This window comes from Medicago truncatula, chromosome 5 (assembly GCF_003473485.1).
Source record: "Medicago truncatula cultivar Jemalong A17 chromosome 5, MtrunA17r5.0-ANR, whole genome shotgun sequence".
NCBI lineage: Eukaryota > Viridiplantae > Streptophyta > Magnoliopsida > Fabales > Fabaceae > Medicago > Medicago truncatula.
This window is the reverse complement of record NC_053046.1, coordinates 41,802,930-41,875,018: the sequence shown is the minus strand read 5'-3', so window position 1 is coordinate 41,875,018 and position 72,089 is coordinate 41,802,930. Positions and strand designations below refer to the sequence as shown.

General features: G+C 33.2%; 4 protein-coding genes, 1 non-coding gene and 1 pseudogene across 8 annotated transcripts; 4 read left to right on the top strand and 2 right to left on the bottom strand.

The window, feature by feature from the left end:
• Positions 1-13,199: 13,199 nt before the first annotated feature.
• Positions 13,200-13,781, top strand: LOC11432001 (uncharacterized protein At1g08160). The gene has a single exon (XM_003617531.2). The coding sequence runs from the start codon at positions 13,200-13,202 to the stop codon at positions 13,779-13,781; it is 582 nt and encodes a 193-aa protein (XP_003617579.2).
• A 15,486-nt stretch (positions 13,782-29,267) lies between these two features.
• LOC11436638 (DNA mismatch repair protein MSH5) lies at positions 29,268-42,344 on the top strand. 3 transcript variants are annotated; one of them, XM_003617527.4, is made up of 34 exons: positions 29,268-29,449; positions 30,755-30,786; positions 31,111-31,205; positions 31,444-31,524; positions 31,598-31,670; positions 32,268-32,331; positions 32,583-32,737; positions 32,861-32,962; positions 33,041-33,068; positions 33,148-33,179; positions 33,276-33,333; positions 33,497-33,583; positions 33,972-34,028; positions 34,744-34,845; positions 34,963-35,007; positions 35,237-35,314; positions 35,553-35,603; positions 35,684-35,765; positions 35,906-35,979; positions 36,061-36,160; positions 37,120-37,216; positions 37,287-37,376; positions 37,463-37,527; positions 37,636-37,694; positions 38,636-38,712; positions 38,857-38,943; positions 39,373-39,434; positions 39,533-39,594; positions 40,305-40,358; positions 40,454-40,539; positions 40,952-40,983; positions 41,064-41,087; positions 41,914-42,029; positions 42,114-42,344. In XM_003617527.4, the coding sequence occupies exons 1-34, from the start codon at positions 29,408-29,410 to the stop codon at positions 42,195-42,197; spliced, it is 2,433 nt and encodes an 810-aa protein (XP_003617575.2). In that variant the 5' UTR covers positions 29,268-29,407; the 3' UTR covers positions 42,198-42,344. The 3 variants fall into 3 exon arrangements, with proteins under 3 accessions (XP_003617575.2, XP_039690052.1, XP_039690053.1); XM_039834118.1 differs by lacking the exons at positions 29,268-29,449; positions 30,755-30,786; positions 32,268-32,331 and having other exon boundaries at positions 31,195-31,205; positions 31,444-31,670; XM_039834119.1 differs by lacking the exons at positions 29,268-29,449; positions 30,755-30,786; positions 31,111-31,205; positions 32,268-32,331 and having other exon boundaries at positions 31,474-31,524.
• A 1,830-nt stretch (positions 42,345-44,174) lies between these two features.
• LOC11432492 (GDSL esterase/lipase At5g55050) lies at positions 44,175-48,144 on the bottom strand. 2 transcript variants are annotated; one of them, XM_003617525.4, is made up of 5 exons: positions 47,779-48,142; positions 46,723-46,868; positions 45,905-46,138; positions 45,042-45,288; positions 44,175-44,761 (listed from the first exon to the last, which is right to left on the bottom strand). In XM_003617525.4, exons 1-5 carry the CDS (start codon positions 48,017-48,019, stop codon positions 44,541-44,543), a joined length of 1,089 nt encoding a protein of 362 aa, XP_003617573.1. In that variant the 5' UTR covers positions 48,020-48,142; the 3' UTR covers positions 44,175-44,540. The 2 variants fall into 2 exon arrangements, 1 of the variants encoding a protein (XP_003617573.1); XR_003011965.2 differs by having other exon boundaries at positions 44,619-44,761; positions 44,934-45,288; positions 47,779-48,144.
• TRNAF-GAA (transfer RNA phenylalanine (anticodon GAA)) lies at positions 46,178-46,250 on the top strand. The gene has a single exon. It is a non-coding gene; the product is annotated as a tRNA-Phe (tRNA).
• Positions 48,145-54,284: 6,140 nt separating the features above from the next.
• Positions 54,285-60,688, top strand: LOC11428851 (uncharacterized). The gene is made up of 9 exons (XM_003617524.4): positions 54,285-54,968; positions 55,699-55,747; positions 55,949-56,033; positions 56,133-56,178; positions 56,264-56,362; positions 57,613-57,681; positions 57,776-58,118; positions 58,258-58,403; positions 58,495-60,688. The coding sequence occupies exons 1-9, from the start codon at positions 54,468-54,470 to the stop codon at positions 60,034-60,036; spliced, it is 2,880 nt and encodes a 959-aa protein (XP_003617572.1). The 5' UTR covers positions 54,285-54,467; the 3' UTR covers positions 60,037-60,688.
• A 9,938-nt stretch (positions 60,689-70,626) lies between these two features.
• On the bottom strand, positions 70,627-71,857 carry LOC11426790 (prohibitin-3, mitochondrial-like; annotated as a pseudogene).
• Between the last annotated feature and the right edge of the window lie 232 nt (positions 71,858-72,089).

Here is a 72,089-nt window from a genome sequence, read left to right as displayed (position 1 = left end):
TAATAATACATCAAAGAAAGGAATGCCAAGATAAAAATGAACTATATAAAAGAAAATCTAATTAATAAACTAAATTAAGGAATGCCAAGATAAAAATGAACTATATAAAAGAAAATCTAATTAATAAACTAAATTAAGGAATGCCAAGATGTTGTGAAATTTCTCGCACATATAAATTGTTGAGCAACTAAGTGATAATTTAAGAAAATCATTTAAAAAATACATATATAAAATATTGGGATGTTACAGCGGGGCTTGTGGGCCGGCCCTTTTAAACAAATAAATAGTTTATAAATACTTTTATTAGGGAAGACTGAATTATTTTATTATGTAATATTAAATTTTATTGTCTTCAAGATTCACTTTGTGAGTTATGATAAATACACTACTTTTACATTGATTCTTTTGTGTTATTTATCCTTATGGATGTTGATTTAATAGACGTTTTATATATAATTTAACTAAGTTTACAAAGGCATATGATTTATTTGATGTATAATAATTTAAGTAATATGTTTCTATTAAAAAAAATATGATATGTAGCTTTATTGTTCATTCCATCGATTGTTTTTCAAAAAAATAAAATAATACATTTTGAAATATAGGCGGGGCTGGCCCATCGGGTCGTGTAGCCCACTACTAATTGGGATGAGCTCAATTATGGTAGCCCATGAATCAAGTGGGCCAACCCACTCAGACCCATTTATATGAGCTTACCCACTGGGCCGAGGCGGGCTGGGTCTGGTCGGCCCATTTGACAGCTCTAGTTAAAATGTGGATATTGGTGCAGGTACCGGCTCTTAGATGCTCATAGGGTACGGGAACGGTCACCAAAATAGTTACCCACGAGGATATGGGTCGGGTCATTTGAAAACTTGTGTATGACTTTTTTAATGAATAACTTTAAAAGTGTCGGAGCACTCGTTAACAAGACCCTTTATATATTTATAGTTTTCACGACTTTAGTATGTGGGAGTTATTGTAACTCTTGGGACAACTATCCGATGTATTTTCAATATTAAGTGTGTTATTATTCATAAATTTAAGTTGTGCTCTATCATTCAACAACAACATTTTTTTATTGTCGATCAATTCATAATTTTACAAATTTTATAAGACGTGATTATAACTAGTGTGTAAACTAACGTTTGATTGGTTTATTGATTAGCATTGATATTTACAATTTGTTTGAATAAAGACGACGCCGTATCACAGGAGTTAGTTATATAAAATAGAAATCGCCGCTACTTTCTAGCATTTTATTTTTCATTTTCAGTTCACATATTTTCTTGCTCGTTAAGAAACAAAATTCTTCAATAATAGAGGACATAGATGATTAAATGATCTCATTTTCTTTCTCGAAAAATAAACTATTGTTAATTACGATCCACTTCCGCAACAAATACCCGCTATTTTCTCGAATAACAAATCCACTTCCGCAACAAATTCCCACTATTTTCTCAAATAACAAATATTTGTTAGTTTTGATCCACTTCTCCAACAAATTCCTATTTTTTCCACACGCTCTCTTCCGTAACAAACAATTGACAATAACATTAATTAATTGAGATTTTATTTATTTACTTCCTAATGGTAATTCCTAAGTTTGTTATTACTTTTTATAATAAAAAATCACTTTTATACTTCCTCATGGTAATTTTTCAGTGTAATTTATGGCGTGGTGTGGCCTTATCTCGTGCCACTGATTGAACAGTTACTAAAATATACAAACAAATTTGGAAGAATAAGTTTCAAATGGATGACGATATTTCTATTGTGCAATAACACGGAATGTAATTCTTCTTCGACAACTCTTGTTTATAAGGTACCTCTTGTTTCAGCTTCGCTTGGCGAAGGTGTTCCTATAAACCACCCAGTCCGTGCTTGGACCATAACTCCCTGGCTGTTCCGAATACAAATTCCAAAGCCGAAGTTGTTTCCATCTTCAAACAATGCATCTATAATACATTTTAAGGTCTCTAACTGTGGCTTTTTCGATCGTATAATGACAGCATTCTGCTTTTTTGATAGTGTTGTAGCATAGCGGAATTTGAACATATTGCTATTATTGTTCTGCAATGCACTTAATTACAAAGTGTTGTCAAATAGTGGCTATAGCAACACCATAACACATCACTTTAGAAAGGAGACTAAATAGTAGTAACAATCTAACATCTCAGCCGTTGGCAATGATTTTGCTTAAAATCGTATGGTCAATTTTGCTAGTACATGTGTGAGGGGTTTAGTTGGACCCTCATCCTAGATGTCACCCAAATAATTATATACTTGACTATAATTCTTTGGCTTGACGATTTGAGCAGAATTTGATTGTTAATTAGTCTGAACGCATGCGCTCTCAGTGCAAGTTAGAAAAATCTATGAAACATAAAGACAAACATCGGATAAGACATTGACACGTCGATACCGATAATAATTTAAAAAATGACATAATAAAATATAAAATCACATGTGTAGGGTCGGACACCTTTCTATTAGAAGTATAAGTACTACATGTGTTGAATGTAATCAATAGTAATTTCAAAAAATACATCGTCAATAGCATAGCAGAATGGGATTTAAAACAACATTGACTAAATAAATAGGACACTATAAAATATAAACACCGTGTTTAGTCTAACAAGCAAGCACATGCCCTTTATTATTATTACCTTAATTAATGTGAGCCAATTACTCGGTATTTCTAAATATAACCACAAGGAAAGTGCAATGCAATTTCCTAATCCTCACATTACTAGATTATCTACCTAGGTGAGCAACATTAAATTAAATTAATCGTGTTCAGTGTTCACCAATATTTACATTACATTATATATAGTGAACAACAAATTATAAGCCAGAGTCCAACAATGTCTTCCCTCTGCCGATTCTTCGTCGGTCTTTTTGCCCTGATTGGCGCCTTCTTTGTCATCTTATTTCTGTGTACATTAATCATCAATCGTACTATACAATTCCCGACTTTCCAAGTCGAATCGGCATCACTTAACCAACTAACTGGAAATGGCAGGAAACTAGGGACAGAGAAAATGAGCGCTGCATGGAACATCACAGTCTCATTGTCCAACCCAAAGCAGTATCTAAGTGTCTCATACCAAGATACACTCGATGCTGAGATATTTTACATGGATGAATATGGCGGCATCATCACTCTAAATACATCAACTATTCAACCTTTCAACGGTAGCATGATTGAGATGAAGCTGAAGGTAGACTCGTGTGAGCCTCACGTGACTAACAACATTTATCGTAGCCGCCGAGAACATGGAAGGGTTGAATTCGGTCTCAAATTGTTCACTTCCATCCAGTTTAAGAAAGATATCTTTGAATCCAACTGGATAACTTTGAAGGTTGTTTGCTACCCACTTAGCTTTGTTATTTCGCAAAATGTCTACAATATTACAACCTCAGCTGGGATTCTTCTGCAAGGTGTTACATGTACAAGATCATGAATTGTGTGCAGTGTGCTTAATATATATGAATTATTATTTACTCATTATATAGTATATTTCAAGATTTTAGTACATATCATGTGTGTGAGAGTTCTTGTAACTCTGGAAAACAATCTGATGTAATTCCAATATTAATTAAGTGTGTATTATATTACAGTGGTCGGCCTTGTTTAAGTTTGTTTCTTTTATATGAAGGGATTAATATGAAAAAGTTTATAATAAATTACCTCTTTTCACATGAACCAAAAGTGTAAATAATTGTCTTGTGAACTTGTGTAAGTATGAATACAGCCAATTAAATTAATCCAATGACATATGCAAAAATGCAGTTTGCCAGTTTCAATTCCTTAATTTGTAACCTGAACGAGCTGCTTGTGCAGTAGCTAATATGACCAAAAGAGAATAACTATCATGACATATTGAATAAGTGTTACAACATTTCAGTTGAAAAAAACACGCCAAAGTGTTAAAACTAAAATACACATATTAGAAGATTGAATGTGGTCTTGGGATGAAGGACTCTCTTAGCAAAGTGGCGGTGATGGTTATTATCCGGGGAGGACTCACGATGGTCATGTGTTGAGTGCTAAGTATGGTTTAGATATTTTGATCAATCCGAATTTATCAATCTTGTGGGGGAAAGGTTTATGTGGAGTGAGTTTGACGGCACAAGGATTGGACGACTGATTTGATGGTGTGCTTTGGCGGAAAAAATAGGCGATGGTTGAGGCACCCGGTTTTGCTACGATTGGTGGATAGGGCATCAACCACTTCGGTCTTTTATAGACTACATTTGATTACTTTGCAAGTGTTCTATCTCGGATTTGGGGGAGTCGGTGAATGATGTGTGGGCTTGGAAGTTCTATTGGTGAAGGCGTTTGTTTGTTTGGGAAGCATAACAACTTGCAAACTTGTCGGATGCAATTCATCTTCCTTACTTGGTGCATTCAACATATTAGTTAGTCAAGTGTGCTTTGGCGGAGCCAAGAAAAAAATGTTCGGATGGGCCACCAAAAGAAACTATAATTTTATATACACAAAATTTATATGTTAATAAACATTAAACATAAAATTGACCATAAAAATAAAATAAAATTACATAACTTAGAAATTCAAAATAATCATCCAGGCATTTCGAGTGACTTAAAAGTGTGATTGTACAACATATTAAAGTGAAGAATCATAAGCAAACCCTAAATTTCTCTCTGTAAAAACATCTATGACCTCTCTCTAGATCTCCACCGTCACCCTCCTTCCTTCCAATCCAACCTATATCCGCCGCGATGTAGATTCAATCGTTGGTGGTGCGATGATTGGCTTAGGCCGTCCGCATCACTCGGCCACCGGTTTCTCTCAGCGGTTGTTTTATCCATCGCTCGCGTTCATGGTGGTGTTAGTTTGCTGCGTTTTTTGTGGTGGTTTGTGATGGTTTTCGGAGGGGTTTTATGGTGGTGGTGCTGCTAGTTTTTTGTGGTGGTTCTCAACGTAGTTTTTGTGATGTTGCTGCGTTTTTGTGGCAGGTTTGTCTTTCATTGGTTTAGGGAGTGCAGGATGGTCTTAATTTGTCATGTTTGTGTTCTGTTGGTGTATTCAATGTGTAAAGCTTATTTAATGGTTGTTCAATTTGGTGCTGCTATGGTTTTTGACATACTGCTTCTGCATAATTTTAGGTGTGGGTTAGTGTTGAGTTTAAGCCATATATTACTTGAATGTGGTTGTAGGCATGGACTTACGAAATTAGAGGTCTAAGGGAAAACATGTTAGGTGGAGCAATGTGTGGCAGAGGATCATGTTATGTGTAGGTTACCTTTTGTTTTGGCATTTTTGGTTGCTTGCACTCTTTTAGTACCTATGATGTTGTGTTATGGGGAAGGTAGTGTCTTGTTACTTACAAGTGTTAAGATTAATTTTTATTTTATTTTTATGTGGCGATGAGTTTTGTTTGTGGTGATGATGTTGAGAAGGTCGTACGTTGTTTTTTTTGTTATGTTGGATTGTGGTGTTTCATGGTGGTTTTTATGGTGGTGTTGATACTTGGTCTTTTGTGGTGGTGCTCATGGTGGTTTTTGGTGGTGATGCTCGTGGTGGCTGATGTTGTTTTTTGGTGGTGATGCTCATGGTGGTTGGTGCTGGTTTTTGGTGAGGATTAATGGTGGTTTTCGTGGTGGTTAATGGTAGATTTGGGGTTGGTAGTGGTGCTTGTGGTGGCTAGTGGTGATTATGCTTTTTGAAGGTTTTCTTCTATGAGTTTGTTGTTGATAAGGTTTTCAAATACATGAATGTTAGACGGTGTGGCTTGTTTAAGACGTTTAGACTTTGGTTTTTGGTGATGACTCTTGGTTTGGTGTTTAGTTTTTATTGGTTTCGAGGGCCCTCAGTGGAGGGTGTTTTTGGTTTGTTTGTAGAAGTTTGTATTTGTACATGGGTGTTCCGCATATATACGGCACACTTTTCCTTTGTATGTTGCTTTTTAAGTCTCTTAACCTAGCATTCCTTGTGCTTGCTAGAATCTTAGTGTTTTAAATAAATTTCATTTTACCTTCTTAAAAAAAAAATTAAAATGAAGAAAAGTGTTGGCTGCAATATAATTTTTTTAAAAGTCAAAAAGACTTTAATAATTCCCCCTATAAAAAAATGAATTACTTTTAGACATTATCCTCTATCTAGTCCTCCCTCTGTTTTAAAATATAAGCAAAATTCATTTTTTAGGTTCATTCATTTAATGATGTATGTGGTTCATATTATGGACCACTAAAAAGTGAATTTTGCTAATATTTTGAAACGGAGGCAGCAACTAGTACAATATTTAATGTATTTTACCAAACCAAACTCATTCTAGTGGTTATGGTATTTACTTTGGACAAAATTATGACTTTTCTTCTATTTTTTTGATAATATAGTTATGAGTTTTCTTTCTTGATCTCAAGTTAGTATGTGAAAACCTGAGTAAAACATTAATTTGAGGTTGTAAGACTGTATTCACTTAATTTAAGACTTTTTTTGGACAAAGTTAGGTATTAGGTTAGTCAATAAAAAACAGTAAAAAGTTAATTATGTTAAAGTGAGGGTGTTAAATTTTGATGCACATTGGATAATTTGTGAATGTGATCAAAAGATTATTCCCACTAGTGGTTGTTACTGCAAACGCCAAAGCAATAACTTGTTAAATTGAAGCAGAAGACAACTACTAGCAAACTTGTTGAGTGCAATTCAACCGTCTTGTTTGGTGCATCCAATGGATACTTAAAAAAAAAATTAGCGTGAGTGTGATGAATTTGGAAGTTCAAGTTGATTTGGGAGTGGTGGTGCAAAGCTTGAATGAACGTATGGTAGGAAGTGCATCTGGTTGGAGCATTATTTAGAAGATCAAGACTGTGTTGAGTTATAGTAGCATGTTGAAATATCTCAAGTGTATTGAGAAGCAAATAAATGTGTTGATATCTTGGATAACATGAGATGCACTTTTTCTATGAAAACTCTTGTTTATAATCTACCTCTTTCTTCAGCTTCACTTGGCGAAGGTGTTCCTATAAACCGCAGCCAAAGTTGTGGCTTTTTCCATCTTCAAACAGTGCATCTATATTTCATTTTGAGGTCCCTGAATGTGGCTTTTTCCATCGTATAATGACGGCATTCTGCTGCTGTACGCGACTGTTCTGCTCCTTTGAGAGACAGATTTCCAGTCCTCTAGGTCTGTTATAGCTCCTCTAGTAACCTCAATGGTGGACTGATTCACATTCTCCAAAATTATGTCATTCCTCCTCCATCATAACCCCCAAAATCCCATAGTAAGAAGGCAATTCTGCCGTTGAGAGAAATTTGACAGAATGCTAAAAACAGTTTCACGAAAAGATATTGAATTCTCCACAGAAGGCCTTATGATATTCCACAACTCCAACCAGACTTCTTTGGCCGCTTGACAGTCCAGAAAACAATGAATCTCATGCTCCAATTCAAACGGTTACTGAATAAGTTCCTCCAAGGTGAACTAATCAGATTTTACCGAATAATTCCCATTTTTAGACAGTCTCCATATTGGTCTATCCATTGCATCTATTTGCCAGATAGGAAGGCAGATGATCTCGTTAATGTGTCGATTCTGGAATAGCGCCTTCCTACTTCCTCACGCCATTGACCGGTTTGAGAATCAATTAAATGAGCTAAGTTCATGCCTTCCAAACTGAGCGGAGGTTGAGAGACCACAAACACATTGTTATGAGCATGCAACTATAGATCATGCCTCCATCACCAACTTTCCATCTAATCCCCCCCTTTAACCATTACCTGATCTACATATAAACACTGCATCTTTGATCTTGTTGCTTTAAAGTTTAAAGTTTAAACAAGCTATGATGAATTTAAGTGTTTAAACTAAAGTATCACCCCAGAAACAGTGTAGCAAAGAGATTTTTTTGTTATCAAATAAATGTAGCACTCTAATACATGGCCAAAATTAACAACTCATTCAATACATTAAAAACATCAGAAACTTCTTATAGAATAGTTGCCAGCAATAAAAAACATCTTCAACTTGTTGAGGTTCAAGATATCTGGTGGAATGTCACTTATTAAACCATTTTTAAATATTACTAATAACTCAAGATTCTTAAGGACACAAACTTTGAACAAATTTTCATCATGAGACACATGTTTGAGCTAAATGCAAGTGGTTCTAAGTTGCCAATAATATTTCATTTGGGATGGTAACTGAATGCCTATGTCAATGTGTTGATTCAAATCACTGGAAGAAAGATAGAGATTTAAGGTTCTTTAGTTTAGCTCAAACACATGTGGTTTGAACTCCTAAACTTTGGCACAACTTAGAGAATTCTCATAAATGGGTCCAAAGTTCAAGACCCTAACACACCAGAGCGCGTTAAAGAGACCAAAGAGACCCCTTGCAGCAGAAAATAAAACAATATGCTAGTGATTAATGTACTTTCCTCACTATTAACTAATGAAGCCTAGAAACTTGACACAATATACCATCAAATAGCGGCGCTATAGCATTATAACTTAGCGGAATTTGAACAAACTGGAATTGTTCTGCGATGTGCTGTTTAGTACAAAAAGTTGTCAAATAGCGGCTATAACAGCGCTATAGCACCATATCATAGCAGAATTTGAACAAACAACTATTTTCCGGGATCCGCTATTGACAACATCACTATAGTAGAGACACTAGTTACAAACAAAATAAATGAATTTTAGCTCAACAAATCAGGAAAAATACATCATCAATACCAGAAGTTGATTTGAAACCATGCACATTGGCTAACTAGAAAGGAGACTAAATAGAAACACCAACCATGTATGAATTAAGAAAGAAGTAATTATATACACTCGACTGTATTTCCTTGGCTTGATGAGTTGAGTCAGAATTTGGTTGTTATCTAGTTTGATGGCACACCCTGGGTGCCAAGTTTGTAAAAATCTATGATACCCAAACAAAAACAACGATCAAAATATTGACACATCGATAACAATAGTAATTTAAAAAAAATGTTAATTGAATGTTATCACATGTGTGGTACACGACTTTTATAAGTGTAGGTACTACATGTGTTGAATGTAATCACTTGTTAATTAGTAATTTAAAAAAAAAAACATCGTCAAGAATGGAATTTAAACAACATTGGCTAAATAGAAAGGACACTAAATAGATACACCGTGTATTACTCTAACCTATGTTTAGTTCTATATATGTGTTAGAAAATGTATATTGGTAGCATTTCTCTAACCCATGTTTAGTTCTATGTTTGCTCTCTCTCTCTCCGCCTTAAAGGTATTGAAAAAGAATAGACATTTTTTTCATGATCACTAGTGCAGAAAGCACTTGATAAGACAGGTAATAAAAGGCTTTTTAAGTCGGTTCCGAGCCCAACTTAACAGCAGACGACATAAGAAGTATTGGCTTCTTAAGTCAGTTTTCTACCCTACCTTAACGAATGACTTCTTACTTTGGCAAAACATCGACTGGCGTAAAAAGTACCAATATTAAAAAAAATAAATGCTACCTTAACGAACAGGTGATGACTTTGGAGGATATGAATAACAAATCAATATTTTTATTTGATAGCAAAGTGAAATTTGCATCTTTAAACTCTTATCAATTTTAGTTGATTAGCATTCGTTGTTTCACTTATAGATAGCATCTCTCGTGGAACTGAACATGTGCCATTTATTTCTGTTTGAATTATATATACCACTGAATACAAGGAATTGGGATTCTTGCCAGAAGGTATCTTTGCCAAAAGGTATTTGACACCTCGCTTCACTTGAGTTGTTTCAAATCCGTGGTTGCCCTAAATTAAAGGAGCGGTGTAAGGACTAAGGAACGGAATGGTCCAAGATAGCACCGTTCCACACTTTATAGCATTGGAAGAAACAAGTAGACATTTTTCAAGAGCACTCATTTTTTAGCAGTTTTAGCCTTTTAGGTGGAAGTTTGCTTCGGAAGTTTTGAATTTCCTTTAACTGATATATCTTTTCTGGTTATAGTTAGTTTCAAGGTAAGCAAAAGTTCATATCTTAGTGAGTTTCTCTTTCAATTGTTTTGGCATTTGAATATTTTAACACGCGTTTCTAATTAGAAATTTTGCTTATATTAAAGGTCCGGGGGAATAAATAACATGTAACAACATCTGAGAACCACAGAATGAAACATGCATATATGCATAGAAGAAAGCAAACTAAGCTTGTTTTTCTATAACATGTACCGATGAGGTGGTCAGTGAAACAAATTAGAAAAAAAACAATCATTTCAATGTTTATTCATAAGATTTAGTGATTTTTTAGGCAAATATTGACAATGGCTAAAGAAATTCATTTCAGTACAATTCATCCATTATTGTTAAACTGGATATCAAAACTGCAATCATAATCTGAAATTTAAATTAAGGCAAGTTCTGTTGGTTATTCTATGTTATCAAAATAAAGATCTGGAAGGTTGTTTTACTCTACCATTTTCCTTAAGTTTTGTGAATTTTCGAAGGGCACAACATGAGTGTTCAGAATTTGTCTCGGCCAATTCCTTGACTTTTGGCCAGGTAGCTATGACACTATCTAACAGAAACATCTCAAATTCAGGATACTAGTGTGTAAGTAATGCTTCTACACGTACTAGAGAGATTAGCGGCAGGATCACTTGTAAAATGCATCAGAAAGTAGACAAATTACCGGGATATCGGAGTCCACTATTTGCTTGCAATCTGTTTCTAGCTCAACATGAAACTCCTCTTTGCCTTGTAACCATGTCAGAGTTTGCAGCTCAATGTGCAACTTCTCTTTGCCGTGTAACCATATCAGAGTCTGCCTTAAACTGTTTGCTTCAGCTTCACATGGCGAAGGTGTTCCTACAAACCACATATTCCGTGCTTGGACCATAACTCCCTGTTCCGAATACACATGCTGCAACTGAAGTTGTTTTCATCTTCAAACGTGCAGCTATATTACTTTACGGTCCCTAACTGTGGTCTTTTCCATTGCATAATGACAGCATTCTGCTGCTGGTCCGCGACCATTCTGCTCTATTGATGGACAGATTTCCAGTCCTCTATGACAGTTATAGCTATTCTAGCAACCTCAATGGTAGACTGGTTCACATGCTCCAAAATTATGTCATTCCTCCTCAGAATATGACGGCATGCTAAAAAGAAGGCAATTCTGCTGTTGAAAGAAGGCCTTATGATATTCCACAACTTCAACCAGACTTCTTTGGCCGCTTGACAGTCCATAAAACAATGAATCTCATGCTCCCAATGGTTACTGAATAAATTCCTCCAAAGTGAAATAATCAGATTTTGCCGAATAATTCCCATCTTTAGACACTATCCATACCGGTCTATCCATTACATCTACTTGCCGAAGAGGAATTCAGAGGATCTCGTTAATGCCTCGATTCTGGAAAAGCGCCTTCACTACATCCTCACGCCATTGACCAGTTTGATAATCAATTAAATGAGCTAAGTTCATGCCCTCCAAACTGGGTGGAGGTTGAGAGACCACAAACACATTGTTGTGAGCATGCAACTATGGATCATGCCAAACATTTATGGAATTTCCATCACCAACTTTCCGTCTAAGCCCCCTCCCCTCCCTCTAAAGTTTAAAGGGGCTTTAGTGAATATAAGTGTTTCAACTAAAGTATCACAGCAGAAACACAATGTATCAAGACATTAGGCTGCATTAGTACTTCCACTGACCGCATTTCCAAGCATGATGTCAACAATGATTACTGAAAAAATAACATAGGACTTCCAATCAAACTCCCCTCAAAGATTCAAAAGGTAAACTTTCAGACAGTGGAATCCAAAATTAACAACTCATTCATTACATTAAAAACATACATCAGAAACTTCTCAATAGAATAGTTTTCAGCAATAACAAACCTTTTCAACTTGTTGAGGTTCTGGATATCTGGTGGAATGTCACTTGTTAAACCATTTTTCAATATTACTAATAACACAAGATTCTTAAGGACGCAAACTTGAACAAATTTTCATCACGAGACACGTGTTTGACCTAAATTAATGCAAGTGATTCTAAGTTGCCAATAATATTTTCATTTGGGATGGTAACTGAATGCCTATGTGTTGATTCAAATCATTGGAAGAAAGATAGAGATTTAAGGCTATTTATCTCAACTGTAAAGGATGACAAATAAGAAAAATGAAGATTGTATTACTAAGGGCTCCAATTCAACTTCCAGTGTATGAAGTAGAAGAGAATTGAAGGAAATTACAAGTATGATGAATGATATATAAGAACAGGAGAGAAATCTCAGTGGATAAGAAGAGAAGAAAATTCTCACATAAACATTCACCACCCTCAGTCTCAATCCTACGTTCTATATATACCCAAATTAAATGTAGTAATCCCTTAGCTTGTGTGAGGGGAAACGAGGCCTCACACTTTTCCTCATTTCCTGATTTTGTTATTTCAGCATCTTCTAGACCCTTGTCCACGTGGCCCATTCATTACACACATGTGGTCTGAACTCCTAAACTTTGGCACAACTCAGAGAATTCTAATGAATGTGTCCAATGTTCATGACCCTAACATACCAGATCGCATTAAAGAGACCCCTTGCAGCAGAAAATAAAACACTATGGTGAAATCTTATATTGTTATCTGTTAGCCTATTGTTCCATTAGAAAAGACCAAAGTTCAATTAAATGAATCACTTTTACCAAAAAAAACCAAAATGCCACACTGCCAGGTGGAAGACATATATAAAAACTGCATCTTTTATCTTGTTACTACAAAGTTTAAATAGGTTTTAATGACTCAACTAAAACTAAAGTATCACCATAGAAACACAATGTAGTAATAGATATATTGTTTTAACTATTATCAATTTTAACTCAACAAAGTAATTGGATTTCAAACCACATTGGGTAAATAGAAAGACACAAAAAATCACCGTGTATGTCTAACATCTCAATTAAGTGTTTAATTTGATAGTAATTTAATTTCCTATGCAAGCACATTCCCTTCATTATTATTTCCTTAATTTGTAGAGCAAATTTCCCAGTGTTTCTAAATATAACCACAAGGGAAGTGCGATGTAATTTCCTAATCTTCATCACATTAATACATTATCCACCTATTTGAGCAACATTAAAGTAATCAAGTTCAGTGTTCACTAATGTTTACATTACATTATATTATAAATAGTAGACAAAAGAAAACAACGAGTTCACACACTTACTCACCAGCACTAGCAAAACAATGTCTTCCCGTAGCCAATTCTTCGCGGGTGTTATAATCTTGATAGCTGCCTTCATTGGCAGCTTATTCCTTAGTTTATTCATCATCAGTCTTGATAGAGAATTCCCAAGTTTCCGAGTCGAGTCGGCATCACTCAACCAACTAACCATAAATGGCACCGAGAAAATGAGTGCCTCATTGAACATAACACTCTCAGTCTCCGACCCAAACCAGTATCTAAGTGTCTCATACCAAGAAACACTCAATGCTGATGTATTTTACAGAGATGAATATGGCGATGTGACTCTCAAGACATCAACTATTCAACCTTTCAACGGCAGCATGATTGAGCTGAAGCTGAAAGTAGACTCGTATGAGCCACTTCACTTGGCCGAGAGCATTGTTCGGAGGCGCCGTGAACATGGAAGGGTTGCATTCGGGCTCAAAGTGTTCACTTCCATCGGGTTCAAGAGTTATATCTTTGTTTCCAATCGGAAACATTTGAAGTATGTTTGCTACCCACTAAGCTTTGGAATTTCGAAAAATGTCTACAATTCAACCCCAGCTGCTCTACTTCAAGGTGTAACATGCACTAACACTTAGTATTATTGATTTACACTTATTAGTTACTATATTATAGGTATCTGTGTGCTGTTTGATTAATTTATGAATTATTTATATGTATATTTTCAAGACTTGGTATCTGGCTTTGTGATCTTAAATTGTAGGAAATCTTGTAACTCTAGGACAGCTATGTGATTCAATTCCAATGTTAATTGTGTATTAGATTATAGTGGCTTCCCTTGTTTAAGTTTGTTTCTCCAATATTAATTAAGTTTGTTAAAGTTCTTGTAACTCTGGGAAAAGTTCTTGTTAAAGTTTGTAGTACAATATTTACCTTTTTTCACATGAACCAAAAGTGTAAAATTCCTTAATTTGTAACCTGAGCGCAGCATGTGATGTAAATACTAGCAGCAGACGTCCATGACATTGAATAAGGGTTAACATTTCAGTACAAAAACACGAAAAAGTTGAAAAGTTAAAAAGTTAAAATACACGTATTAGAAGATTGAATGTGGTCTTGGGTGAAGGACCTTGGGGTGTTCAACATAGATGTCTTACCAAGGTGGCAGTGACGGTTATTATCTGAGGAGAATTGGCAATGGTCAAAATGTTGAGTGCTATGAATGGTTCGGATATTTTATATTTTGATCAATCCAAATTTATCAATCTCGTGGTGGAAATGTTTGTGTGGATCAGTGCGTTCGACGGGACAAGGATTGGGCGATTGGTTCGTTGGTAAAAAAGTTAGCCGATGGTGGAGGCATCCGGTTTGGTCTTTCCTAGATAAGTGTTGATTAATTTGCAAGTCGAGTGTGCTATCTCGGATATGGGGGGAGTGGGTGAATAATGTTGGGCAAACATCTTGACAACAATAGAGGACTTCCATAAAAAAATGTGGTCTAAACTCCAAAACTTTGGCCAACTTAAGAGAGTTTTCATGATTGGGTCCAATGTTCAAGACAGTAACATATCAGAATGCATTAAAAAAAGTTACAGAACAAAGACACCCCTGCATCAGAAAATAATAAAATTTATAATTAAACCATGATTGAAGATCATAATGTTTTGGAAAATTGACATCTTATTGGTTGAGTTGTAAAACATTATGATTAGTATAGTAAGAAACATAACACTATGTTAGTAATTAGTGTAAATTCTTCATTATTAAAGAAGCCTAAAAACTTAACACTATCCACTACCATAGAAAATTTGCATGACCACAACATAAAGCCAGGGACATACAATTCAATAGTCACAAACAAAATAAACCAATTTTAGCTCAACAAAAACAACTTGATGCCTGTCACAAACAAAGGTACTTCCTAGCACTCTCAACTTGTCCTAACCTGTGACCCCACCATTTATCACATCAACACCACTCCATATAAAATGATGAATGCAAATCAAATTCCATCCAACCTAACAAATTCAAATTCCAACAAACTCAAAAAATTAACTCTATCAAAAGTATATATATATTCTTCATGATAGTGAAGGTACAAAACGTTAAAATAAGAAAATATTTAGGGTATAAATGACAATGCAATTACTTTTCTTGAAGTTACTTTTATTTCTGAGGCAGATTTCAACAAATCCTTCAAGCAAGTCTTCCTTCTTGAAACCTATGAAATATAAATAAATTACATGATTTATAGAAAATAAACTTCATCGAATATTGAAATCAAAACTGTATAAGTCTAATGTCTTCAGCTGTAGAATTGATATATACATTTATATTGTGTGAAATATTAAATAACAAATGAAATGATTCCTAACATGCACACAATGAAACCTTTACAATGTCATTCCTAACATGCACAAAGTGAATGCCCAAATGTCTAGAAACCAACATGTGTAGTTATATCCAGATGTATGCTACAACCAAAGTAAATATGATAAGAAAACCTAGGCATTATCATTGAATTCTCTTGTGTATTTTGCAAGCAAAAACAAATATGAAAGCACCTTAACCTACAAGATTTGATTCTCTAGCTACCTTTGAACTTGGTTCTTAAACTTCTTCAGAAAATTTGTAGTACAAAAAATTACTATAGAAGCGTCCGAATTCCAAAGCCAACCAACAATTAAAATAGACAAAAGAAAACAAAACGTGAGGAACTTGTGTAGAGAAACCAACCTTACTACACATGGGACACAGGTCTCTTACATTATATTAATCTTTACTATACATAATAATTATTTTTTGTAACAATTTAAAATGTAAATTAGAGGAGACACACTCTCATACAATTGAATTTATGCATGACTTAACTTGGATTTATGCATGACTTAACAACGGTGGAATTTTGAATTAAATCGAAATTATAAAAAAAAAAAATTGTTAATTTATGTTAATAAAAAAAAATTATATAGACTTAGATTCCATGCGGTCACTATGTTTTTGCATTAACATAGACAACCACGTTATTTGTCGTTGGATTGAGACCCAGTGTAGTACAAAATTCAAACCTCAGTTTTAATTTAAGAGTAAAACACAAAAATTTACATCATTTAATTTCAATACAGCAATTATCAATAATTGTTGATGTGCATGCATACCGAGGAAGTGCTATCCTATGTTTGATCACACATAATTGATGACCAAGTAAGCACATGCCCTTCATTATTATGCATTCTTCATTTGTAAACTGAACCAATAGCACTGTATTTCTAAATATAACCACAAGGAAATTGCGATGTAATTTCCTTTGTCCGTTATATTACTACACCTAACTAGCTGAACAACATTAATTAAAATCATTCCTTCAAAAAAACATTAATTAAAATCATCATATGCTCTTTTTTTTTTCTCTTCATCATATGCTCTAACTAGTACGGTATTTAATGTATTTCTTTGCCTTGATTAGAATTTGCTAGTAAGTGCTTAATTAAATACCTAATTTTTTTTTCTTTCCAAAATGCTCAAAATTTCATATGTAATGACGAACCAAACTAGCGAGCACATGTCCATCACTATCAACTACCTTCATTTGTAAACCTGGGCATTTTACTCTCCATTTCTAAATATAAGTAAAAGCAAAACGCGATGTAATTTCCATGCTCTTTCATTTGTACCTAAGTAGCTAAACACCCTTTCATTGATCATTTATGCTCTCTCTCTCTCTCTCTCTCTCTATTTAGTAGTAGCAAAATAGAAAACAAACAATTGTTCACTCACTCAAGAAAACATATTTACAACAATAGAGCATCATGAACTCCTCCGATCCAACTACGCCTTCACCACGCGAGTCACCACGCGAAGGCTTCTTTGTTCTTCCAATCATCCTTTTAACCCCTTGTTTGGTGATCTATTTCATGGTTTGGATAGTCATCGCCATCGAAGCAGACTACCCAAGTGTCCGAGTGGACTATGCCTCACTCAGCTCATTTAAAGTAAGCAACACCACAAAACTCTCAGCCGAATGGAACATAAAACTCTTGCTTTCAAACCCTAACGGCCATCTTCGAATTTCCTACCACCACGATGCATTTCATGGCAAGATATTTTACAGGAATCAGCAAGGACGTCCCGACAACGATATTATTCTTGAAACCTCAACTTTGCAATCATTTTTCAATGGCAACAACATGGTCCAGATTAAATTGAACGTTGACACGTACGTGGGCTCCTACATGGCGGAGAAAATTGATTTGAGCCGTCGCAACCATGGAATGGTTGAATTTGGACTAATTGTTTCGACTTCGATGAGATTCAAAAGTGATTTCTTCGTCTTTTCAGGCTCCAAGTCTTCAAATGTTTGCTATCCGCTCAGGTTTGAAATTTCTCAAAATGTCTACAATACAACCCCTGGTATTCTATTGCAAGGTGTAACCTGCGACTTGGGTTATGATTATGTATAATTGAGATGGAGTATGTAATCCCACTTAGTTATAGGAATGTGATTGCATTTAGCTAGTGATCTCAATTTATAAAATATTAATTAATATTTACATTTACATGTTTAAGATGTGGGAGTTCTTGTTAGTTGTAACTCTGGGACAATTATCTGGTGTTGTTCCAGTGTTAAGTTTGTGTGTTAATCATAAATTTATGTAATATTCTATCATTGAACAACTTTGTTTTTATATTGCAATCAAATCATAATTTTGCAAATTTTATAACATTTATGATAATAGAAGTGTGAAGAAACATTCGATTTGATTCTATATTCCTTTCTAAAAACCAAACCAAACTCACTCTAGTGGTTATTGCTACTTTGGACAAAATTATGACTTTTCTTCTTCTTTTTTTTTATTTTTTATTTTTATTTTTTATAATATAGTTATGAGTTTTCTTCCTTGATCTCAAGTTAGTATGTGAAAACCTGAGTAAAACATTAATTTGAGGTTGTAAGACTGTATTCACTTAATTTAAGACTTTTTTTGGACAAAGTTAGGTATTAGGTCAGTCAATAAAAAACAGAGTAAAAAGTTAATTATGTTAAAGTCAGGGTGTTAAATTTTGATGCACATTGGATAATTTGTGAATGTGATCAAAAGATTATTCCCACTAGTGGTTGTTACTGCAAACGCCAAAGCAATAACTTGTTAAATTGAAGCAGAAGACAACTACTAGCAAACTTGTTGGATGCAATTCAACCGTCTTACATGTAGTCTCTCATATTCATATCGTTAATTAGATCAATGATCATTGGATTGAGATTTGACAATAGAAATTTCTAACCTCAAAAATCATGTGTGTTAAATTTAGGTCCACATTGGATAATTTTTGAATGTGATCAAAAGATTATTCCCACTAATGGTTGTTACTGCTGCAAACGCCAAAGCAATAACTTGTTAAATTGAAGTAGAAGACAACTCAATTTTACTCTAGAACATATAAATATGTTAGTTGACATTTTATTTTTTAATAAAGTTGGTGACATTTTTAGGGACTATAATGATATTTAGTTTATAATACTATAGAAGAGGCTTGTTAAAAAAAATTACTATAAAATTAAGTAAATAATATTAGAGATACATTTATCGTAAATATATAAAGAAAAACAAGCTTAGCAATTTAAACTATAGAAAACTATATTGATGCAATATTAAATAACCTTGTTATATTATAGGAATCTGTGTGCTGTTTGATTAACTTATGATTGTTTATATGTATATTTTCAAGACTTGGTATCTGGCTTTGTGATCTTAAATTTTAGGAGATCTTGTAACTCTAGGACAGACAGCTATGTGATTTAATTCCAATGTTAATTGTGTATTAGATCATAGTGGATGCCCATGTTTAAGTTTGTTTCTCCAATATTAATTAAATTTGTTTAAGTTATTGTAACTCTGGGAAAAGCCATATATAATTTCACAAAAGTTTGTAGTGTGAATATATGTTTTGACATGAATACATTGGTTTGACGATGGACAAAAGAAATTTTAAAAGAACAATGATGCAAAAAGTGGAAAAGAAATTCAAGCTATCAAGTCTTGAGTCTTGAGTTTTTTTATTTATATTAGGACTTTATTATAAGTGGATAAAAAGCTCTCGAGAAAATAAATCACACACTCACAATAATTTTCATTTAAATGTGATTTTGCATAAAAATATTTTTACATAAAAAGTCAGAATTTATTTTACAAATTGCATAATTGATTTTGACATTAAAAATATACAGTGATGCTATATGGTGCGATAAGCGAACCCCGCGGATAGCACGAATACGCTTTGTTCCCCACCCATTTTTCCTTTTCTAATTGTTATAGGGTTTTAAATATTAAAACTAAAATAAATAAATAAAATATATAGAAGAGAAAATCACACAAAGAAGGACTTGTCGGCTACAAACATCTCATCTCACCACCGTTTTCAATACTAAAGGTCAATACGTATTCTTCAAAGTAAGTGCACATTAAAGTAATTTTTTCTTCATTAAGTGAAATATCAAACAATTGTAATTAAAGTACAATACCAATCATTTTTAAAGAAAATTGCATCAAGTTAAAAAAAAAGAAAAAAAAAATCAAACTGAGAGAGGGAGAAAGCGGCTCAGCATAGTAATGGTGTGGGATTGTGACAAGGGAAACTCGAATAGAAAAAGTGCTTTGAATTTATCCTCGAAAAATAAAAAATCATTGACCAGAACGACGGGATACGACGGCGTAGTTGCAATAAGGAAGGAAGGGGTTCAGTGATGGTGTGTTTGCTCACGTGTTATACTGAGTCGAGTTCATTCACAAAGTTGCTGTCAAACAAAAAAATCTAAGGTTAATTTGAGTCGAGTTCATTACCAATCATTTTACATAATGCATATAATTTGATCATGGCCAAATTTATTACAGTGTGATAACTGCATATTTGTTTTGATTCTTCACTTTAAAGGCAACGACTCTTTTTCTCTTAAATTGCAAGTTGACCGCAATGAATATTTTTGTGCAACGGCTATTTTTTTTATTGCTCCTGAATGCCATTTGCACTATAAATATGAGCTTTGTGGTGGCTATTTTACACAACTAATATTTGCATTAAACATTGTCAAAAATACTTTTTCATCACTCTCATTATTTTTACACTTGCTAATTTATTATCTTGAGAACTATTTTATACTACATAGTTGAGTTGTAGTAATTGTGCGTCAATTTATTATATCTACACATTTGGTATACTACTTTATTATTGTAACTCTATTTTGTATTGGGTGTGATCCCAAGGTTTCAAGAGAGGTGATATCTCTTGAGTTTAGAGGCTCTTCTACAAATGATTGTTTTGTTTGAAGAGTGTTCGCTTATTTGTAAAGGTTATTAGCTTATCCCGTTTAAAAGTTAGGTTAGTGAAAATCTCAAGGGGCTTTTCCTTGGGGACTAGACGTAGGCCTTGATGTTTTAGGCCGAACTAGGATAAACTTCTTGTGTCATTATTTTCTCTCATCCCTTTATCTCTTTTACTTTATTTATCATTTATTTTATTTGGTTAAAATCTTTTTTTAAATGCTTATTTTAAATCATTTCTTAAAGAACACAACTCACCCCTCTTGTGTGTTTGAAGTCACTTGTTCTGCATGTAGTACAATATTTACCTTTTTTCACATGAACCAAAAGTGTAAAATTCCTTAATTTGTAACCTGAGCGCAGCTTGTGATATGTAAATACTAGTAGTAGCTATTATGACCAAAAGGCTAACATGTCAATAAACACTATCATCATTAATTGGAGATGTCCGTGACATTGAATAAGTGTTAACATGTCAGTAAAAAAACACGACAAAGTTGAAAAGTTAAAATACACAAATTAGAAGATTGAATGTGGTCTGGGGGTGAAGGTGGCAGTGACGGTTATTATCCAAGGAGGATTGGCAATGGTCAAAATGTTGAGTGCTATGTATGGTTCGGATATTTTATATTTTGATCAATCCGAATTTGTCAATCTTGTGGTGGGAATGTTTGTGTGGAGTGAGTTCAACCGGACAAGGATTGGACGATTGGTTTGTTGGTGCTGTGGTAAAAAAAGTTAGCCGATGGTGGAGGCACCCGGTTTGGTCCTTCCCAAATTAGTGTTGATTACTTTGCAAGCCGAGTGTGCTCGCAAGGGTGGAGCGAGAAATTAAATTATAGAGGGATCAAGTTTAAAAAGTATATTTTAGTCAAACAAAAAAAAAGTTCAAATGTACCGCATATATGAGAAATTTAAACTACATGTGAAGTTAATATTGAGAGAAGATAGAAAAATTAAATTCACTTCTTACTTTATTTATTTTATGAAAGTTACTCTTGTCACTTTCAAAATTTCTCATTTTCGCAACTATCGTTGGTCGAGCGATATTAACTATTGTCAGCCTCTCCAATGATAGTTGAATGTCGTTCAACGCTTTTTAGATCAGGTTAATTACTTTTTAAATCGATTTAATTGATTTAAAAAGTTTCTTCATTGATAGTAAACTTTCGTTGAAAGTATTTTGGTATTTTTCGACAGCTTAGAGAAAAAATGGAAGTGAAAATATTAACTTTTAAATTTATTCTATTGTTGCTTTTATACTTGACATAGTTAAAGGACTCTTTTTTAGTTATAAAAGACAAAGGTTCGATGTTCATATAATATAAGACTTAAGACTACAAATGAAAGTGCTAATAATGGGGGGACTGCATTGACATTTCTAATTAAATAGCAATATATTAGTGGTATAAAATTATTTATAACAAAATTGGGGGGCGGGCATGGCCTCCCTTGCCACCCCAATCCCTCCGCCCCTGCTATCTCGGATATGGGGGGAGTGGGTGAATAATGTTGGGCTTGGAAGTTCCGATGGAGCGTTTGTTTGTTTGGAAGGAAGGAAGAACAACTAGCAAATTGTTGGGTGCAATTCAACGGTCTTGTTTGGTGCATCCAACGAATACTTAAAAAAAAATTTCGTGAGGTCTAGAGTGAACCACCTTCTTAAATGGCGATTTCATTGATGTCAATTCAATACGATAAATATATATACTTTTGATTATAGTTATCGAATCAATTTCTATTAAGTCGCTATTTTACTCTTTTTTTTTTTTTTCCTTCTAATGTCTATTTCTAAGAGACAATGTGTGTTAGTGTTTTAAGCATTTTTGAAGTGCTTGTCTGTGGTGGACATGTTCTATATTAGAATTTACCTTTATTTTTGTTTATTGTTATATTTTGAGGGACTTTTTTTAAGTAAATCATATTTAGTCGGGAAAAAAGTAAATTACATAAAAGATATTAATTACGTAAGTAGAAGAAAGGAAAAACCTAATTTCATTAAGCGGGTTATATTAAGCGCAAATCACAAGGCACGTGTGTTTGATTTACATGTGTGTTTAGATACATTTATATAAAAATAAGTTAAGCAATAATTTTATACATTCAAAGAAGAATAAAATATCAATTCTACATGTAGAATAATTCTTTTTTTTTTTTAAACATGTAGAATAATTCTAATTAACATCACAAACACACGTGCTATTCGAAAATGTCAATTCTAAAGAAGAATATAATTTGGTTTATATCTAAAATAATAGAATATCTAAATAGAGGTTTATATCTAAAATAATAGAATATCTAAATACGTGCACATTTCTATTATTGAAAATAATTTGCACGTCGATAGACGTTGGATCATGATTGGACATACAAATTATGAGTCTAAGTTTTTATTTAAAAATTAAAAATTAAAAAATCTGCTTGAAATCAACATCATTTAATCTCTATCTCTATACAACCCCTAGGAGATTTTACTAATTCTCTTGTTGCCACCATTCCACCAAATTACAACGCCGTGACTAGCTATTTAATGTACTTGGGTTTAGTTGGCCTTGATCAGCATTTGCTAGTAAGTGCTTAATTAATTTCCTAATTTTTTATTTTTTTTTTATCAAAATGCTTAATTTCATATTCCCTTATGTATGCGGTTTCCTAAGAGGTTTATACAAACCTCAACCTTAGGTCCTAGGTTGAAAGTTAGGTACTGAAGGAGAGTTTGGAGAGTCAAAAGAGAAAAAGTTTGAACAGATGATGACCAACCAACGAAGCTGGTTGTAAACATGAGCAGATTTATTACTTATACATAGTAACATGAAAAACAACAATAATATTCATTCACGCACGCTTGATTTTCAGCACAGCGCTACCATAGCATCACCTCCTCCAATCCAATGCATCTTCTGCATTCTATTACTCCTTTTCATCCTCATGGGTTGCTTATACGTCAGTGCTTATTCACATTTACCAATTTTGCGACTTGACTCGGCCTCACAGCTCAACTCACAAACAATAAACAAAAACACAAAACTCACAGCTGAATGGAAAATTACACTCTCCCTATCAAACCCTAACTACCATTTGCGAATCTCATACCACCACGATTCATTTGATCCCAAGATATTTTACAAGGATCAACAGATCATTCTCGACACATCACTTCTGCAGTCATCTTTCAACCACAGCAGCAACGTTGTTGAGATGAAACTCGGATGTTGATCTCAGCCGCCGGAAACATGGAAAGGTGGAATTTGGGCTTGCTCTATCGACTTCGTATAGTTTCAAGCATCATTTCATATTCTTATACAACCATTACCTTTTGGAGGTGATTTGCTACCCTCTTAGCTTTGAAATTTCACAAAATATCTGCAGCACAACATCTTGGATTCTATTGCACGGTGTAAACTGTACCAAACCCGTTTCCGATCGTATTATTGATGGAGTATGTAGTTACCCTTAGTTTTAGGAATGTGTGTCCATTTAGTTTTTTTATTTGAAAGGTGTGTGTTCATTTAGCTTGTGATCTCAATTTATGTATGAATTATTTATAGTTCAAGATCTTGTTAGGATGTGGGAGTTCTTGTAACTGATCTAGGACATTAATTAATAATTATCGTGTAGTTTTAATATTAAGTGTGTGTACTATTCATAAATTCAATTTCAAGTAGTACTCCATCATTGAACAACTTTACTTAATATATAGAGAATTGCTATATCCAGCGAAAGAAGTTGTCTCGAAAAATAGCGAAAGATGAAGTAGCCAATGACAAAACAAATATATACGGAATTCACAACATGTTGAATAAATAAAAGGTTTAAGTCAACAATACAAACTTGGGTGGAATACCGTCCGGACAATTTCGCGTGACTAAGCCTCGCTATAAACATTTCGCTAATATATATAGTTATTTATTTAACGCAATTTATATATATATATAGTTTTGAGAAATGTCTGATCATGATCGAACTGTCCACGTTCTCTGACTGCACATTGAAGGATTTTATTAACGGCAGAGATTCGCGGTGGATGGAAAGGTTTGTGAGTGAGTTCGATGGGACAAGGATTGGGTGATTGGTTTGTCGGCGCTTTGGTGAAAAAAAATAGGTGATGGTAGAGGCACCCAGTTTTGGTCCAATAGTTGGATAGGACATCAACACTTACGCTACATTTTCTTCTAAATTCTAGTGTAGAAAATGAGAGAAAATTGAACAAACTTGATTAACTTGTTTTTATTATTTCTGCTATTTGTTTAAAATGAGGAATTGAAGTTAATACTGGAATCCACTATTAGAACGTAACCGTTACTTACTGATTATGCATAATACCGTTACTGTTTACTCTTATATGCTTCCATCACCATTGCAAACAACCCTTCCGTAGGTTCTCTATCCTCTACACCCTTTTTGTGTTTGGATTTCAAGTGCTCAATTGACTGGATTTTTATTCAAAAATTGTTGTATATTCTCATTATGGAATGAAAAAACACTTGAGCGCATGAAATATATTTATTGGTCAACCTAAGAAAATGTTATAATAGTTGTGCACGTAATTAATTAAGGACGTATATGTTGTTTCATAAGACTTCTTTTTCAATTATATATTTTTTTTGGCCTAGTATAAAATTATTTTCCGATTTCTATAATGAATGTTCTGAGCAACTAGGTGTTGATGTATATGGGTAAAACTCCGACCAATTTAAATTAAAGTCCTATATGAAGGATTATACTTTTTCTTTGTAACACTATATTTCTTGCACATAGGTCTGCCAGAAAACGCTACTCTAGTTGTAGGGAATTTGTTAGATGTTGAATGCCCTAAGAGTGTCATTAAAGGTCTTATTCTTTCAATTCATTCTCTTATTCGAGATGAACCTTTAGTTAAAGAATGTGAAAAAAGGTATGCTAGTTTTGTCTCTTCTCTGCATCTTCTTATCACCATTACTTTCTAATTTAAATTTATACATGCATGAATCACTTGCTTTCTCAGTTTTAAATTTCTTTTGTGTAATGTCTATGGGTAAGGTTATCATCCACAGTAACATTCTCTAGCATTTTCTCATAAGCAACCCATAATACGATTTTTATGTTTTTTTTTTTATGTTAGTAAATATTGTGATAATCGGGGCACTATATATGCCATCGTGTCTTGCCAAACGATGAAATGTGATGCTGAGCTTGTTAATGTTACCGGTAAAAAATTCTTGGTTCAAGGCTTCAAGCTACAAGCTAAGCTACTAGGTGTGGATACATCTTTTCTTTAGGAAGGTGCCATTGTATTTCATAATGATAATGCTAATCTGGGACACTCATGTTATTTCATTATGTTTGTGTCAGATATGTTGTGGAGTGAATGGATGTTGCTGACCTCTATGAGAAGGTGTAATGGTATTTCATAATCTAGTTGATCGTAGAGTCTATGTTTCAAAATATTCAGGCTTCCCTTACCAAATGTTGAATCACATAAAGTTAACTTAGGTAATTCTCAGGCGTAAATTGTGGTTGAATTTTATTTTATTTTTGGTACAAATTGTGGTTGAATTTTTTTTTCTTTCATCTATTTAAGAAAAAATACTATTGACCACCCTTGTATTGTAGTAAATGAGACTGTTATTATATTATTATTTTTTAATAAAAAATTAATTCTGATGGCAACCACCCTGTGTATTCCATAAATCGGACTATCATGCTGTTACTCTTCCATTAAAAACTGCAAGTGAAGTGACTCAAAACACGTTTGTGAATTTTCGCAATAAAAACCATTCGCACCATATAGCATCACCCACCGGCAAAAGAATTTTGTTGTTTTGTTTACTATGAGCTTCAAGACACAAACACAGACACAAATGATCTTTCTGTTTTGAAAATTCAAGTGAACATTCTTTTTATTCTTTCATCAAAGAATTTTGTATTCAAGTTACCATTCTTTTTATTCTTTCATCAAAGAATTTTGTTGTTTTGTTAACTTATGATTACTTCAATATATCTCACAATGTATCTATCTCCTATTCCAAACTCAAGTTAAACTATTTCTCTTGTTGCCGTAAATCACCATGACTAGCTATTTAATGTATCTCTTTGCATTGATGAGAATTGGTTATCTTTGAACACATGATGGCCAACCAAGCTGGCAAGTACATATCCATCATTTTCAATTAGACCTTCATTTGTAAACCTGGACAGATTGCTATGCATGTCTAAATATAAGCCAAAAGAAAATGCGACGAAATTTCTCTAACATCACCCTAGTACACTATCTACTACCTAGCTAAACACCATTTAATTTATCATGCTCACACTAATGTCAGGTAGTGTTTGGCCCGACTTAATTTTAACTTCTCTTCTACTTTAAAGAAGAAGTAGGGACAAACACATTTCATAAGAAGCTCTTAATAAAAAAAAGTGACTTAATATTAAAGAAGAAAAAACTGAAAAAGTAGAAGTCAATAAATTGAACTTTATGCTAGCTTATTCGCTGACCATTTTGTACGCTTATGTTTCAAATCCTGCCAGCCTCATTTGTTTTCTTTTTTATTTGTTAATTTGTTAATGAAACAAGTAAAACTTGCTAATTATTACAACTTAGTTTTTTTTTTTTACCTTTTAACACGTTGAATTTTGCTAACTTTAATTTTATAATGGTAGACAATATCATTGTAAAAAAAATTCTAACCGAAGACTTGTGGTACTTCATGACATCTCAAATGATAAAAAATTTCATTTAAAAATATAACTAGCAAGATGTTTTTTTTTTATAAATCATAAAAAAAATTATACACTTTCAAAAGAAAAAAAATAATAAAAGTTTTTATTTTATTTATGATAATTTGTAATAAATCTCAAAGCTCTTTTAAAAATATTTTACCAATCAAATTTTAACTTAAAATACTAATTAAGTTGAAAAAAACAACAAATACCAAACAACTTTAACTTCAACTTCAAAGTTTTAATTTTCAACATTATTCTAAAAGTGACTTTTAGACTTAAAAAAAGTAGGGCCAAACGCACCCTCAGTTATTATATATTGTAGCAAAACAGAAAACAACATTCATTCACGCTTAATTATCAGCAGCACTACTAGAGCACCACCTCCAATCCAACAATGACTTCCATCTATTTCTTGGCTGCTCTAGCTGGCCTAGGGTTCATCTATTTCGTGGCTGCATTCATCGTCGGTGAGAATGCACATTACCCAAATTTTCAAGTCAGCTCGGCCTCAATTTACTCGCTAACCATAAATAACGCCACAAAACTCACTGCCGAATTGAATATCACACTCTCTGTATCAAACCCCAACCACTATTTGCGAATCTCATACCACCACCACGAATTCCATGTCAAGGTGTTTTACACGGACAAGGAACATGTCATTCTCGACAACACATCAACTCTGCAGCAATCTAATTTCAACGGCAGCAGTCTCATTCACATGATACTGAAGGTAGACACGTATTCGGGTTCCTATGTAGCGGATGGCATTGATCTGAGCCGCCGTAAACATGGAATGGTAGAATTCGGTCTCACAATGCTGACTTCGATTATGTTCAAAAATAAATTATTCTTCCTTTATAGCTGGGAGACCGTGAAGGTTGTTTGCAACCCTATCAGGTTTGCGATTTCGCCAAATGTATACAACACAACCCCCGGGATTCTATTGCAACCTTTAACATGTACCTGCGGTCCTCCACAAATTAGTATTAGTATTAATTAGTTATAGGAACGTGTGTGCAGTTGGCTTGTGTTCTTAATCTATGAATTATAATATATTTCAAGACTTAGTATGTTCTTTGACAATGTGATCTTCTTTATGTTTATAATTTTATTTTATGTTTCAGCTTCTTATAGACAAAAATTAGTGTTATTTAAATAAAAATTCATATCCCTAAAATTGGTTGGGAATGATTGATCTTTGTTGGCAATGTTAATGTATTTGTTTAAACATTTAAAAAGTGAGAGAGCAACCAAGTCATTGCCTTCCTCACAACACAAGTATAATTTTGCATTCTGAAAAATAAGCATCTAATAGTCCTTAATTCATCATGTTTCTAAAAATAAAACGGGAATTTTTCTTCATGTGTTTTTGAAAATCCCATATTTTTATTTTTGGATTAATAGGGCTTTACCCCCTGTAATATAGGTCATTTTCGGATTTTCCCCTTTAAATTTTTTTATTTATTTACCCCTAATAGGCCATTAAAAAACCAAAATTTCTGAAGAAAAAAAATGATTTTTGAATAACCTATTAGGGGATATTCTAAAACAAAAAAAATTTATATATAGGAGGTAAATAAAAAAAATTATAGGGGGAAACCTGGAAATGACATAACCCTTTGTTTTTTAAACAAAATTATCCTTTCCTGAATAGAATTTGTTGTGTAATTTCTACTAAAGTAAAGGTATATAGAAGTGTAGATCCGGTCAGATATATACACCGTTAATTGATTGTAAATTATTTGTTTTACAGAAAATTAATTGTAAATTAATAACTCCCACTTCAATGGGATTTTAATTGTGAGTTGTTAAGTGTCACTACAATTGCCTCATAAAGAAAAGTGTGTCACTTCAAGTGTGTGAATACGATACTAGTGATAACCTCTTGCAGTCTACTATATTCAGATGACAATATAAAAAATTGTTTTAGACTTGTTCATCCAATATGATATTGGGGGTGTGAAAAGTAAACTCAGAAAATTACTACCACTCTAACCCGTTATTGTATTGAGCCTATATGACACAAGCCCATGATTTTTTAAGCTTTAAACGACGTCGTATCAGAATCAGATTCAGATTTTCCATCGCTTTCCAATATAAAAGCAGAGTTTCCCTCATTTCGATTTTTCCCCGCTCAAATTTACGTTACTTTCTTTCTCGCATTTTCGATTTTCACTTTCACTTCAAATTTTCTCGCTCCTACGTTTACTTGCTAAGCTCAGAAACAAGGTAGATCGCTGAAAATGGAGGATATGGATGATGAGATGATCGATGAGGTTCCTCAGGTTCGTTCATCTCTCACGCAACTTTTTCTTCTAAATTTTTTACCGCCTAGAAAATGAGAGAAAATTCCACAAACTGATTAACTCGTTTTACTTTTTTCTCAACAATCACGTTACGGAACAAAACGCACTGTGCTTTAGATCAATGAAGTTGAAATTTGAATCGGTGCAATTTTTTTTTTTGAACAAGCAATTGATCACTGAGATTAACGAGATTAGTGTTTTTATGCAGAATCTGGAAAAATTAACTGGTTAATTTGTAGATAATAACGCTCTATAACGGTTTAAATTGATGAATTGAAGTTGAAACTGGAATTGACGGTGTTTGAACATACTATTTGTGATTATTCTATAATCGCTATGTTCATGCCTCCAAATAACTAACACTTCACTATTTGATGATGATGATTTTTATTATACTGATATTTAACTATACTATTGACTGCCTCAGCTAGATTTATCATAATAATGTATTTCAAGCAGTAATACTAATAAGCTCTGTAGAACCGAGACTTCTGATGTAAGGTTTGTTCGGTGTTTGACACGTGTAAATGTGGGACACCGACACATGTGATTATGTTCAATTAATTTGTTTATTTAAAAAATTTACCAGTGTCCATGTCAATGTCGTGTTTGGTGTACGTGTTTGTTTCAGTGCTTCATAGATAATAAGTCACAGTTGTTAGTCGTCTATGTTGGAGTTGTGGCCTCTTGTGCTTCTGAATTAACAGTAATTACTAACTAGAATTTACAAATTAAGGAAGAATTAGTTTCAATTTCGTGACGTGATTTCTTTAGTGCAAAAAAATTCATAACATGTTTTATATAAGCAGTAAGCTGACAAGTATATATTCCCAAGGTCTTTGTTAAGTACAAAAATGTAATTTAAGTTTCATATAAGAAGTTATCTGTATATGTTTAATTTTTTTGAAGTTAGCATATGAAAAACCGAAACTTCTGATGGAAGGCATGTTAAGTGTCCAACATCGACACGACGTTGACACACATGCTTATGTAAATTGAATTTTATATAAGAATATTTTTTTATGTTTCAGTTTTGAAGTTACCATATGAAAATATAAAAATTATTTGCTTGTTTGATCCGCAAATTTTATGATGACAATGTCGTGTTGAATATTTTATTAACCTAGTGGGAAAAGGCTTTAAATTATTTTGTTTGTTAAAATATTTATTTGATTAATATCTTAACCATATATCTTTACGTATAATTTCTTAGGGATTATGCATAAATGACTCATCAACTTTTCAGTCCTTAGTTTTTACTGGATTTTTTATTTATTTATGTAGGTTTACATGGCCTGCATACAAAATGGTCATAGGTAAGCTTCTTTTAATAGCTCAAATATCTGTTACCAGCCAGGAATTGCCAACTAATCTAGAATAAAATTGTTTGATACAAAAACCAAATGATAGTTTCTGTGCATTGGAAGTGAATTTGTGTGAAAAATGATGTTGCAGGAATGTAGTTCAAATTGAGTGACCAACTGTTTCACAAACATCGATAATTAAAAATAACATATAAATATAAATTGTAATATGTCGAGTGATGGTTAGACAGCTATAAATGTGAGTCACGCAAACATCTCTGCCCGAGTTTAAATCGAGTATTTTTTGTTTGATGAGTTATTAAATCTTCTTTACAGAATAGGAGTTTCTTATTATGATTCCAGCCTTCGACAACTTAATGTGCTTGAAGCTTGGGATGATGGGGACAATGGTTTTTCAGTTATTGATCTCGGTATGCTTTTCCCCCCTCATTGCTGTTGGATTTGCGTTCATTTTTAGTTTCTATGTTCCTCTGTGTTTCCATACTCCATCATATTTGAAGCTTAAAGCTAAGAGAATTTACGTGTTGTCGTTTCGCACTTATTTCATTAGTGTGCTTCATGTGCCCCTAATGATCTGCAAGTAATGCTTTTCTTATCTGTTATGGTTTGTAATGTACGAATGTCTTTTGGCTTCAATGACTAGTGCAGTGAAATATCAAGCAAACCCTCTGGTCATATACACAAGCACTAAATCAGAAGAATCATTTTTGGCTGCTCTGCAACAAAGTGGTAATGTGCACTTCATCTGGTCGAGTGACAAAAATATTGCCCTCGGATCATTTTACCAATTGAAGTTATGCAGATGAAGTAGCTGAGGCTCCTACGGTGAAGCTTGTGAAAAGTTCAATATTCAGCTATGAGCAAGCATGGCACAGGTATTGAAGCAGCTAAGATCTTAGAGAGAAATTTCTTAGAGAGAAATTTTTATTCAAGTGTTTGCAATGTATTTGTTAATGATATGTTTAGTTCTTGGATCTTGATAGACATTGTTTTGTATAGATCTTTCAGTTCTTTGTTTAAATTTTGTATTGCTGTGTGGCATGGTGGTGTATAACATTTAAAATATGAATGTTGAAACTTATCATGCACAAATGCTCACCCACATGCAAAAGCAACTATGATTATGAGCTTATATTCCATCTTGAATTATTATTTTTTGCTCGTCTTTTCAGCATACATTTTTCAGCATTGTCTCCCTCTCTCTCTTTTAACCTAGAAAAGTTATGTTTTTCGATTTTCAGCTTCAGTAAGGGTAAAGCAAAAGTCTGTACAAAATCTGACTTCTTTTGCACTTGTTCTAATTAACATGCCTAATTTTTCATTGTGATTTGGAATGAGTCTATTCTATGAGATCTTTTGGTGGATTGTCAATCCAATCATTCAAATAAAAAGAGAAACAAAAATGGAGTGCTGAAATTTCAGCAATCATTTGCTTCTTCATCTTTCACCTCCTCCCCCTGCTGCTTTTACAGATTAATTTACCTTCGGGTGGCGGGAATGGATGATGGATTAGATGTCAAGGAAAGGATTTACTTTGTGAGTCTGAAATTACTACTACTGTAATTTATCATCTTTGTCTCAATATATCTTGATAGTCGATCTTCAAAGCGTCTTAAGATTGTTACTTATAAATGCACATGCTTAGATTAATAATGGAAACATATATTCTTCTACTATTTGTTACTTGGATTAAGTCTGGTATGTGAATCATTGTTCCGGTCCTTCCATATATCAATGCAATACTCTTTAACAGAATTGCATGTATTTCTGCCCTATTACAATTGCAGTTGAGTTCCATGATGGACATGGGAAGTGAAGTACAAGTTCGTGCTAGTGGTGGCCTTCTTGCAATATTAGAGAATGAAAGGATTGTAGATACTCTTGAGCAAAAAGAATCTGGAAATACATCAATTACAATAGATTCTTTAGCAGAAATTTCACTGTATCCTTACACTCATTTTACTCATCCTTAAATGCTATCCATATTTTATTCTCCAACTCTGTGCTATTTGAAAGGAGATAATGTTGAGTTCAACCCGTGTCTTTCTTTAAAGTGGAGATGCAGAAATAACTTTATCAAACTTGACGCAGCATCTCATGAAGCATTACAAATATTCCAGATAGACAAGCACCCAAGCCACATGGGAATTGGTAGAGCAAAAGAAGGGTAGTTGCTGACTCAATCTTATATATAATATACTCTAAAAATGAGTTAATTATCTGAGATAATTTTTCTTAATTGCAGGTTCTCTGTATTTGGAATGATGAATAAGGTTTGTTGGAGTTGTTTAATTCAATTTAGCGAGTGCCAGTTTCACGCAACTCACAAATAATTGTTTATCCTGAATGCAGTGTGTCACTCCAATGGGTAGACGTCTTTTAAGGTGATAAGTAACGACTATTAAACTTGTGAGATTGAATTCATATACATCTTAAACATCAAAACTTACAGTGATGTTTTTGTCTTATTCCCATTTCAGACAGTGGTTCTTGAGGCCCATACTTGATCTTGAAGTTCTAAACTACCGTTTGAATTCTGTATCCTTTTATAGTTTATCACATATGGCCTTTTTTGCTTTACAAATCTGCTGAATCAAAAGTTTCAGGTTGGAATAAAGTGATAAAAAACAAGTTTATTGTACATTTGTAGGTAAACTAGCTATTTAGTAAAACAGAACTGATTTTCTTTGATGAGAAATAGATATCTTTCTTTCATAGCTCAGAAGAACTTGTTGCTTCTTTACGTGAAACCCTGAAATCTGTGAAGGATATTCCCCACTTGCTGAAGGTATGACAATCTCTCCCCTCCCCCCAAATTTCTCAAATATGCTGTTGTCCTTCTAGTAAGCTCTCTTTTATAGATCCTGATTTTTTATGGCCAACTGATTATTGAAAAACAGTACGAGTATGCTCCTGATTTTTGGTAATTATTGGATTTTTTTTTTTTAAAAAAAAAAACAATTATATTGAGCATTATCGATATCATGTTGAAACTGATGTTTTAAGTTTTAACTATTACATGCTGCATTGATATGTGAAGATAGGCTGGTCCATTTTAGTATAATTAAGAATATGATGTTTCTCTGTTCAGGGAAAGTTTATTTCTCTGTATATATTTTTTGAACATATTTCTCTGTAACTTATACCTCCAAATATTTAACTTTCAATTGATCAAGAAATTTGACTCTCCAAGCTCCATATGCACTAGCACTGATTGGGCAGCACTTCTGAAGGTAATTTTCTCTTTAATGACTTTATTTGATTTCCAATCATTGTTTTTTTTCCTTGTGTTGTTTGAATCCATGCTTGCTTCTACATGTAAAAGGTTTCTTGAGTTAATATTTATGTGACCCCAATTCACTTAATAAAAAGGCATAAACTTGTAAGCACCTTGTTTGTATCTGTCGCTGGTTGCCTGGAACCAAAGAGTAGCAACCCCCCCTCCCCCCTTCTTGTCTTGTGGTTAATGATCAGTCAATTATAAAATGAATAATATATTAAACTATTTGGCTGGCTTCAATTTTTACTTCATGCGATTTATAAACAATCATATAAATATGTCAATTATTTAAATTAAATGTCAATTTTTATAAAGAAAAAATGGATGGAATATCTTTTTCATAGTTTTCCTGGATTATCCATAATTTTTGTCATGATTTGAGTATATTCGGCATTGGTATGCAGTAACATTGCATTAAAAGGAAACCAAATATATTAGGTTAGCTTTCCATATTGGGCACTGCTTTAATTAATGAGTCCATTTTGATGCGCAAGTTTCGTATATTTTAGAGGATTCCTTTACTCTTAGGATGAACAGTATATATATATATATATATATATATATATCCTGTGCAGTTCAAACTGCTAAGAGTCACTGAATTTTGCAGTGAAAATCACATTTTGGTTGCTACAGCACAGTTTTTATATTCTTTTCTTTGATCGTCTTAGAGTATCAGTGCACTTCTGCATGTAAACAAGATATTTGAAGTTGGAATTTCCGAAGGTCTTCAAGAAGAATTGAAGTACTTGAACTTGGATATTGTTGAGATGGTATACATACATTCTCTTCAAGTGCACTTGTATTTTTATTTTTTTATTTTTTTAGGGAAGTGCACTTGTATAGTTTCTAGCTTAAATGATTGTTTTTAATGTTCAACAATACTGCAGGCAAGTTCATGCATAACAACGGAGCTTGCATATGTCTATGAGCTGGTACATTTTATTTTCTTATCTCCTATTAGTTACCAGAATGAGATGCAAAAACTAAATTGTGTATGATGATGCTTTGGTGGTTAAATGCATCTGATTAAAAAGAAAAACATCTTAAATGTTGACACAATCTAGAGAGTAGAAACTTATTTGATTTTTTTGTTTGAGTATGAGTGACATTTGTTAGTTTTCCTTCAATTGGCTTCCTGTTATAACTGACTATCTTTTACAGATAATTGGGGTTATTGATGTAAACAGAACTAAAGAGAAGGGATATCCGACAGTGGTGAAAGAAGGTTTCTGTGATGAGGTTAAACCCTGGCTCCTCATTCTTTTCTTCCCCTTAGCATATGCATTTTTCAAATTGGAAAATCATGTATTATTCAAATTGTCAGTCAAGTATTTGTGTAGTTGTTCAATAGATGAATTAGTCCGTAGTTGTTTAAGTTTAATCTACTGCATAAATTTTCTTCCTTCACAAGGTAAAATTTGGTTTTACTGTGGCTGACATTTTACTTTTGGACTTTTGATAAATTGGTTATTCTAAGTTGGATGAGCTAAGGCAAATATATGAGGAATTGCCAGAATTCCTGGAAGAGGTAGCTTTGATGAAAACTCTAAATTCTAATTCATTAAAACAAATATGCTGTGTGTATTCATCGTGATACATTTTTTGCAGGTTTCATCGTTGGAACTTGCACAACTCCCTGATCTATGCAAGAACAAGCTTGTTCCCTGTATTGTTTATATACAGCAAATAGGTAATTCTGACTCTGAATAATATTTGTGCCCAGAAAATAGGTAATTCCCATGGCACCATGATTGTTGCAGGCTTGATTACATGGTGACTGTTTACAGCACTTGAGATTTTATCATTGCATATTGTTTTTGTTTTCTGTAGGATATTTAATGTGCATCTTTGAAGAAAAACTTGAAGAAGCCACTCTCGAGAAACTTATAGAATGGGAATACACTGTATGTTGGTGTTTGCATTTTATTCAAGTAATTTATTCTAATCGATATATTCTATTTTGATGGTAATCATTTCAAATATAGTTTGGTGATGCAGATGGAGAGACGAAAAGATACTTTTATCGTATGCCAAAGACACGGGAATTAGACAATCTTCTAGGAGATATCTATCATAAAATTCTAGGTGTTAAATCATTTTTTATATTTCCCTGATATCTTTTCACTTTTCGGGGGTTCTATTGAGGGAAATTCAAAAAACAGGGTGCCTCCAATCTCTCATGCTGCAACTTTAGAAAGTGATCCTAGAAGCTATGTCTTGCCAACAACCTCCACATTTTTTTACTGAAGATTGGGAGTTGCGTATGGTTCCCTTAGAAGTATTGGATGTATGCAGGCTGCCTAGTAGAACCTTCACAGTTTTTAATTGGAGAGATGATTTTCATACAACCAAATTTGGACAACTTCTGTGACAATTCTTTACGTGGTTAATGCAATTCAAATGTGTTTAATTATCTTCAGTAGATGGTTAATTGATATGCCAAGTGTTGAAACTCGTTAATCATCAACATAACTTCATTAACCACAAATTTGATGGTTAATCATAATTTTCAGATGTTTGGACACCTTAAAATTGTGATTAATCACATTCAATTTCATGGTTAATGAAGTTACGCCGATGGTCAATTAGTTTTGATGCCTAGTATACCTATTAATCATCTACAATACGTAATTAACCACTTTAAAAAAGTTTTCAAATATTAGTTGTTTGAATAACACTACTGTTTAATTAAGTGGTCCAATTTTACGGATCACGAGAACACACGTGAGGATAGTAATGGCCTTCCCTGCATTCAACCTTGGGAACAAAGAGGATCTGCCTGTCTGTGTGTGTGGGTGTTTGGGGGGGTCTATTTATCCTACTTATTTCCTTGTTCTGCATCTTCTGTTGGTCAGTAACAGAGGAAATGCCTCTGGTTGTAAGGAGTTAGCTCCAAACCTTGACGAAATTCATTCAGAAAAGCAGATTTGTATATTTATATACAAAGATACATTACAGAGAATATTGAGTTTTCTTTTAGAGTTGCAATACTTGGTCTCTAGTGCAAATCTTTACTTAATTATTTCTGAATTCTGTCGTTTAAGATATGGAGAGGGCGATCACCAGAGATTTGTTTTCGCATGTATCATTGTTCTCAACCCATTTGACAAAGGTGGCAACTTTTGCGGCTGAACTGGACTGGTAGGATAAACTTTTGTTATTAATAACATGCGCTTTCCCAGACATTTCATCATTGATAATTTCTTTCCAGTTTTTTGTCGATGGCTTTGGTTGCTCGACAGAACAACTATGTCAGACCTGTATTGACCGAAGAAAACTTGCTCGATATAAAAAATGGAAGGTTCGACGCATCTGGTTCATAAAAATCCTCTTGAAAATGGATAACTATTGAAATGATTAATGATAAAAAATTGTTTTTGTTTGTAGGCATGTTTTACAGGAAATGACTGTAGACACGTTTATTCCTAACGATACTAAGATTTTTCATGATGGTAAATAGATGTAGATATTCATAACTGATATTAGCTAAATTATGTCCAAGAAATCCTTATTGCTATAATTTTACTGTTTAATCCCTGTTCAATTACTCTTTTTATCAGGAAGAGTTAACATCATTACTGGTCCTAACTTTTCTGGGAAGAGTATCTATATAAAACAGGTGTTTAGTTATTATTCTTTATATTCCTAGAATATGTATTCTCTTCTCTATGGCATTTGTATTTATTGTTTCGAATAGCAATAATGTTGAAGAGGCAGGCCATCTTCTTTTTAACCTCTATTTGTAATGTTCAAATAATGTTTCAGAACTATTGTTTTTAGTGTTACGTGTATCAATGCTGGTTGTTGTTATTCATCTGATCTGACAACTCTAAAAGCTACATTTGCAAACAGTTTATGAATCTTGGAACAGAAAAGTCCATTGCAGTCTGAAATTACTGATCCTATATAAATCTCATAGTATGATAGATAAAATCCCAGAAGAATTACTGGCTCCTATATACCAATTTAACAAGTGATAAATACAAATTAAAGAATTTTTTACTGGTTTGCAGGTCACACATCTCTCTGTTTTATCATAAGTGTTATGTATTTTTACCTATGATTTTGAAATATTATTACACCAATTGGACGCAGTCCTTCGGATCATTTGGTGAATATGCTAGCTGGATTTGTCCATTGGGCACGGGACATTTTCGCATGCAATAAAGAAGTTTGAGTAGTAATAAGGGCAATTTTATTTGGACAATTACAATTTTATTTTGGATTTACAAATTTAAAATAACTTTATTTACTTGGCCTGTCTATGGTGCTTTGCCAATGGGTACTCAAAGGGGTTTAATTCTGATGGTGGATAGGCAGAGATTGGCAAGCTTGTCTGTTTTGGTTGTCGATTTTGCTTTTTTACTTGTTTTCCTTTAATAACACATTCTATTCTCTGTTTATGTACTTCACTCTAACAATTTTTATGTCTTGTAGTTGAACACAGAATCTATTCTCCATGTATTTTTTGGATACTTGATCCTTACTATATGATGCTATGGTCCTTGCCCCTGATTATCTATGGATAAAAAACAATAACCAAGTGTTTTCCTTTGCCAGGTGGCTATTATTGTTTTCCTGGCCCACATTGGTAGTTTTGTGCCAGCTGATGCAGCAACTGTTGGGCTGACAGATAGGTATGACTTTCTTGTATCCCAAGTCTTTTATGAGATAGGAGTTCACCTTTGTATGTTTAGTAATTACAATCTATCTTTTAAAAAATAAAAATAAACTATTTCAATCATAATGTTAACAGATTTTTTTGGGGATCAAAACTGCAGAATATTTTGTGCGACAGGAAGCAGGCTTATGACAGCAGAACAATCAACGTTTATGATTGATCTACATCAAATTGGGATGATGCTGAGGTATGCGGAAAAAAAGACGGATAAGCATAGCTGTAATACATTGAATTAAAAGCAATCATGGGCTAAATCTGTATATTCACCTAGTATTTGAACTACTGTGCAGTATAATCCTTTCTTTCACAGTGTCTTATATGATTTGGAGGATAGTCTAATACTCAGAGACAAAGAGAAACAAAAAATATACAAGTCAAATCAGTAAGAGGGATTTAGAGGTTACATGTCAAGTTAATACATGATAGAAATGTAATGATAGTAAAAGGTTTAATTGTTGTTATTGGAGTCAAAACCTGCAGACATGCCAACAAAAATAAAATAAGTCAAATCATTAAAAGAGATTTAGAGATCATATGCGAACTTAAGATATGATAGAAATGAAGTGACAGTAGAAGATTTGATTATGGCTGTTGTGGTGAAAATCTGCACCTGCAGGCATGCTACTTCACGATCTTTGTGTCTGGTGGATGAATTTGGTAAAGGTACTCTTACAGAAGGTCAGTTTCTTCAATGTTGATGAAATGTCTACTATGTGTAATACATGTCCTTATTTAAGAAACTAATTTTTAGCATATATGTTTTGATCTCCTCTCAGATGGCATTGGTCTGCTTGCCGGGGCCATAAATCACTTCATCACGTGTGATGAACCTCCAAAGGTTTAACATATTCTTGAAATTCCTGTTAGCTTTTCTTTCAATTTTGAAAATTGATGTAATTTTTAATTATGCTATTTTGGCGATGGACCACGCCCAGTCGGTTTCTCAATACTTTTTTATGGCCTGCCCTTGCCTCTTTGGTGGAAGCCATTTTTCAATTAGATTTGCATGATTAGATATAGATCCACCCTATGTTCATCTTAAAAGTAAATACATTGTGAGAACAATTTCATATAAATGGTATGGATTTTTTTTTAACATATTGATTATTATTTTTTGTATGAAATTCATATTTGTTTCTTCCCACACACATTCTTTTTATCAAACTTGTACTTTAGGGACAAACTATCCACCTAACTTCAAATTAATTTCAATATAAAAATATTAGTGTACCGACTATTGAAAGGGAGACAATCTCTTAACTTCTATTTATTTTCCTTTAAGATGCATAGTTTTACTGACATTTATTACTTTTTTGAGTCCTCTAATTTTAAATGTGATAACTTTCCGTATATGTTTTACTTTTTAACTCAATATTAAATTATTTTTATAAAATTTTCTTTACAAGTTATTCATTAAATTTTAACTGTATAAATCGAGAAATTGTAAATGAATATAAGTAGTTATGGTTACTTGTTTCACTTTTTGTAAACTAAGAAGCACTTTCTCATGAGAGATTGTAATTGCCATTTTTTGGATGAATTTTGTAGGTTTTCGTGTGCACTCATCTGATGGATTTATTGCACGGGTGTTCTTTGACCAAGGTTTTGTAATTGTTCATTATGGTGGAGTTGGATGTTTTAAAACTCTAAATTGATTGTTACATGATAGTTTATATGGTTTTATTGGATTATTTCAGTCTGAGCAAATTAAGTTCTACACAATGAGTATACTGAGGCCTGAAGACGATTCAACTCATATCGAAGATATTGTTTTTTTATATAGGTATCTTTTTGTTGATTCTGCAATGTAGTATGCTAGGAATCATATTTACCTCATAAGGGCATCTGATGACAGTGAATTTGATAGAAACCTATTGCCCTATTGTACTTTACTTGATCAGGTAATTTTTATGCTCACCGCGGCCAATATTAACCTAATAAAATGCAAACCTTTTCTTGGAAGACTCTGGACATGGAAAACTGGAAGCCAGAATTTATATATTTGAGCATACATTGTTTCAATATTTTCCCATCCTGATAGCTAATAGCCTAATATATAATATTATGTGCATGAGTGGTAGTATTCAATGACATCCTTGTGCTTTCTAGACTATTGAAATTAGTATGGAATTAAAATGGTTCTGCATCTGAGAAGATTTCAGCTTTGCTATTAACTTACTTTCATATTGCTGCAGGCTTGTCCCTGGGCATGTGCATCATAGCTATGGTATGCTTTTGCTTTACTAGTATCGTATATCAATTGAAAAATGGATGGAAATGACATGTGTTGTTTTGGGAATCCTGCAGGGCTGCACTGTGCACTACTTGCAGGTAATTTACAAGATACTGTTTAAAAATAATATTACCTGATCAAAAAGGTTATAGAAAACGTATTTACCATTTTATATAGATTTATACACACACACACACAAAAGGTGATGCTTGAATGCCTATGTTTGTTATGATATCATTGTAAAAAATATATGCAATGCTTGAATTGATTCTAGAGGGATTAAACAATCAGGTTTCTAATAATATTCTACCAGGCTCCAAATTTAAAACCACACGTTACAGGGAAATTTTTCTATAAGCAATGCTTGAATTGATTCTAGAGGGATTGATATAATCTAATATTACAAACAAGGTATTAGTTGTCAGGACCAAAAGCCAAATAAATAAAGATACTGTTGTAGAGATCAAAAGTCAGATTGGTGAAGATGAGCGTTAGCTACATTCTCCAATGCACTCTTCTTAACACACTATATGTCTATCTCTCATTGGTTGAAATTTAAATCAATTCCATTAAATCATGTGGGCTGCGCATAAATATGGTTAAACTCATAAATTTAAACCAATATAAGTTATATAACTTATAAGAGAGGGTGTGCTGATGTGTTGCTAGTATATTTCATTAATGAAATCTGTACAGAAGAGGCCAGTCAACAAAACTCTATACAGAATAGAGACTAAAATTTACTTTGAAGGTGAAACTAAACATATTCATATTAGGTGGATGTGTTTTCTGGTATGTGTGATACTGAACACAGTATATTCTTTAATTTATTTTACTTTACCTTTTTAGTAATGTGATGAATATGTTGAGTCCGATTTTTCCACATAGTTTCTGATAGATCATCAAGCTGCATCATTTATGCAGGCGTGCCAGACGAAATTATAAAAAGAGCAGCAGTTGTGTTGGACGCTGTTTCAAAAAACAATTGTGTTGAGAGGTTATGCAATGAGAACATCTCAGCTCAAGATGATGAATACAAGGTATCATTTCAGTTTCAAAAGTCAAATTAAAGATACTTGTTACATTTTGGATATCATTTACTCACATACACATGTTTCATGCAGGACGCTATGGAGAAATTGTTGAAATTCGATGTTGACAATGGTGACTTGAACCTTTTTTTCGAGGATATATTCTGCAATTCCTGATACATCATAAGTTCATAACCAAGGCATTTGCTTATAGTTTTCAACAAGGAGTGTATATATATGCTTTCCTTATTGACTTTTTTATTTCCTCTGTCTATTTTGTTTACTGCTTGGATTCATATATTAACTTGTATGTTTGGTTTTTTATGGTATTTCTTGATGGATTTTGGAGGGGAGGACTTACTTTTCTCTTTTGAATTACGGACACTATAAAATCTTTTTTAAAATCAATTAAGGAAAGGAAATTAAAGATCTAATCCATATCCAAAGACATCACATCCACCATCATCTAATTGACGACTGCAACTGAAATGTGGAATATCTTGAATGCAATGGTCTCCTAAGAGTGTGTTTGGATGGGGGAATGTTTTGAGGGAATGTAATGTTTTGAGGGAATTCAACTATTTAAGGTGAATTCTATTGTTTGAATTTAACTCAAAGTAGTTGAATTCCCTCAAAACATTTCTCCATCCAAACACACTATAAGGTTTTCCAGCTAAAAGAATTGATAGTTTCTAATTGATATTTATCATACAAAAATAGTTAACTTGATGTTATGATACAAACTATAGATGTTATCAATTGATATAAGCAAAACAAACAAAGACCAATTGAACCACTTTGATTCGGTTGATAGTTACTCAATCATTGGCTTTAGGATTGACAACTGAAGTAAATGAAATTTTCAACCATGGTAACTATGATTCAACTTGAAGAAATGTGGAGGATGTGCATGAGAATGTTGAAGATCAAGAGATGAGATCAGAGGCTCCTCACTCTCAGCCTGGTGTAGGTAAAAACGATCAATAATGGGTGCCCTCGAATACTTTTTAGACATTCTAAATTAGGAAGTTATTATTTAAAAAGGTCAAATAGTTCAACTTCCAAATTCCAATGTATTAAATACACAAATTTTTATAAAAAAGTTACTACCTCCGTCCCTAATTATCAGGGCCTTTTGAAAAAATAACGGGAATTAATATAGTAGATATTTGTATTAAATATGTTTGTAATTACTATTGTTTTTACAATTTTATCCTTTAAGAAAGAGAGTTGGCTTATGTTTTCAACATTCTATTTATTGCTGATTGAAGAAAAAGATGTATAATAAATAGGGGCATGTATGTAAAGAAATAATTAATGTAGTTGGAAATAGAAAAGGGGTCTTATAAAAAAGGACAAAAAAAATTCTCAAAAGGATCTTATAATTAGGGACGGAGGTAGTATCGTTTTAGACCCTTAAATTAATAATGTTAAAGTGCATGGTTTGTGTTGATGGACCATGTGTTGTTTTGCTTAATGATTATTATTTTTATTTCAATAACTAGCTTGTTTTGGTATAACGATTTCTATTAATTTATAATTCCTTATTTGTTAAAGTTATCTATTTATCTATGACTTTCTGAATTGCTTGGTTATTTTATTATAATTTGTTTTTCCTTCAGAAAATTCACCGCCAGTTGATTTAAAGTCTCTACAGCCTATATTGGAGGAGGAGCAGAGGGAGGAACATAATGAAATTAATGTATCCAACAATGGTTCAGATGAACAATCATTAGCAATGTTTTTCTATTCGTAGTTTATAATTTTTTATTAAGTACTTAGTTATCATTTCACTATAATTTTGTTTTTGTATGCAATTATTACTAGTGACAAGGTAATTTTACAAGTAATGATGGTGAGGAGGAGAAAGAGGATCACGATGTTCACTCTGAAGCTCAATATTTCTCATCACCGCCTTGTCGAAATGTGGGAATGTGCATGAGAATGTTGAAGGTCAAGAGATGAATTCGGAGACTCCTCCAAGCCGTGTGGAGACTCTTGATGATGAGGAGACGGTCAATGAGTGTACTAGTCCTTTGACGAAGAGAGAAAAAAAGATGAAAATGCTCCAGATAAATCTCCTTTGAATTTTTTTTCAAAAAACAAAATCTCTTTCGAAAACTAAGACACTAGGACATGGGATACATAAGGGCATTTGGTAAAATCTTTGATTATTTTCTGGGCAAGTAATGCCATTTTGAGGAATCATTAAATTTTTTGAGAAATGTGTTGCTAAAGATTGCTCTTGTGGGATGGAATTTGATATTTTTTGAACTCTTTCAAATCACAGAGCAAAAGTCAGAGTAAAAGCATTTGAATTGCCTTATCATCCTAATGTATTTGCAAGAGAAGATGAATGTCAGAAACACGCTATAGTTTGTCGAAGAGTCTACAATTTCCCTTTGGTTGTACAAAAAAAATATCATTTGAAGTGAAAAATTGATTGCCAATGGCCTGACGTAGGTTAGGTTGTAAGCATCTGTCAGTTCGCTTGACCTATTTCCACGTCTATAGCCAACTTCAGGCTGCTACTAGCTGTCTCATGTTAATAGGAGAAGTGTAAGTTGAAGAACCATCGAAAATTTTGTCCACAAATATACGCGAAGCTGCCTCTGTAGGATGAAATTGATCCCAGAAAATGTGGTCTTGTCTGTTGGGACAAAGATGTGACACAGGCAGGCAAGGAGCCCTGGCATTTAGCTCTCCTAGTCCACAACAAGCAGCTTTAACATCTGTAAATCCTGAAATGGATTCATAAACTCATTTTAGCACCAAATTTCACAAAACCTTACAATTAAATAAAACTAGCATGTATGATCAATTATTACATTTTGTCCTATGGCATAATGAATTGATTATGTCTAAGCTAATTAGTATAAATTAGTGCATGTTTGAATTGGATGTGATGATTACCAAATCAGGTGAGTCACTGTGATTTTAGTCAAAGTTAGACTCTATAACTTCTACAAAATCACGGTGTCACGGAGAGATTTTGGAGACTAAGCAAATAGTAAGTAATACCATAGGAAGCTGGATTTTGAATGAGGTCGTTCATGGCGACGTAAGTGTCGAAGTAAGAGTAGATTATGCCTTGATTCTCTGATTGCCATTCCTTCAACATGGATTGAAGACCTTTGTTATATTGAACAGACCAATAATTGGTTTCTACAACACATTCCGTTTGGTTCTTGAGCCTGAACATAGGGCAACATCCAAGTGCTCCGACTCCCGCAATCTCAAATTTACGCCCACCATTATCATATAATCGCTGCAAAAATTAAAAACATAAATAAGAATGTATCCTCTAAGCAAGCATAACAGAATATAATAGGCTGGTAAATGATATGGCTCAACTATATGTACACCATTAATAAAGGTGGCCATGAAACGAATTACAGTAAACTTATAGCCTATTTGATGAGAGTGATGAATTTACTTATATACATAAGTTAATAGGAATTTATGAGTCAAAAAAATATACTAGGAAATGATGTGCGTCGGACCACTTTAACGGATTTGAAGTTGGACTCTTTTGAGATTGTTGCATGTTAGGCATCCTTGTCATGTAAATAAATTACAACATATCAATCACTGGCACGGACACGATGATTAGACACAGCACTAATATGTCAACACCAGTTATACATTAAAAATGGAAATAGTAATTACATGTGTCGTATCGTGTTAGTATTGATATTAACATGTGTATGACAATGAACACGCTTTTAATTTAAAGTATTGGTACGACATGTGTAAGTGTAACAGGAACTTAAGGAAAAACTGTATAACTAAAAGTAAATGTTCCTTGTTAAGAGATTAAATGCACTATTTTTACATACAATGTAACTAAATAATTAGCATGATGATGATTTATGTGTTGTTACCTGTAGTTGCAGTTTGAGTGAGAAAAGCATGGAATCAACATACTGTTGTGGGGTATTTTTCTTACGAAGTTCTGATGACTCAAAATATCCAAAGAGATCATTGTTTCCAATCACAACAGCAAAAATTGATTTTGAGAGATGTTTCTGTAAAGCACTTGCTCCCACTTCTCTTATTAGTTCCTCATACACGTTTGTGTAATAGTTCACTTGCTTTGTCAACGGTAACGATTGTCTCTACAAATAAAAATATTAAGAATGTAAAATTACCATCAAGCGGGGATAGCTCAGTTGGGAGAGCGTCAGACTGAAGATCTGAAGGTCGCGTGTTCGATCCACGCTCACCGCATACCTACCAACATTTTTTTCATTTTCTTTTAATTTTTTTGTGCTGGCGTAAAGTGATCCATGTCACTATCATAAGGGCCCACATCCTCTAGAGATAAACAACAATCTTTGACTTTGTCTTGCAAACCTAACTTATGGGCCCACCTCTATTTGGGATATTATATATAAGTACAAAAAATATGAAAAAAATATATGAAAATTAAAATGAAATTTGCTACTACAAGAAATATCAAAAATCCAATTTAATCCTTCATAATTTTCTCACGATCTAAACGATTTATTATAACATAAAAGCTAATTTATTAAATAAAAATAAAAATGTCAAAGACTATTTAGGATTTTATTTTTTTTGACAAAAAAGATTATTTAGGATATTATTTGTCCTAACTAAATCAGATTGATAATTGATTCGGTTGAACAAAATGAGAACGATATTATTCTTCATTCAAAAGAATATAAAATTGGTGACTTACATAGCGTTCATCTGTACCATCAAATATTCCAGCACCTGCGGAAGCAAAGCTAACACCATTTATGAAGGATGCATTATTTTCATTTTTGTTACCCTTTGATATTAAGGAGAGGTAAGGTGGTGAAGTTGCCAAACCCAATTTCTCACCTGCAACCCAACAAATTAATCATATACAATTTTTCTTTTTGGAATATAATCGTATATATTTTCGTTTGAGACAAATAGAACCGATTAACATAAGAAAAAGACGAATAGAATGAATTGGAAACTCTATTGTCAGTACACGTGTCTATAATAATTTACTAGTGTCCATACCTCAATAAAATAATCAGATTTTTTGTTAAATGAACTTAAATTAATCAGAAGTTAATAATGACATTAACACTTGAACTTTACATGTATGTATGCATGTACTTATATTTCTATTGTTTTTATTTTGGTCATATCGTGTTTTATAGAAGAAGAAAAAAAATCTTTTTATGTTTTTGCAATAGGAAATAAAGTTTTTTAAGTTTTCTCAAGTTTGTTGAGCAATTCCATCTATTTCTGAATCCCATGCAATTAAGTACAGTATGTTTTTTCCACTCTCAGTATACCAAATCAAAGTCGATCACAAGAGTTTATTTGAAGAAAAAAATTGCAAAAAAGAAATATGGCTTATTTTGACCCCATGAAATATCTATCCAATAGACGCAAAAATTATTTTTTAAATTAAAAGAATAATATTAAAAAACAAGTATAATATCTGATAGACACACATATTATTGGATATTACTAACATACTTGTACATGTTATTTAGTTTTAAATGAGTAGATTAGTTAGCAAGTTACAACATGATAAATTTATATTTTCAAAAGTATATAAAAAAAATAGATATAATATTTTAGCTATTTGATCACTAATAGAGGCTAATGAGACCGTAGTAAATATGATTTGATGATTTTGGAATTTCAACGATAACAAGATTGCTATCATCAAAGATATCATATATGTAATAATCAACACATGACTATATATTTGAAAAGCTAGTTGAATCAATTGAATTGTGAATCATACCAATAAAATCAGCAGCATTTTTGCCATTGCTAAATCTCCCAGTTGGTTTGTGATTAAGAAAATCAATACCATAGTGACGATGATTTGCCTTGGCAATAGATAGAGTCAAGTAATTATTGTTTCCAACATCTACAAGTGAGTCTCCAAAAACATAAACAGCTGGAACCATTTGAGCCATTGAGAAACCATAGCTATAGAAAAATAGTACAAAGGAACACACAAGTAAAGCTTTGAAACCCATCTTGTATATTACTATGTGATTGCTTAATTGAACTTGTTTTTGGATTTAAAGCAATTCCAAAACTTTATCAATGAGTGGTACACGTCAATTTGCGTGTGAAAAGAAGAGATTTGATCTAGTGGTTTAGTGAAACAAAGTATGCAAAGAGAGCACTCCAGAATATATTCTCCACCCACTTATATTTTTTATTTTTTATTTTAATGTTATTTTTTTATAACATTTTTTAATGTTGGTCTATACAAATGTTGTCATTGTCAAAAGTAAGATTAATTTGTGTTTTGGAGCAAAATTTTAATGATCCAACTAGGACAGTCTATTTTTTTATATTTTGTAAGCTTTATGATCTTAATTTTTATGTAGCTGATAATCACGTGACAGCCATATGCAATTAATTAGTTAGTTTATTGAAAGTGAAAGCATTCACAAAAGTGTATATATAATATCGAAATCATGGGGCACACATCGAAATACTATGCAGTATATTGTAGTAATAATTATAAGCTACCTTAAGCACAAAGTAAAAGCTTTTACATATGTTCGGAAAAAAAAAAAAAAACTTTATATAATATGCAATTAAATCGGTTATTTGCATTGACCAAAAAAAAAAATCAATTATTTGGTTGTTTTGTGTTTGGAATTCATAGACAGGTGGAATTCATAGATCTTCTAAGTCTTTTATGCATATGATTTGGTTGTTTTGTGTTTGGATAATATGGAAGGAAAGGAAATAGAAGAATTTTCGACAACAAAGAAGCTAAACTACCCCAATTGTTAGATAAAATTAAGTTGCAATTTTATTGGCGTTCAAGGCAAAAGATTCTACTTTTGCTTTTGATTACTATGTTTGGTGGCTTAATCCCTATTGTGCATGGGCCTCGCTACTCGCTACGTAGCTTTTCTCCTTTTATTCTCTCTATTCCTTAGACATATTCTTTGTGGTGACTTTGCAATTAACTTTTGATGTTCTTTCTAGGCACTTCTTGTGTAGGGTAGAATGTGGTTTCTTAACTTATTCTTTAGCTTGTTCAAAAAAAAAATTAATTTATCATAAACATCTAATTTAAAGGACTACATGTGATATTTGCCCTTCAAACTGTTATTACTTTCATTTCATTTTCAATGTTTATTCCTTCTCTTCTCTCAATTTTTCATTTAAGATTTAAATTATTTTTCCTCTAATCTAATTTTCTCACAATTGTTACTTTTTAAGGTGAATTTTGTATACAAATTGGGGTAGAATTGTAGAATACCTTATTTTATTTAAGATGTGTTAACAATTTTTATGATACTCACTTCATCAAGTTCCTCTAATGGAATGAAAAATTAAGGCACAAATTTATGAAAAATTCTTTCACACTCCATTTGGAGATGCTCTTGTATTTTTATTATCATTTTTAAGTCTTCAGTTTGTCAATTATTCAATTTTTAGTGTTTATTATTATTTACACCTTTTTATTTTATTTTTTTTATCTTAAACTGGTTATTGTGTGTGATATGTGTGGTGTGTAAAATCTCCTAATGAAATCACATTTACTTCTTTCATTCACATGTCTTTTGTTTTGTAGGCTTGTTGCTTCATCTTGCTTCACATATAATATTCATAACTATCAATGATGTCTTAAATCTATAATTTTCTCAAAATTTCTTATAGGCACAAAAAAACACATAAGAAAATGCACATAAGTTTTGTACTTTTTATAATTACGACATTTTTTAAAAGTATAAATTTGTTAGTTTCTCCATGTAATTGATTTCTCAAGAAACAACTTTTTCTTTTACCAACTCTCAAGGGAGTTGATTTGTATATTTTGAGTATTTGTTTTATCTCTACTAACACTCAACATAACTTGATTTCTCCATGTTTTTAAAAACGTAAAACTTATGTATGAGGTATTTAAAAAAAAATAAATAGTTTCTCATTCGAGTTGTAAGTAACTTCAAATGTATCTAACTTATTATTTTATAAAACATAAGTTTTGTACATTTTGTAATTACGACATATTTTATAGGTCTAAATATGTTAGTTTCTCCATATGTAATTGATATCTCAAGAAACAACATTTTCTTTTAGCAACTCTCAAAGTGAGTTGATTCGTATATTTTGAGTCTTTTTTATCTATACTAATATTCAACACAACTTGATTTCTGCATGTTTTTAAAAATGTAAAACTTATGTATGAGGAATACGGAACAAGATGTGTAACAATATAGTTAGAAGAGTATAATTAGAATTCATACAAACACTAATTAGTATCTTTCTTTTGCAAAAAGAATGAAAACAAATACACTAACCACATTTTTTATAGTTAGAACAATATAGTTAGAATTCATACAAACACTAATCAGTATCTTTCTTTCACAAAAAGAATGAAAACAAAAACACTAACTGCATTGTTTTTGATCTCATACCGGAGTTAACTCTCCATGTACATCCCTCCAATCAAAATTCTTAGGCAAGCCTCAAGAATCATGTGGCAGTGACAAAACTCAATTCTGCAAATAATGAGACATAAGTTTTGACACTCCATTATTAGATGGAAGAAAAGGTGATGGAAGAGATGGAAGAAAAGGTGAAGTATGTGAAGGAAGAAAACCTAGTATACTATTCCATAATATAGTATTAGCATATTGAAAAAATTAATCACCTAAATACAATTTTTCACAGGATCATATCGCCATGCATGTTCTTAAAATTAATCATCACAACCATTAATGTTATTTAAAACAAAGATAAAAGTTAAAGGAGCGCAAAAATGATTAACACACGTAAGTTTTTGACGGTGAGGATGAAATCGTGATACATGCAATTTGTTCATATTAAATTTATAACTGTGGACACATAGTGAGTTTACTTGTTTTGGAGTTTGAATCATTATTACATTGTTCTTTGGATATTTTATTACGTACATGATAATATTTCCAACAAATGAGTTTGGAAGCTTGACCATGATAATCAATATTCCGTGAACGGAACATATACATGTTTTTTAGTACATATATTTTGGGATCAAATGGTGATTAACTAATCCAATGCATCATTTGGAATAAGTCAACACGAGTGTCTCCATTCACCTGGAGATTTTGAATACCAAACTCAGGTGGTTGTGAGATATGAGTAACCATATAGCAGTTGTTTCTTGACTGTGAATGTTCTGAGAGCATATGGAAAGAAATCTTAAATTGATCGGTTTATAGTACTTTTTCAATTAAGGTTTAACACTATGTTATTCAATATGAAAATTGACCTATGGATACCTTTTTTTTTTTTGTCTACACTTTAAAGAAAAAAAATTAAGAAAGTAAAGTGATAGGTTTGTGATGTGATTTGAATAAAGATATACATAGGAAACAATATAACGAATGTGTGTTGAAAAATTAAAGGTGTCTAAATATAACCATTCATTCAATTTTGTGGTGTTTTTTTTCATTCAATGACTTAAAAGGACTTCCGTTGTAATTTAACTTTTTTCTTTTGATAAAATAGAAAAATCATATATAATAATATAATTCAAAAGTATTTTCAACGGATCAAAGATAATATTGTAAAAGGTGAAATTTAATAATATAATAATGCACAAATTCAAATTAATGCAAAATTAAAACACAAGATATATACCATAAATCAATTAAAAATTCAAAGTTCAAATGAAATCATATATAATACATAAATATATACCATAAATTAATTAAAAATGCAAAATTCAAATGAAGAAAAAAATTAAAACTTGAACTTCATTAACTTTATCATCATCACAAATTAGAATAAGAATCTCAACACATCTTTTCGTTAATTTTCACCATATCAATAAAAAAATGAAATCTACATTTTATTTTAGTGTATTTTCCCTACATGCAAATTATGCATTTATGTCTGATTTTTCTTTTTTTTGACTGAAATTAAGTATGGTAAGTTGATTCCTAAAAAAAAAGTATGGTAGGTTGAATTACCAAAAATAAAAAGTACCATGTTGATGTTTAAGCGAAGGTGGGTTTTACGTGCCACAAGTGTGAGCCGGTGAAGGTAACGTTTTGCAATTGTGTGAAGAAACGTAAAAATGATGGAAGATGTGGGCAGCACCGCATCAGGCAAAGGGACACGCAAAGGGAGTTTCGGGCAACAAGCAGCACAAAACGCCGTCATTTTCATTCATTGATCATGTTTCACGCCGACATACTCAAGTCCCAAAATTTGAATTTAATATCGACATATTATATTTATTTTATCGTCATATAATATATTAATATAAATTTAATTAGTATAATATGTAAGTGAGTTATTTCATACATGTATCAAATAATGCGTCGTCATATTAATTAAAGAATATGACCACTTATGTGATTTCATATTCGTTAATTAACGTTACAACAAATTATCAAATGTATATGTAAAATAATTATACACTAACATATTATTCTAATTTGATTCCAATAACAAAGACCCAAAAATCCAGAGTTAAATAAAACCCCAATGTTCAAATCTAATTATGTAAATACATTGGTGTTAAATATCTTGATGGAGAACTTTGTCATCTAGTACGTTCTACTTTACTCGAATGATTAATGTTGTAGTTATACACCTATGATAACCGATTCAAACAAAAATAATAACATATATTAATATTAAGTGTCTTTAGTTTCAATTTGTAGCTTTTGATTTTCTACATGAATATATGAACACATAAATCATTTTTATTCTAATCACTTTTAACTAAAATTAATTTTATAAAATCAATTCATTTAAATCAATTTATATCACTGCATGTTCAATCACAAACTAAACATTATTTTATTTTGAATTAAAAAAACATTTTTTATTTCAAAAAATTTAATCAAATACTTTTATTTATCCTTATCTTTTTTTTTTTGGAGCAAATCCTTATCTTATTATAACAAACAATTGACATTTTATGTGAATTGAATAATTGACATATTAATTTAGGTGACAACTAGGGTATCCATGGAAGAATGGTGGGGAAGGCGGAGGTGGGTGGAGATGGCGACGACAGTTGTTTGCTTGGGAGGAGGATAGTGTGAGGGAGTGTGTGAATTTATTGCATAACATTATTTTGCAGGTTAATTCACAGGACAACTGGTGTTGGTTGCTTGATCCTATTCACGGATATTCGGTTAGTGGGACTTACCGTTTCCTAACATCTTTAGAGGATCCGGATGCGGTTGCTACAAACACATATGTGTGGCATAAATTGGTTCCTACAAAAGTGTCTCTTTTCGCATGGCGTTTATTGAAAGATAGAATTCCGACAAGGTCAAATTTGGCGCGTCGACATGTTCTTCAAGCTTCTGACACTTTGTGTGTTGGAGGATGTGGTCTCATTGAGACGGCGGAGCATCTTGTTTTAGGTTGTGAATTGTTTGGAAAAGTTTGGTATTTTTTATGTCACTGGATTGGTATTTCTTATGTTCTTCCAGGTTCGGTTGCGGTTCACTACTTTCAGTTTACTCATTTGGTGGGTATGCCACGAGCTTCATATTTTTATCTTAAGGTTATTTGGCTTGCCTGTGTATGTGCAATATGGAAGGAGAGAAATAACTGCTTATTCAAAGATACAGTAATTGATCCTTACAATATTGTCGAAAAGGTGAAGCTGAATTCTTTTTTATGGCTCTCGTCAAATTCTGTAACTTTGGCATTTGATTTTCATGATTGGTGGAGGCACCCACTTCTTTGTATAGGGGCTGCCTAATTTTTTTATTTTTAGTTGTTGATGACTTGGGTTTGTGTCAGTCACCTAGTTTTTGTATCAGACTTTGAGTGATTCATCGTTTTAGCACACCTTATGCGGGGTGAATCACTCTTCTTTTGAGCAATATATTTCATTTTGATTTGTTCAAAAAAAAAAATTTTACCCCAACCAATACACATTAGCCACATAAGCACCGGTATCCATGAACTATCTTGATCCCACCAACAAATTGCTCATTTTCATTGGTTGGTGGGTAAATTACCCACCATTTTTCAAAGGTAATCTAGAAAAAACCATTAATTTATGTTAGAGATCAAATACAATCGTTATTCCAATTTCGAGCCTTTAGAGCAAAGTAAATATAAATTTTTGTAAATAGTTTTGTCTTCTTTTCATTCCTTGAACTAGACACTAACTTTAGATTTGTATAAATAAAATGTTAAGCCATTTTTTTTATAAAGAAAAAAAGCATTAAGCCATTTTTGTGAAAGAAAAGTGATAGCATTAATTAAGCCATAAAGAAAGAGTAAAAAGAAAAGAGTGAGAGTCATGAAAAGCTCAACCTGATCCGAACCTGAGGTCCGTGTCTAGAAACCGAGGCTCGGTCACAAAAAAAGCCAAAACACACCCACTCACTCACACTCAAAAAATTAATGGAACCCAACCCAAAGCAAGAGAGAGAAACCCAAACAGGGTTTTAGAGAGAGAGAGAAAAACACATTTCTAGAGAGAGAAACTCAAGCATGGGTCAGATCGTGAGGAGGAAGAAGAAAGGACGACCTTCTAAAGCAGATCTAGCTCGCCGTTCCGGTCAATCTCCGTCGACGACTCAATCTGACTTACGACGGAGTCGACGGCGGCGGAATGTGAGGTATCCTATCATTGACTTTGATGATTATCTTGATGAGGATGAGGAGGAAGAAGAAGATGAAGATGAGAGGAGGAGAGAGAAGAAGAAGTTGAAGCTTGTTGAGAAGTTGAACCAGGGTGTGGATGAGGAAGAAGATGAGGATGATGAAGAGGATTTGAAGACCAGTCGCGGTAGGTCGCGTGTGGGACACGCGCCTGAGTTTAAGAAACGGAAAAATGGAAGAAAAAGTGTAGATAGGGTTGATGATGATGAAGAGGATGAGGAAAATGAAGAAGATGAAAGAGAAGAGGAAGAAGAAATAGTTGAAGGAGATAATGAAAATGCTGAAGAACATGAAGATGATGAAGAAGAAGGTGAAGCTGATAGGGGTGAGGTATGTGAAAAGCACTGACACTTCTGATCGAAGACATGTTGGTGTCAGCATGCGATTACATTCAACTAATTAATTTTCTCAAATGGATCACTGGCATCAATTTTCATCTATCGGTGTCGCTGTCTTCCGGTGTCTGTGTCAGTTTGTGTCCGGTGTCTGTGTTGGTGGTTCATATGCTGAAACTGAAAATAAAATTGAAAAATGAAAAGTAAATAGTGAAAATGAAAATGCATTTGGTTTTGGATTTGTGTGGTTGGGTTGTGTGGGGTTTAAGGAAGAAAGCGTGTGTATGTGTTTGTGTCCATGTCAGCGAAAATCACTGAGATTTTTTTTGTTGGGAGATGAATGAATGATACCAATTGGTCCATTATTCAATTTATATCTTCTTTCTCTCTCTAGGTTTTTCTCTCTCTATCTTTCACCCTCTCTGTCTGTGTGTCGGGATTTTGGGGAGAGATAACTAACGGGTCAACTGTCAAAAACTAACACACACACACATGTTGAGTTTCTTTGATTACGCTTTCGTTTTCTCTCTCCATATCTATTTATAACTATATCTATGGTTATGTGTCTGTAACTATAACCTTAAACTACGCATTGTTGTTCTGTCTCTGTTCCTGTCTTAATCGCATCGCACTCTTTGTTAGTCTTTTCTTTTTTAACGGTTTTAGATTAACATTATTAATTGTGTGTTTGTGTTTCTTGGTGTGTGTGGTTTTTCTTGTGACAGGTAAAGGGTATAAAAGTGGATGATTCTAAAGGGCTCCACTCTGTTACAGGTTTGTGTTTCTGATTTGTTGTTTCTTTTGTAATTCTTAAATTTCTCACTTTTTACGGTGCACGGTTGGATTCACGGTGAGTTTGGCACTATCATCGTGATTTCGGCAGACCATCGTGATATCAAACATGCACTTATGATTTTTTTATTAAACGCCTTGGTAATTGAGCTTCTCATCTTGCTTTTTTGTCTCCACTGTTAGGAACCCCTTTGAAGGCTCTGTCCGGGATTCCGTTGCCGTTGCCAGATAAGAGGACCCTTGAATTGATCCTTGACAAGCTTCAAAAGTAAGTGGTTTTTTTTTATTCCTGTTTTCTGCTCTTTTGTATTTTTGATGATGATGAAGTGTTTTATGTTGTTTGTTTTCTTAACTTGGATGATGGCAGGAAGGACACATATGGTGTGTATGCTGAGCCAGTTGATCCGGAAGAGGTGTGGATTTTTCTTTCCGTAAATTATTTATCTTGATATTTGAATGCAATCTGCGTTGGAAATTCAGTTCTTTTCCTCGTTGCAGCTTCCTGATTATCATGATGTCATTGATAATCCCATGGACTTTGCCACCGTGCGGAAGAAGTTGGCAAATGGATCTTATACTACATTGGAACAATTCGAGGTGTGTTAAAATCTATTGACCGTTCGTAGTTGATATAGGCAGTGCAGATTTATTTTCTTTTTGAGATTTTGATTGTTTTGGCAAAATGATTATACTGGTATTCTATTTTGTCTATGCTTCTTGTTTTTGTTGAATCCAACGATAGATTAGGATTTGTCGAAGTCATTGACATCAAAGGTGTAAAGAAAGTATTTTTTTTTTTTTTGTCTGATAACTTGTCTATTTTGGCATTGATAAATCATAAATGATAGTCTTCTTAACTTGGTGGTAATATTGCAGTTTCACCCTCATGGTATGATCTTGCTTAAACACTAGGCAAAACAGGATACAAAATACAATCATTATAGAGATAATTAGGGTAGTCCCCATTTTAGAGATGGTAGAATCTTGTCTTAGGTGGTTTGGGTATGATGGAGAAAATATGTAGAAACACCAGTAAAGAGAGCCGGCCAGATGGTAGATATAATCCAATAATTATAAGGTAGATAGAGATAAAAAAACTATAGACTAAATCATCAAGAGAAATTTAGAGATAAACTGTATCTTTGGACATAATGCATATGATAGAACTCTATGACATCCATAAATCTTTGAATCTAACTCTACCTGGTGTAAAAGGTTTGGCTGTTGACTGTCGTTGACTTTTATGATTTTGCTTAAATTAAGTTACGAGCAGACCAGACATTTGCATACAAAAAATGATGTCTATTCATTTGTTTAAATTAGGTTTAATGGCCTTCTTTGTTACTGGTTTTCCTCCATGCTTTGTGAATCGTTAGTGTTATTCTTATTCTGGTTGTTATAAACTTGTAATGCATGAACAGATGTGCTTGACATAGATGATTTTAGGTTGCAAATCTTGATTTACTAGGAAAGCAAAGGCAACGCCGATATGATATACCTTATGATGCATGGCTTGCCATCAATCTTCACTCAAATCTCAAAAAAAAACAATTTTATGCCCAGTAAGGCCACAGAGGACTGCAATTTCTAGAGGTTGACCGTTGATAGGCATTAGGGATATATTGGACCGTCTTTTAGATGAAAGGGATGCAGGAGAAGACAATGATATCTGTTAATTACAAAATTGTTACGTTAATAAGGATCCCTTTATTTCATTAAAATCCCGATCTTTGTTTGCTTTATCGTCTGAATCAATTTTAAACTGCACATAGATAGCACTTTCCTGACCAAGTGGTGCATTAAAAACAAATTATTTTACTGACATTTGAATGCATTGTTGAATGCAGAGTGATGTATTTTTGATTTGTTCAAATGCAATGCAGTACAATTCGTCAGATACTATATACCACAAACAGGTAGGAAGATGATTATTTTCTTTCGATTTGCTTGAATATAATGGCAACTAACCATTTGGTTGTGCTTGCTTAATGATCCCTGTATTTGTTGCAGGCACGCTCAATACAAGAACTAGCTAGAAAGAAGTTTGAGAAGTTAAGGATCAACTTGGAACGCTCTCAGAGTGAGCTGAAATCTGAACAAAAAACAGGATCCAATTCCTTAGGTAAGAAGCTGGCCAAAAGGCCACTTGGTTATACTTCACAGGAACCTGTTGGCTCTGATTTCTGCTCTGGTGCGACTCTTGCTACTACTGGAGATGTACTGCCAATTTCCCATCCAATTTCCCATCCAATGCAAGGTATCCTCTGTGAAAGGCCTGGCAACATTGATGGTCTTTTGGGAAGTTCTTTCTTTATTGATGCAAATCAAGAGAAAGCAGAAGACTTCATATCAGGTATCCGAGAAGAGATCAAGCTCTCCATCTGATCTGTTATACTGTGACTTCAATGTTTTATTTTTTGCATTCTTCCAAATTAGGATCTTAATGAAACATCTGACCATTTTTGTTTGATTTTATTATTTTATTGTTTCAGGGAAAGGCCTTCTCTCCAAGATGGGAAGGAAATCAACTGTGCAAGAATATGAACGTCGTGCTACTTATAACATGTCTAATCTACCAGTTACTAGATCTGATTCAGTATTTACGACATTTGAGAGTGAACTTAAGCAGTTAGTTACTGTATGTATCAGGAGTGAAATTTAATCCTTGAATAACTTTAGCTTTCTTTTCTTGTTCAATGCATTTAATGTTGTATTATTTTTGGCAACAGGTTGGACTTCAAGCTGAATATTCCTATGCCAGGAGTTTGGCTCGTTATGCTGCAACTCTAGGACCTACTGCTTGGCGAATAGCTTCCCAGAAGATTCAACAGGCACTGCCATCGGGCTGTAAATATGGTCGAGGTTGGGTTGGAGAGTATGAACCACTTCCAACCCCAGTATTGATGCTTGATAACCGTGTCCAGAAAGAGCAACCTAGTCTGGCAACAAAGCTGCTGTCTACTACTAAACTGACAGAGGTAGGCAAAAATGGTAAGAATGTAGAGTCCACCTTTGAACATCCTGTAAATCAACCGATGTTTGAAGGGAAACAGCCTTCAGTTCGCCCTGGTTGTGGGCTCACATCAGAAGGAAAACCATCGTTGTTTGAGGGGAAACAGCCTTCAGTTCGCCCTAGCTGTGGGATCACATCAGAAGCAAAACCATCTTTCTTTGGTTCTGCTGGAGTAAGACCGAATGCTTCTATCAATCTCACTCATCAACAATCAAATGCTTCTATCAATCTCACTCATCAACAACCGAATGCTTCTATCAATCTCATTCATCAACAACCGAATGTCCAAACAAGGAACATTGGCAAATCTGAGAATAAGGGTTTGAAACAAGTGGAGTTGAACTCTTTACCCGCAAGCGATCTGAACAATGCCAGTCTAGTTTCGAAGCTTACAAGTAGTGCTCCTGCTGCTATTTCTAAACCTAGAGAGATGATACCAAGCAACATTAACATTTTAACGTCTATGCCTTTCAAGCAGCCAGATGCTAATGGAGTTGTTATTGGAGAGTTACCTAATGGCAAAGTCAGGAATAATAGTTTCAATAGACGGATGACTGCACCATCATCTGAAAGTACATCAACTCAAACAGCCAGATCGGCTCCCTTTGTTACCCATGGGCAAGAGCAGAGTCTTAGCGACCCAGTTCAGCTGATGAAGATGTTAGCTGAGAAGGCACAAAAACAGCAGGCTTCAAGTTCATCCAATCATTCCCCGGCCGAAACTCCACCAGTAACTCCATCAGTTCCACCTGGATGGAGAGAAGACTTAAGTAATGCCTCAGCAGCAGCTGCCCGTGCATGGATGTCTGTAGGAGCTGCAGGGTTTAAACAAGGACCTGAAAGTTCTAGTTCACCCAAAAACCAGATCTCTGCAGAGTCACTGTACAACCCGACCCGAGAGTACCAGCAGCATCTTTCAAGAATCAGGGCTGAGTTTCCTGCTGGTGGAATGCCTTTCCAGGCAGAGAAGAACAATTTCCCATTTCAGGCACTTGTACCTCAACACATGCATGCAGTTGGTGTTTCACAGTTTTCAAACCGGCCTATGGTTTTCCCTCAAGTAGCAGCTTCCGACTTAGCAAGATTTCAAATGCAGCCCCCTTGGCAAGCTGTCCGGCCTCATAGTCAACCAAGACAGAAACAAGAAACACTTCCGCCTGACTTGAACGTTGATTTCCAATCACCTGGGTCCCCTGCAAAACAATCTTCTGGCGTGCTGGTTGACTCGCAACAACCAGACCTGGCTTTGCAGCTATGACACGGTGTTCCAATTCTGATGCGCATGTTTCTGCAAAAATTTGACTCCTTGAATTTCGGCTCTTGTCATTGGATTCTGATTTTGATTCATAAAGTTGAGGAAAAGGTTACCGCTTTGTTACTTTGAAAGGTATGAAATGGATACCATGTGCTGTAGAAGATTATTATCCCTTGGATGCTTATGTTGGGGATCTTATGGTTTTCTTAAGTAGGATTTGACACAAGGTAAATCACAATGAGTTTCCTTATGTTCAAACACTTGGGAGAAAATAGCTCTAGAACCTTTCCATATTTCCCAGAAAGGGATTATTGACATGCTGCAGCATGTATTTGTATTATCTTGGAGTTGAAAACCACAGAAAATAGCAACGGGTCAATTGATTATGGTTAATGCTTAGATTTTTCATTAGATGGTAAAATATCCCGTTGATGCCTTGTACATTCATTACAAATGGATGAAATTGAGTTGCCTAGATTTTCATTTCATCAGAAGATTACATGTCACATTTTAGGCCTTAATGTTATTATTCTGTACATGAAATGTTTATGTGTCGCGAATGCAAGAGCAAATTTGCTTTTTCTTGTTTCAACCGATTAAACTGCCTACATGAATATTCAGGTTAAATACCATCCACCATTTGAAATTGAAATTAGACCACCTTGTCTTCTGCTTCTTGTGTTGTTTTATTTTCTTGGTAGACCCCAAAGAATGTATCTATGATATGTGACTCCTGTTCAATTTTGAGTTTTGTAAGTGAAACTTGTGGCTTTCACTAACTCTTACCTTTCGGGTGGGGTCTTCATTGCTAGTTAATGGAGTTGAAGCACATTATTGAAGTACAAAATCAGCTTGTCATTTAGAGACATTGAACAAGGTTACACGAATGAATGAAACTAAGCATCAAATGTATGGTGGTTCCCACTTTCAGTGTTTAAATTTTTGGATGGCTTCAAGGTAGACAAATACCCATTATTAGATAGTAAATAATAAAGCATAAACTAGGTGTGAATATTGCATGCATTTGGATTTACACACGTTCATTTGTACTTTATAAGTATTTTTTTAGTTCTTTCAAAAAAAAAAAAAAGTATTTTTTTAGTTAAAGTTATATATTTAAATTTTTTGAATACATTTTTGTTTAAAAATGTTTTTACATAAGATAAAGAAAATAATTTGTTAAAAAAATGCTAAGCAAGTGTATTTTTATCAATTTATCCAAAGTCTGAAAACACACTCTTTGAATACTTTCCAGCTGTGTCTTTTTCTGTCCTTTTGAGTACAACCATAGCCGTTTTAAACAACTATAAGTGGCTTGGATTCCTTCCTAGAAGATTCATAGGGGCAGCAGAAATATTTGAGAAGGACAAAGCCGTGAAAGTTTCTTTCTGGGTCCAAGGTTTAGGTAACAAACTAGGTCCACACCATTAGAAGATTGCTGTTGACACATTTGATTTGGCTGAGAAACACATATAAAAGACGCAAATGCCCCTCGGCAGTTACTGCCGAGGAAAAAATGAACCGGCGGCAGTTAACTCTCGAGGAAAAGCTCGGCAGATAACTGCCGAGACGTGCTAAACATAAACAGAAGCAGAAACTCAGTTTTGCAGTTTCCTTCTTTTGTTCAAAAATGTCCCAAATTCTCTCCAAATTCCATTTTCACGAATTGCAAGCCAATCATCCCCACATTATCACAAGTAAGTACCATTGATCATTGCAATGTTAATGTTAGTTTGTTTAGGTTAAGTTTTTAATTTTTTTTTGAGTAGTTTGCATGTGTTAGGGTTAATTTTAAAATTGACAATTTGATGATTGCATGTGTATTTTATGAATTGATAAATGAATGTAGTTGTTGCCTATGCTGTTTAAATGATGTTTAATGATAATGTGGTTTTGAATGGTGACAAATGAACACAATTTGAATATGTTTTATACTTTGCACACAAAGTGTTTGATAAAATGCCTTAATAACAATTTTATTGATTATTTAGTTAGTTTAGATTATGAAAATTATATTGAATGATGTTTAGGTTATGATAGAAATGATGCACATAAATTATATTGAAATGATGATTATATTGAATGGTTTTAGGTTTAGTTATGTTTATGTTTATTGAAATGTGAATGTTTATGTTTATGTTGAAATGATGATTATAATGATTATATTGAATGTTTATGTTTATATTGAAATGTGAAGGTTATATTGAGATGTGAATGATTATATTTAAATGTGAAGGTTTAGTTTAGATTATATTGAAATGATGCACACAAAGTGTTTGATTAGGTTATGGAAATGATGTAAATTTTTTAATTGTTTGTGTAGATATGTCTGAGCAGGACCCGATTGATCCATTTAAGATGATTGGTGGTAGGCGTGCGATGACTTAGAGCCATCGAAAGGAGAGGCAAAGGGGGCACATCCCAAAGAGGGGTAGAGGTCGGAGGGGGGATGGTTCAGGGACTTCTCAGGCTTCTAAGGCTTCGCAGGCTACACAGTCTGAAGAGTCGCAGGTGGTTGGCCCGACCTAGGAGGTGGAGTACCTGAATTATCAGGATCAGGTACACCACGATGCGACTGATGGTGGGTATGACCAGGATCATATACCAGAGCAACAACATATACCAGATGATGATGACATTGCAGCAGCGGCTGCCCCAGTAGTGTTACCTGTGGAGCCTCCCTTTCCTGGAGGACCGGAAAATATATCTCTGCTGCACTCTTATTCCAACCATGTGTCATTGCCGCTTTGGTATAATTCAAATAACATAAGTTTTTTTTTTTTTTTTTGTATTTAATTATTTTCTTTATATTTTTTTTTTCAACTTTTAATGTTTTCTTTATGTTTAATTATGATTTAAATTGTTTTTGTTATGTGTTTTTTTTAAGTTTTAAGTTTTACATGTGTTATGTCTTAAATTAAAAATACGTGCGGCAATTTAAATTTGTGATTTTTATTTTTGCATTTGTTAAGTTTTATTTTGTTTAGTTAAATGTTTACATTGTTTAAACTATGTTTATTTTTCTATTATTTCAGGTTCGTAAGGCGCGTGTTGTAAAACCAATTAATCATGGGGCTAAGATTTTGAGTCTCGGACGTCCAAACGACAATCAGAGATGGTTTTGGGATCCGCTTAGGGAGAGCGGATTACATGATTTGGTTTACCTGGGCTACGCCATTGTGCCTCATGCTTTGTTGATGACTCTATGCGAGAGATGACATCCCGAGACCAACACTTTTCACATGCCCGTCGGATGTTGTAAAGCTGCCACCGCCTCAGATTGTGCAGACATTTGTTGACTTCCGCACTCACACGCTTAAGGAGCCTGATTGGGGTGAGCCGACATGGCGTATGAAGGAGGGCTATGTGTTATGGTACACTAAGGTGCCTCATCCTCAGATTTTGCCACCTCTTCCAAGAGATCTTCCGAGGCCAGCAAATGAGGAACATATCATTGAAGAGCAGTGAGAGCGGTACGAGGCGAGAAGCTCGCTTGATACATATGACATGGTTAGCAGTGTTGTTGCCTATGCAGATGTGCAGATGGGTCAGACGGAGGTCATGAGCCCTCAACAATGGTTTCAGGCCATGAGCCATGTTAGAGAGCAGATCGCGGCGATATTGGCCAGGAGGCAAGGCCAGAGGCCGAGGAGGAGGCACCAACAACATCAGCAGGACCAGGACTAGCAGTAGTTCGTTTTTTAGGACTTGTTTTTTAGTTTTTGTATTTTGATGACATTGATTTGTATATTCGTATTTTGATGACATTAGTTTTAATTTCATTGGGATATTTTACTTTGTTTAATGGTAAAAATGTTGGTTTAATTAAGATGTGCATTTGCGCCAATATTTATTTTGTGATTTGAACCATTATGCGTAAAAAAAACAAGTACATATGTTGTGTTTTGTGTTTGAAACACATTACAGGTTTAGGAAATGAAGCTACTGCCTCTGCTTTGGTATTTTGATACCGAAGGGTATTTTCCTGTTTCCTCTGCAGTTAACTACCGAGAGGTATTTTGGTATTTTACTCGTGTTTCTGCCTAACAAGATGTGTCAACAGCAATTTTCACACCATTATGAACTTAGTGGTAACTGGTAACTCTTGTCTCGAGAAAAATTTACTAATTATCAACATTAGACTAAAGTTTGTTTAAATATGCATAGCTGAATACGACTCAGTTCTCATACCAAGCACAAATATTTTGTATCATTGAATCAATCACTCATATGATCTCATATTTAGCAAGATGTATTGATCAAATATTCAAAATAAGTTTTTATATGATGCGAAACTTGTCTCACTTGAATATCATAAAATTGACTCAGAAGATAATGTCATCTGACAAAATTGTTCATTAATTCTTTCATTCATTACCTAATCTACCCCATTCATTCATTCCATCTAACATGATTTTGGTCGTTGGGAGTCGGTACCTTGTAGATTCATTCATCACCTAATCATCGTACATTTATGTTTATCTTCCATATTTTTGTATTGTTTCATGTGATTGTAACTTAACTTGTATTACGACGTCAATAAAAAACTTCTACAACTCTTTTTTGACTCACTGTACAACTTTTTTTTGACCATTCTCATTATCTAAAACTACTATTTTGTTGTTTATATTCGAGATCGGATAGAGTAATTTAGCTCTTTAAAGTTTAAACATATGGTTAGGTTCAGTTTAAGGGTCCGTATAATTTGCATTCATGAAAAGATCCGTCCAACTTAAAGAGAGTAATGAACTTATCATTACGATGGTGATCTCATTCCTCCTTTTGCTTATGTAGCTTTGTTAGGTGATAGTTGTTCTGTACCATTTTCAAAAGATTTTAGGTTCTTTTCAGTTTCGTTGTCTGTTGCGGTTGCCCCTTTTTATCCAAAAAAAAAAGAAGAGAGAAATCCCTAAGCTATATAGTTTAATATACATATAATACTGATGTCACACCGTGTATATATATGGTTAACTTTCTTAATATTGAGTGAATTACAATTTACTCCAACTCAGTTCAAAACAAAACTTTTCCCACAAGCAAATACAAATCCTCCAGCAAAGTTACCAAGGGATGTCAATGAGTACGATTCCTTATTAGATCTGTTAGGTAAATATACTATTCGTGATCACTTTATATCCACACGAGTATCCGTCAAATACTTATAAGCAAGTATTTACAGGCATCTAGTTTTTTTTTTTTTTTTTTAAAACAAAGTGTACTCAATTGATTAATGAACTTTGATTAGGATCAAATCGATCCGTACCACCTGAGTTTGATATTTGGTTGTTGATCGAAACAATCTTTAATTAATATTTAGTTATATTTCAACCAAATTGTAGATTATATGACATTTTTCTTATAATTTGGAGGATTAAGACAAATTATTTTCTTCAATCCTAAAAATTTACTTTAATTGTTTACAAGAAATAACTAAAACATAAAAACAATTATTTCATGCGATCACCTTAATGATTCAGCAGAATCGTGTAACCATAAGAGATTAAAATAAAGTCACATTAAGAAAAAATCAAGATGGAATAAGGTAGGATATATATTAATTGATGAGAAGAAAAATAAATAATATGCCACTTTTTGTAGCCTCCAATAGTTCACTTAACGATCACAATCCTATACCTCATATGCATATGCATGCTAATTCATAATAACAACAAAAAATACAATATATCCTCTCCAAAAAAAAAAAAAAAACAATATATAGATGGAACAAAGAGAATTACACTGATGAATCAATAACACTAATCAACCTGTTTATAGAAGAATCATGAGCCTTGCTATTCAGAAGCGTGATCTTGGAGACCATTTGATAGAAAAACGAGAAAATTGCTTTTGCTTATTATTGGTGTTGGATGCTTTTTTGTTAATATTTTCCTTTGGATTTCTGAGAACACAAACATCACCGTTGCATTCGTATCTTTTAGATTGTGGAGATGAGGACTCAGAGAAGCACCCAAAGATATTTGATAAATACAAAGCCATATTGAAATGAAAATGAAAATGAAAAATGTATGCAAAATATGCAACTTTCACACATATACAAAGTTGTGTGTATATATGATAATTATGGTAGTTGAAAGTAGGGACGTTATAGGGGTCAATTCTGGTTGGCTGCTGGGGTGGAAAACTGTATAACATGACAATTTCCTTTGTTTGAATAAAATAATAGAGCATTACTTTTCTCACACTATGCATTTCTTCGCGCGCCCTATTTTTTTTCTCCAAAATTACCCTCGGAGCATTCCAGATTATATAATCCATAATGATGTTTTCTTTTGTTGAAGGGTGAAAAAATGAGTAACAGATTTTTCCGGATTTTGTAATCCGGAAACTTCAAAAAATAGGGCACGTTATATGATGTTTTCGGATTACATAATCCGGAAACCCCCTAAACATCATTTTTCAAGGTAAAATATTTCAGATTATATAATCCGAATTGTATCAGTACAAATTCTAAACATGCTTGTAACATGGACAATCATTTTAGGGACAATATTAATCTTCCTAACTCTCATCCCTTCTGTTTTGGGTCATTGTTACCTGTTCTTAATTAGTCAAAAATCGGGTTTCCGGACTACTTGGTCGGATTGTTCCGAAACTTCCCTAGAAAATCATAAAAAATTCAAGGATCATGACTCCAAAAGAAGGAACTTCTTACGGGACTCCGCCCCTCAAAATCCAAAATTCCATCATTTAGACCCATTTTTTTAATTTTTAATTTTTCATATTCTCAGAAAAATCTGAAAAAATTTGCATTAGTTTTATTTGATTTTTAGAATTTTTTGGTGCTATTTTTATATTTTTATGATTTTATTTGACAGATTTTTTGCATTTTTTAGTTTTTTTGTTGTTTTTAAAGCAAAACTCAAAACTACTGAAATGTGAGAGAGTCTGATGACTGATACATAAGAATTGTTCGGATTATAAAATCTGAAATAGTAAACATGAATTCTGATTTTAAAATCTGGAATGCACAAAGACATTTTTAAAAATTTTACAGCACGCGGGAGAAGACCATAGGATGAGAAAAGTAATAGTCAAAATAATATTATAAAATTTGTACAAAAAAAGTAACTAGTCCAGTTCAACGTTGTTGTAAAATGACGATTGTAATTTGTAACCAAAAAAAAAAAACGATTCTCATTAACCTTTAAATTTAATTTAGGTATACATCATCTGAATTATTAAAGATGTAAAAGTTATTAGTTAGACAATACTTACTACGACTAAAATATTATGGCCCTTGATGGTTAACAAAAATAAATGTGTAAAAATTAGCTACATACATATTAGTTAGATTAATTAGAATTTCATGTGTTTTATTTTTTGTTACTAAAATTAGTATGTCTAATTGACTATATAAAATTTACTGCACTATTTGATGAAATACGTAAAAAAATAATATTGTCTACCATTTACAATTATCATTGACAGTGTTTGATTTTATCTATAATTATTTCTAAAATCGCACTTTTAAGAGGTCGTGATTTGTCGATCGTGTAAAACGCATTATATAATGGTGTAAAATTAATATTTCACTTTGCATTTTCTGAACACACTCGAGGTATGTTAAATTATTTTTTTCCTCATACATTTACGAACAGTGACACACAATGCTGGTATTACGTTAGTAGTTTCTAAGTTTATTTTATTTTTTATTTTTTAGGAAACAAACTCAATTCATTTTCTTAGCAATCGTCAATCATGAAATAAATACTGGCGCTACATTAGTATAGAAGTGGAGGCAGACATTAAACGAGACAATCTTTACTAATGCATGAACGTTATCATTTGTTTGTCTTCGATTAAACTTGACATTGATATGAGAGTTTTGAAAAGTGTTTTGAAACAGTTGCTTACAAGCATACGTTATACAACCAAACTTAGTAACATCATCTATCCATGTTTTAAAGTAATCAATGATCTTCTTTATATCTAATACAAAATCAACATCAATGTTATCTAACTGAAGGTCTGCCACCAAACCTAAAGCAATATACAATCTCATTGCTTCATCCACTTTTACAGCACAAAGTGGAGAGAACTAATCAGTTTTAGTAATGACAAAGCCACCTTCATTATCTCTTATACATATACCGAGTCCTAACTTATTGAGCGACAATGAAACCAATGTATCTATATTGCACTTATACCACCCATGAGTGGGTTTTGGCCACTAGTGTGTTGCTAATTTGCTTGATCCCGGCTGATCAATGGTGGTATGACCACGCGTTGATTCATGTTAGACACTCAAATGATATTTTTAATTTTATTTTCATAGGCAAAACCGTAAACGAGTGAGTTGTTTTTTTTTTTTTTGGTCAAATAGTCTAGTGACTAGAACTCATGGAGTGTCCATGTTCGAACCCTGATTTCTGCATATAATATTTAATATCCTTCAAATGAGCTAAGTTCACGGGGATGATGAATTGTTTTTTACTTCCTCCATCCCTATATTTAAGCACATTTTGCCTCTAATAAAAGGGTATAACATAGTCAAATGATTTATTAATTCAAAACGTGTTGGGCTAACTTATTTGGTTGACGATTTCTCTCTGTGTTCACATTGTCCCATTTTGCTTTCTAGAACTACTTTTTAATTAAAAAAAAAATCATATATACATTAATGAAATATAGGAGTAACCGAGTAAGACTGTTTGACGTAGGATAGCACTGTCTTAATTAACACGACTAAAATGCTTTCAAAAAGAAGAATTAAAATATTTTTGTCAAAAAAAAAAAGAAGAATTAAAATATTTTGTTGTCGTTACTGCTTGCAAAAATAAAATAAAATTGTCAATCAAAATTTTATTCTTTGAGCACATGGAGATGCATTTATTTTGGACCTGATGTAACTAAAAATTGGGTTCATCACCTCAACCTAATTAGAAGTTAGAATGCGACTCCTCTCATCAATATTTCCAGCATCAATCATGCAAGAAAGATTTTTTTTGAAGAAGGGTAAAATGAAATACATTACTGCTAAATCGCACTCTCTCCAATATAAGGTGTACTGAAGAAGAGGTTAAAAAAGTTATATAATTGTGTTACAAAACCCGCAAGAGCAAAACCAAGGAGTGAAACAAAATCAACATATGCCCACACACAACAAAAGGTTAAGCCACCATCTATGATGGTCAAAAACAATATTTTAGATTTTGTCTTTAACCATCAAAAAGAAAGAAGCTTAATATTATTTAGAAGTATAGAAATCGGAGAGGCTTAGAACACTTCACTTGAATAAATGGAATAAAGTGAATTTCGATTCTCTAACTTTAAATTCTATAAAAAAAAGAAGTTGAGGTTAAAACATCTAAACAAAAGTAACACACCTTCAAACAAAAAGTTATATATAGTAGTCGGCTGTTGCTTAGGAGTTAGGATCTTGGCAGATGCAATAAAATTAAGAACATTTTCATGTATTGTCATTAAATCTATGTCAACATGTTTTTTAACATAAAACATTTAAAAATATATTTAAAAGGATTGATTAAGTTTTTTTTTTTTTTTTGCTGTAAATGAGTCTTTGTAAATATCCAGAGTTTTATTTTTAGTCCATACAAAATAAAATCATAATTTTTAGTCTATATAATATTTTCCTTTAACATTTTAAGGGACATAAAATGTTGACCGAAATTCTTTACGGTAACTAAAAATGTTGGCAAAAAATTGTAAACTATTTTCCTTTAACATCTTTAGGACAAAAAATATTGACATAATTTTGTTATAGCAATTAAAAATGTTGAAGAAATCTTTTACGGGAACTAAAAAATGTTGAAGATTTTTTTTTTTTTTATAGGGACCAAAAGGTATATAGACTATTTAAAATATGTAATGCAGTTGCTCTTATAGAGACTATTTATTTATTTATTCTCCGTCCAATTTTAATGGTCACTTAAACATTTTTTTCTCTATCTCAAAAAAGTTGTCACTTTAGAATATTAATAAAACATTTATTATATTTTTCCACCAATATACTTTTATGGATTAATAGTGTTTTTCACCCCTATAATATATGTCATTTCCGGTTTTCGCCCCTATAAAATTTTCGGTTTGATTTGCACCCTCGTAAAATTTTTATTTTCCGAAAAACACCCTTAATAGGTCATTCAAAAACCAAAATTTCTTGAAAAAATTCTGAAAATGGCCTATTAGAGGTGTTTTCCGGAAGAAAAAAAAATTACGAGGGTGCAAATCAAACCGAAAATTTTATAGGGGCGAAAAGCGAAAATGACATATATTACAAGGGTGAAAAACATTATTAACCCTACTTTTATTTATTGAATTTTAAGTTACTTAACTACTCAACTAATTACAATTAATAAAAAATGTGTTTTTAGTAAATGATTTCTACTAATTTTACCATTGCAATCAACATAATTAATCATTTCGCTAAGAACCGTCCACAATCCGGAAGCAACAATCAAACTGAGACGGAAGGAGGAGTTATCTTCAACCCACGTACAAAATGTAAGCATTGGAATATATATGCTATAAGAGTTCATAAACATAACTGTTAAGACTTCTATGGTTGAGTTTGATTCAACCCAAAATTTACCACTATCGGATGACGTTCCATCAATACGGAGGATTACGACCCAATTGCATATTCATAAAATCAAGAGGGAGGTCTCCAATAATGTCCAGACAAACAGTCGTATTATGGCCAATCCGATGGCAACGCTCAAAACGACGTAGCGTCTTAAGAACATCACATATTTCTGGACTCTTTTGGCATTCCGTCATCAAAGTAATCATAAAATCGTCTTTCTCCTCCATTGGTGCCACCAGCTTCTGCTCAAAAAGCCTGATGTTGGGTCATACGGAGAATGAGTACATGAAAATGAAAATGCCACTTCATGATTAAGTAGATTAATTAGTCAGTTGGAGTTAATGATTAAGTGATCTCGAGCCTATTAATAAATTAATTAGATATATAAGTTAGTAATAAATTAATAGTTTGTTGTTGCAGTAAGCTAGTGAAACTTCAATTGGTCCCTGAAATACGGAGGCACAAACAAAATGGTCACTGAAATGAAAAAAAATTTGACAAAACATCTTGATATGATAAATTGCGGGTAATTTTAGTTCAAATGTTATCTTTAGTTAGCACTTTCAGATTGGTCCCTAAAGTTGAAACCCTAAAATCAGATGGATCCGTAAAATAAATAAATACCCAAACAATTCAGTCTCTGAAATGTAGAGCAACATCAAGTTAGTCATATAGATTATCAATATATTCAAAAATATGATTATTATCAAATAGACAAATAAATATTTATCTAGGGTTGTCAGTACAAGAGAAACGAGTAATGTCAACCTCGTCAATAAGAATATTTACATCCTTAGCACGTTGAACAAAAGCATCTCTAACTCGATCAGAATACCAAGAATGACTTATAAAAAGCATCAACGGACTAGATTTAGCAACAACGGATCGAGAACCTCATTAGCAATAGAATGAAGAATCTTATCATATTCAAGAATCAAGACCAAGATTCTGAACAATAGTAGGAAGACATTGAACATCGGGACGAGAGATAACACGGAGAGTGAGATTCACCGGCTCATGATCATCGGTAGCGAAGATGGCTGAGAGAGTGTGAGTACGAGCGCGGACATCCAAGATGTAGGGCTTTTGAACCCATGGGATCAGGAAATGAGTTCCTTCACCAACAGATTCTGGAAGAGTGCCGTGGAATTGGTCGACAAGGACAGAGGAGTACACAGTAGTTGCAGCGGCGCCGAGACCCAAAGCCAAGCGAGCTTTCTTGGAGACGATGGATGCTATTGCTTTGCTGCTTATCATTTTGGAGAAAGGGTTTTAGGGTTGGAGGGAGGGTTTTAGGGTTTAGGGGAACTGTTTTTATTTTTTGTTATTTAAATAAATAAATGTGGCGAAACACCTGTGACTTGTCGAAGGGGAAAATTATAGAGTTGAGAAAAAAATAAATGTGGCCAAAAGGGTGTGCCTTGTAGAAGAGGAAAATTATAAAACCTGCTACTAAAACAAGAAATTACCCTCAAACCCAACCGAAATA

Bases quoted from the DNA above. Each gene is read 5' to 3' on its own strand.
- LOC11432001 (XM_003617531.2), top strand. From the start codon at position 13,200: ATGTCTTCCCGTAGCCAATTCTTCGCGGGTGTTATAATCTTGATAGCT.
- LOC11436638 (XM_003617527.4), top strand. From the start codon at position 29,408: ATGGAGGATATGGATGATGAGATGATCGATGAGGTTCCTCAG. The intron at 37,695-38,635 runs GTGTTTAGTTAT...TTCCTTTGCCAG, and splicing joins AGAGTATCTATATAAAACAG to GTGGCTATTATTGTTTTCCT. The intron at 38,713-38,856 runs GTATGACTTTCT...TCAAAACTGCAG, and splicing joins ACTGTTGGGCTGACAGATAG to AATATTTTGTGCGACAGGAA.
- LOC11432492 (XM_003617525.4), bottom strand. From the start codon at position 48,019: ATGGGTTTCAAAGCTTTACTTGTGTGTTCCTTTGTACTATTTTTCTAT. The intron at 46,869-47,778 runs GTATGATTCACA...GTTGGGTTGCAG, and splicing joins AAATGCTGCTGATTTTATTG to GTGAGAAATTGGGTTTGGCA. The intron at 45,289-45,904 runs GTAACAACACAT...TAATTTTTGCAG, and splicing joins CACTCAAACTGCAACTACAG to CGATTATATGATAATGGTGG.
- LOC11428851 (XM_003617524.4), top strand. From the start codon at position 54,468: ATGGGTCAGATCGTGAGGAGGAAGAAGAAAGGACGACCTTCTAAAGCA. The intron at 56,034-56,132 runs GTAAGTGGTTTT...GGATGATGGCAG, and splicing joins ATCCTTGACAAGCTTCAAAA to GAAGGACACATATGGTGTGT. The intron at 57,682-57,775 runs GTAGGAAGATGA...TATTTGTTGCAG, and splicing joins ATACTATATACCACAAACAG to GCACGCTCAATACAAGAACT.